The sequence below is a fragment of the Erigeron canadensis genome, chromosome 9 (assembly GCF_010389155.1).
Source record: "Erigeron canadensis isolate Cc75 chromosome 9, C_canadensis_v1, whole genome shotgun sequence".
Classification (NCBI taxonomy): Eukaryota; Viridiplantae; Streptophyta; class Magnoliopsida; order Asterales; family Asteraceae; genus Erigeron; species Erigeron canadensis.
In genome coordinates this window covers 32733395-32805483 of record NC_057769.1, presented here as the reverse complement: position 1 = coordinate 32805483, position 72089 = coordinate 32733395, and the positions used below count along the sequence as shown (strand labels likewise).

The 72089-nt window shown below is 33.4% G+C and overlaps 6 protein-coding genes across 7 annotated transcripts; 3 read left to right on the top strand and 3 right to left on the bottom strand.

The window, feature by feature from the left end:
- Positions 1-382: 382 nt before the first annotated feature.
- Positions 383-12714, bottom strand: LOC122583910 (protein PHOTOPERIOD-INDEPENDENT EARLY FLOWERING 1). The gene is made up of 21 exons (XM_043756282.1): positions 12513-12714; positions 12042-12137; positions 10877-10957; positions 10659-10766; positions 10493-10573; positions 10312-10400; positions 9711-9847; positions 9570-9625; positions 9073-9208; positions 8529-8603; positions 8407-8459; positions 8191-8316; positions 8077-8115; positions 7893-7961; positions 7430-7492; positions 4327-7339; positions 3906-3970; positions 3722-3816; positions 2459-3176; positions 1510-2012; positions 383-1189 (listed from the first exon to the last, which is right to left on the bottom strand). Exons 2-21 carry the CDS (start codon positions 12099-12101, stop codon positions 766-768), a joined length of 5991 nt encoding a protein of 1996 aa, XP_043612217.1. The 5' UTR covers positions 12102-12137; positions 12513-12714; the 3' UTR covers positions 383-765.
- A 4983-nt stretch (positions 12715-17697) lies between these two features.
- LOC122582765 (microfibrillar-associated protein 1-like) lies at positions 17698-22111 on the top strand. Its single transcript, XM_043755196.1, has 2 exons — positions 17698-19173; positions 21761-22111. The coding sequence occupies exons 1-2, from the start codon at positions 17972-17974 to the stop codon at positions 21870-21872; spliced, it is 1314 nt and encodes a 437-aa protein (XP_043611131.1). The 5' UTR covers positions 17698-17971; the 3' UTR covers positions 21873-22111.
- Positions 22112-23897: 1786 nt separating this feature from the next.
- Positions 23898-26621, top strand: LOC122582409. Of its 2 annotated transcripts, none has more exons than XM_043754800.1 (4): positions 23898-24027; positions 24164-24392; positions 24962-25014; positions 26392-26621. In XM_043754800.1, the coding sequence occupies exons 1-4, from the start codon at positions 23983-23985 to the stop codon at positions 26560-26562; spliced, it is 498 nt and encodes a 165-aa protein (XP_043610735.1). In that variant the 5' UTR covers positions 23898-23982; the 3' UTR covers positions 26563-26621. The 2 variants fall into 2 exon arrangements, with proteins under 2 accessions (XP_043610735.1, XP_043610734.1); XM_043754799.1 differs by having other exon boundaries at positions 23904-24027; positions 24956-25014.
- A 9490-nt stretch (positions 26622-36111) lies between these two features.
- On the bottom strand, positions 36112-37468 carry LOC122583795 (3-oxoacyl-[acyl-carrier-protein] reductase FabG-like). Its single transcript, XM_043756170.1, has 3 exons — positions 37108-37468; positions 36510-36742; positions 36112-36390 (listed from the first exon to the last, which is right to left on the bottom strand). The coding sequence occupies exons 1-3, from the start codon at positions 37466-37468 to the stop codon at positions 36112-36114; spliced, it is 873 nt and encodes a 290-aa protein (XP_043612105.1).
- A 13994-nt stretch (positions 37469-51462) lies between these two features.
- LOC122583607 (protein FAR1-RELATED SEQUENCE 6-like) lies at positions 51463-53899 on the bottom strand. Its single transcript, XM_043755993.1, has 3 exons — positions 51824-53899; positions 51635-51706; positions 51463-51552 (listed from the first exon to the last, which is right to left on the bottom strand). Exons 1-3 carry the CDS (start codon positions 53897-53899, stop codon positions 51463-51465), a joined length of 2238 nt encoding a protein of 745 aa, XP_043611928.1.
- Positions 53900-61862: 7963 nt separating this feature from the next.
- LOC122582887 (benzyl alcohol O-benzoyltransferase-like) lies at positions 61863-70544 on the top strand. The gene is made up of 2 exons (XM_043755317.1): positions 61863-62334; positions 69548-70544. The coding sequence occupies exons 1-2, from the start codon at positions 61885-61887 to the stop codon at positions 70484-70486; spliced, it is 1389 nt and encodes a 462-aa protein (XP_043611252.1). The 5' UTR covers positions 61863-61884; the 3' UTR covers positions 70487-70544.
- The last annotated feature ends 1545 nt before the right edge of the window (positions 70545-72089 follow it).

Here is a 72089-nt window from a genome sequence, read left to right as displayed (position 1 = left end):
ATTATGGCGGCTTCTCTATGTACACAAGTAACACCATATGGAATCAACAGAATGATAAATATGATATATGTTTACTTAAAAGATCAGACAGTCATATTACACAAAATGAACAATAAATCAAGATATAGCAGTTACCTGGTCTAGAAACACCCATATAGTTGCATGATCTGGTTTCTTTCATAAACCTTTACATATGTAGCATTTCAAAATAAACCGAGCCAACACATGAGCCATGAGCCCTCGACTTTACCTGCAGCACATTACACAAAGAACTAAACTCCAGAGAGTTGACCCTGGTACGATTAAGTTGTTAAAATGACCCAAATTAGTGATCTTGCAAATTGCACTAAGGCTCATCAAACAACAATTGGAAAAAGAGAAAGAAAGAGTAAATTGCTTTTTTCATTCATCAAAGACTAATTTCCTGTTTCTAATCCTACACTATGAGGGGAATTGTGCCTAAAATGATTCATTTTTAACCGAATAACTGAAAACTAAATAGCACGATTCCCACCCAACAACCGGAAAAAGTTACAAAGTTGACGGGCCACATGCTATACAATGTTACATATTTATGTGCAGAATGTTGTATCTTCCAAGAATCCCGTGCAAACCCCATCTCGGCTTTCCTGATACAGCAAGTTAGTGATGTTCTTTCTTGAAATGAAATATCTGCGCATTCAATAATACACGACATGGGGTATGATCAAAATGCACTGGCCCAGTTAATTTCAAACCAAACGCATTAACACTGAAAATTCAACCTTATCCAATGTCAGTTAACTCCCGAGATAGCGAACAATCTTCAAGTCCCGAAGTGAAACCAGGGTCATAAACATGAGGTACTATATCAAAGGTCTCGTTGCCCATTTCCAACAAAGATGTACTTAAAAAATCATCCAGCACGACACCGGGAATAGAAGATACCATATCAAATCTCGAAGTCAAATCTATGGGCAGCATTGGGGGTGGATGCAAATTGGGGTTACGAAGTAGAGAAAGTACTTCGGTGGAATCCACAACAGTTTTCCTTAATTTGGATTTAGACGACTTCGATGGTAGTTCAGAATTTTGAAGCCTTTGCTTTCCCGGAGTTTGAGATTTAGGTGGACGGGACTTGACTTCGGCTGGTGAGAGTGCTGATGTCAGCAAACTTACACTGCCATCAACAGCAACTCTTGATGCATCCCTGTACACAAATTTGTGTAAAATTTTAGAAATATGATGTGAACATGGGTCAGTTGTAGTTACTAATATAGCTAATGGGTCAAATGATTACAAAGAAGGGCTAAGAATGAGAACTGTTCACAGCAGTTTATAAGCTGCGCATAATCCATTTAATACCCACATTTTGACAAATCATTACTAGTTGATAGTTACTCCCGTAATCATATTCAACGCATTAATTAATGAAGTTAAAGGAAGGGCAACAAGTGCATATTTTACACAGGACCCTGCAACCAGCCTAGCACTAGGCATATTTTACATTAGGTTCACAGGAAAACGTACCTGAAACGCCATTCAACAGTATCCTTAGATGACCTAAAATGATGACTATCGGCCATGGGTATGTGTTCAGATGGCACTGATTCCGAGTCAGCTATTGACACAGGTATGACCGATGGCAATGGAATACTTTCATCATCATCCCTCCGTGAAGGAAACTCTAAAGTTATGGCAAGATTTCCAAAATTTCGAGAATCATGTCGTTCACTAAAAGTGGAAACTCTTTCCTCTCTCGGTATATTCTCAGAACTATCGAGAGCATCGGCTACTAATCTTCTCATCGGGCTTAGGTTAGTGAAGTGCATATTTTGTGACTGCGGTCTCATGGAGTCTCGAAGCGCATAGTTCCGAAACCTTCCACTTCTTGGATGAAATGGGTTTTTCTGGTGACCATAATGAGAGGTTGACCTCCACACGGATGCAAGAAGGTGAGCAAAATGTTTTTGAAGGGTGTAATCTTGATCCAGCTGTTCCGACACAATATCCAACAATGTTTTCGCATGCTCCTGTAAAGTTCGATAAGCAGATGAAATGAAAAAAATCGGTAAAGAAACCATATTCAAAATTTTCGAATGTACTTACGTTGTTTAAGCGAATTGTAAATTCATATTAATAAAGAAACTAAAAATTTAAATGACAAGAAGGAATATAATAATATATAAACGTTTTCGACTATAAAATATGGAGAAAAAACTACTATATTTTCAAGAATTAAACGTGTAGTAGTTTTAATAACAATGAAAATGAGATGCAAAAGAGTAAATTAATGATTTTGAAATTTCTTAAATAGCAAATTTTGCTATTGCAGTAATAAAACTGTTATTTAACCAAATTAACCATAAATAGAATCACTTATTCAAACTACAAAACTTATAACCAATTAATCACAGATTCTGCACATTTAAACACCCTTTCATAATGCATTGAGACGTTAATCATAGATCTAGCTTACCTCGCTTACTCTAAGAAGAGCTTTGCCACTTGATTTTTCGTTATGAAGATTTTCAGAATTTGACAGCACGTATCTTTGAACAAGCTCCCGATACCTCTCACAGCAATGAACAGGATGCCGGACAATTCCCCTATACAACCCACCAGCTGTCATTCCATACAATACATCACTTGCCAAACTCCAGTTTATACCATATTCATGTACAACAGCACAAAGCAACGCGTCCTCTGATGATAACCAAGAATCAGGTGTCGGAAAACAATCATTAGGCCATATACTTCCCTTCTTTAGCTTCTCAAGCCTTATGGTCATTACCCGTTTCACAGGCATTGAAATGACTGATATTTTTATTCCCATTTTGCTTCTGTTGTTTGTCTTTTGTTCCACTTCAAGATTGAAACTAGTTCCACTTAATTTCAAATCTTTTGGTTCATCTTGCTGCTCAGGTATAGAATTTGAATCAAAATCTAATAAGCGTGGTTCAGTATTCTTCTTGCTCTTTTTAGATTTCTTGGATATCTTGACTTCACTTTCCTCTATTGGTTTTTTGCGTTTCTTCACAAACATCAACTCGTCATCAAAATCATCATCAAATTCTATTGGTGACACTACATTTGTAGTCTTTGAGTCATAAGATAAAGCTTCTTCTTTCAGAGATTTGAACTTTGTTTTCTTTGCCTTTTTCTTCGACTTGGGTTTCTTAACAATAGTTTCAATCCTGTTCAGATTGAAAGAGGAAGAAGTACCCAAATCAGAAATAGTCTTGTTAATTCCTGGCTTCTAGAGAACTTTCATAACATGTAATGGAGGTGGTTATTTCACAAATTTACTTGGGAGTAGAACCGTACGGTTAGATTTTTATCTCAAAGGTGTCAAGCGAATAAACTATAATTGAAGAAAGTGCCATAAAATTGGAGCAAAAAAAGTCAAAAGTGTAATAAGTAAAAGGAAAAACCAGCAAAATCAATTTATTCAAACAGCAGAACTATTATGGAAAATACGCAACTATTCTAATCATATTTGACACACCAACCATTTTATAATAAAACTAAAAATTCCAAAAAAAGAAGTTTTCTGGGTCAACCCAACTTGACCATTTCACCCCCTTACCAAAAACTATATGCTGTGACATTACCGAACCTGCCCGACCAGCCCATATAGCCACATCTAACATGTGTCGACAAAAGAATGATGGTGTAATTTTCCAATATAACCTCGCGTCAGAAATGTCGACCAATATATTTCTTGAAAATATAGTCTTACCTCATTGCCTCATACTCAGCTAGCTCCTTCTCTCTAGCCAATTCCTTTTCTCTAGCAAGCTTCTCTCTAGCTTCCCTTTCACGGTCTTCCATCAACTAGATAAAAGTACAGATGTGGAACTATCATCAAGTTGAGCAAGGACACATAACTAACACAGTTACACAAACAAAAATAAGTGCCGCACCTGATGTTCAGTCAATACTTTAACTTGCTCTTGGTATGCCTTAGTTGCAAACTCTGTATCCCAGCCTGACAACACCATAAAATCAACAATGTTATCATTAATTTTCATAAATACATATAACATTTTTTATTATTTCAAAATCTTAGAAAATGTAATACACAATCTATTAGAGTTTCACAATAAAGAACCAATTAAATAAAAATCAAAGTTTAGTAATTTATCTAAACAGCCCGTTTTTTTATGGCCATACTTGGTTATCCAAATCTATTATACATTTATACTATTGCCAATTAAAATCATAACTGTCAGTAAATGTTACTATTAATATCAATACTAAAAGATTAACTTTGTCATGTTCTAGGATTTTATATCAACCAATATAATTACCAAAAAGATAGATTTAAATACAATAAGAACTCACTTTCATAAACTAAAGGTTCCTCGTCATCATCAATCTCTGCTTCCATATCATCCTTCAACTTCTCGATATGATCCAACTCCCATTCCGCTTCCTCAAACCGATCCTGTACCTCTATCAATGCATTGTCAATGATCGGGTCCCACAGCTCAAGAAACCGTACAGCGTATCGATCAATTGGCCGAAGTTGATTCTCAAATGATGAAATCTCCTGACCCGAAGCAGCAGCAGCTGCAGCCATCTGTTTGACATCATCCATCATGTCCACATCATCATCGTCAATATTAACCAAACTCATACCCGCTTCTTCATTCGGTTCGCTCCATTTTGGTGTTTGTGGGTTTTCAGTGACTAATCCAGCATGATCACCATCTTCATCATTCAAAAGCTCATCATCTTCCAATCTCCCAGTGGGTTCTTCTGTAAATTCTTGGTTTTCAACGGCCTCTTCCTGCTCGACTTTTTTTAACGCCATGTAATCCGCTTCATCTTCTGCATGCTTCAAAGCAGCCTCAACGTCAGCATTGGATACTGGGGGATTGACATCAGCCCCATTAATCAAAGTTTTGTCTTTCTGCATGTTGTTTACAGAGACCGTTCCGTGGCCTGAAAACAATTCCATTGGATCAAGTTTCTTGAAAAACTCAGTGTTATACTCCCCACTCTGAATCACCAAATCATCAAGAGCCCGTTTCTGTTTTGCCTTTTTTAAGATATTCTCTTCAATTGTGCATTCACTAATCAAACGATAAATATGTACTTCACGTGTTTGACCAATTCTATGACACCGATCTTGAGCTTGTTGATCCATAGCCGGATTCCAATCACTATCATAAAATATAACTGTATCTGCACCTACAAGATTGATACCCACACCGCCACTACGTGTTGACAAGATGAAAAGGAAATACTTCGGATTCGTGTTGAACCTTTGCATTAGGGTTTGCCTTTCCTCCGGCTGAGTTGACCCATCTAACCGCATATACGTGTATCCATATAAATTTATAAAAGCTTCCAAAACATCGAGCATTTTTGTCATTTGGGTGAAGATTAGCGCTCGATGACCTTCAGATTTCAACCGTCTAAGCAGAACTGCAAGCTCTTGAAGCTTTCCGCAATCAAACTGTATTAACCTCCTATCGGGAAAATAAACTTGTCTTCTAACAATAGCAGGGCGAATAGGTGTTAATAATGGCGATAAAAGTGTTGAACATTTATCCTTATAAGCTCGATTTATAAACACCGAAGAGCCCGATTTGCTGCACCATCCAACAGGAGGTGGAGCTCGTGCTGCTGGGATTGCAAACATAAAACTCTCAACCTGGTCAACCATCTTTTTGAATCGATCAACCGGAGACAAAATTATCTCTGCAAGCTTAGAAGAAACGGGATTTTGACTTTGATTGTGAAAGGAGACGATATCACGTAATCCCGTTGAGTACACAGGCTTTCTTTTACACTTCAATGAATTCCACCAGGCAATTGATGCCGCTCGTTCCTTCATTTCTTTAAGTCTATCCTCTTGAAGTGCCTTCTGAATTTCTTCAAATATATTAAATCCATTAGACTTTTTCCCAGACTTGATTTTAACTTCTAACTCTTCTACACGGGCCTCGATTAATCTTGAAGGTGTTTCAATAGCTTGAACTTCATCACTCTCCCAAGATGTCATGTCATAGTCAAGATGAGTAAACACAAACCCTAATCCACAGAGGTCAACCGCAGAAAATTGACTAGGGGCTAGAATGGTACAAACGGAAGAACAGAACTGTACTTCTATCCCCCTCATGTCAAAAGAACTAATAATGGGACGACCTTCAAACAGATCTGGATGGTTGCAAACCTTTCTAAGTTGCATTATAACACTAATCATCCCAAAGAAACTAGAACTTGCTAAAGTAGCTTGTGTTTCTGAGCTGGCAATGAAATCTTCGTACAGATTCCGTTGTCTCCTAGAGAGTCTACAGTAAATAACATGCTCGTGCTTACTAGGTAATTGCTTCTCCACATCCCGTTTTAGTCTTCTAAGTATAAAAGGACGAAGGACATTATGCAACCGGTCAATTACCTCTTTGTTGACTTTCTCTTGACCATCAACCATTCCCGATATTGGATTACTGAACCAATCTTTAAATTCTTGATGCGACTGAAAAACATGTGGCATCAAAAAATGCATCAACGACCATAACTCCATAAGATCATTCTGAAGAGGAGTACCGGTCAAAAGGATACGTCTTTTGGTATTGAAGTTCAACAGTGTTTGCCATCTTTGAGATTTCCAGTTTTTTATGAGATGAGCTTCATCCAATATCAAATATTTCCATTTTTTTCTCTTGAATATTTTTGAATCTTGAATAACAAGTCTGTAAGTTGTGATGCATACATGAAACGAATGTGGCTTCATCCATCCTTGCCTCTTATGTTTCCGGGCTTTTGCACTTCCAAAATAAGTCAAGATTTTAAAAGCAGGACACCACTTTAGAAACTCGGTTTCCCAATTGAGCATGACACTTGTCGGTACAACAATAAGATGCGGGCCCCATATACCCTTTTCACATGCTAGATGGGCAAGTAACGCAATTGTCATGATGGTTTTTCCAAGGCCCATTTCATCTGCAAGAATCCCGTTAAGTCGTTTTTCGTACATCGTAACTAGCCAGTCCAACCCAATGTGTTGATACTCGCGAAGAGAGAACTTCAGCAGAAATGGGAATTTTGTCCGGACTTTGGTTGTCAAAAACGTATTTCCTGTTGGCTGTGCTGACCTGGCAGCAGCTGCAGCGTCAGCAATTCTGTCCTCATTCTCTCCACCTTCATCAACCAGTTTATCTTGCTGGTCTTCGTGTTCAGTAAGGGTTTCGGGTGGTACATCAACATCATTTGTGGAAACATGCTGGATATCCACAGATGAATCAACTTCCAGATCTTCTTGTATAGAAGTATTAGACAAATTTTCAGACACAGATGCACCTTCAGACTCGGAACCATCATCTGTGCTTCTATTTGTATCAGGGTCCTGTTATAAATAAGCAAACGTGATGAAAAGAAAATGATATTAGAACATGGTAAATAATTTCGTGAAAAGGTGTCACCCCTATCAACATACCTGCCTATACCTTGCAAGCAAATCCTCAATTGGAATCTCACTCTCTTTTTGCAATAATGCAATCTGCAAAACAATAGCAAAAAATTACAATTCCACCAATATTCCGCAAATACCCTTTTGCATATGTGCTATATGATCTAATTTGTGCTTCCAAAGCGATAACTGTAACTTGAAGGATAAACTGTTGCTTCAAACTACGTATAGCTAGATGATTCTACATTTATCTCGATAACCATTTTCTTATGTCTACTGCTCACCTGATTACCCAAATCCGAGTATTTGGACGTAAAGACGTCACAATCATATCATAATCAATTTATCCAAATGCCCAAAACTGATTGTCGCGTCACAATAATCAGTTTAAGTGCACATATTAGCACCCCCTAGGTAATTGTTTCATATTAATTAATCAGATTGACTTTATTTAAGGTAAAATTTGAAATTCAAAAGGCAATCTATTCACCTCATCAACTGAATCATCATGTTCAGCCTTCGCAAGTTCTTCTTCCTCCAATAAGGTTGTTTCATCATCCTGTAGATCCAAAAAAGTGGAATGACAATGTTATAAATAATTAGTATTGAATTTCAATAAACAACAAGAAAGTCATATTCATGACTGTGAAATACATCCATATCATATAACATACCTTATCCTCTCCATTCGCAGCTACGAAGTCGCCATCGTCCTACACAAAGTTATGGAATACTATAAGTATTTGTAGGTGTGTACGTAAGCGTCTTAACTTGGGTTAGTATCTTACTTTTTCATCGTTCAAGTCTAACTCCATATACTTTTTCCCCTCTTGGAGACGTTTACGTTTTCGAACGTAATGTTCCTTGATTTCTAAACGCCTTTTTGGAAATGACAAAATGCCATTACTTTCGGCCTGTAGCAAGAGAGACGAGATATATCACACTCAGCAGTGAACTTGATTCTCATTATAAGTTAGTAACCATAATGAAGACCTACAACTTACACAAGGACGACTCTCTTCCTTTGATTTATGCTCAGAAGTGTCATTTCCATTACCTGAAGGAAGTAGTCAACATTAATGCCAGATTATAGGTTGATATGATAAAAGAGAAACAGGTCACTTACACTGAGTGACATCCTCCCGTGCCTTGGTTAGTTCAACTACATCTTCATTCTTTCCTGGAGTACCCTCCGTAGTAACTGAGAATAATTGATTACAATTAGTTCAGATATAAACATTTCTAGAAAAAGCAATTCAGAACTTTAATAGCATAATAGCAAAAAGTCGGGGTTCAGAACTGAGAAGACAATATCGACCAACTTGCATAAGTGGACCAAAAGAGGCTATAATTTATCTAAAAAATATGATGGGTCAATAAACGTAAATACTAAGTTACTATAGTTGTCTTTTACTCATCTGCAAGTACAATTGGTTAAACAGGACACACACGTTTAAATTTGTCAAAGCTCAATTTGAATCATACAACCTCTAAGTTAAATACTAAGTTACTATAGTTGTCTTTTACTCATATTTGACGCATCAAACAACTTCTATAAAAAATTAATAAACGGACAAAAGGGAATGCGTTATGGGATCAATGCGACCCAGATGACTAACCTATCTTACACCTAAACTCCCTATCTTACACCTAAACTCAGAATGACTAACCTTCTCCACCAGTATAACGGGCAAGCAACTCCTCAAGCGGTAGATCTACTTCATTTTGCAAAGCTGCTAGTTCCTCTCGTCGTTCATCTTCAGTTATGAGAGCTTCATCCTCCTCGATCGTATGCTCGTCATCTTCCTAAAGCAGCAAGGAAACGAGAAAAATTGAGCTCATAATAAAATTCATAGTTTTTACTTCAGCTCATACCAAATTTTAAAAGAATTGTGGTTTGGTCAGCAAATTTTAGGCTCTTTAAATCTCAGGTGGCTGCTATTTATTAACAATATTTACTAATTATCATTTTCTCCTTTATATATTGTTTATCCTAGTATACATAACTAAACATCTACTTACTACCGACTATTTGCACTATTTTTCCTTTCAGAGAGAGTAATATTGAAACTGAAACTTTACTTGTGTGAATGTATACTGCTTATTATCTCAAAAATAACATGTATATGTGAAAAAAAAAGAAAGAAAAAAAATACAAATTACTTACAGGCTCATTTTCAGACTTATAGTCTTCATCAGTTTCTAAATTATTTGACTGGGACTCTGCCAAAGACAGACTAAAGTCATGCAAATGATCCTCAACAAAAATATATAGTAATTGCACCTAAATCACAATGCTTCTTTATACCATTATGTGATTCAGCACACCCATTGACATAAGTCTGGTCTTTATATTCAGTGGCTGGCTGTTCTTGCTTTGAATATGATGGCACTTGCTGCAGTGAAGACGAATCAACAAGGTTCTCTGCCAGCATTGTTGAATACCTGTGACCATCATTTTTTTTACAAAATATACATAACACATGTTTCTTTAAAAATAACTAAACAAAAGTGGAGGAGGCAAGATGGGTGGGGGGGTAACTTGGCAATTATTAGTTACAGGAAGAAAAGTGCAGAGAATGTTGACCCAATTACACCTTTTTGCCCACTTCCCAACAGCTAATTACAACAATCATAAAGCTGTAAATAAAACAGATTTTGGGAAGTTGTATGCATTGAAATCTGAGTTTGGGTAACCTAATAAATTATCGACCAATTTTACATGTTAGACTTTTAAGATTGAGGGTTTGGACTTCTAAATGATTGACCCATTTGACGTGTTAGACGTTGAAATCATATAGGTTTGCTCCAATTTGAATAAAACACAACATAAAACGAACCATTTGAGTAAAAAGGTTAAAATTTCTATCTCTAATCATAAGAAAAATTTGCCGAAAACACAATCTTACCTTTCTGTTTGCCCTAAAAGAAATTCAAGCTGTTTATCAAGTACTTTTTTCTTCTTCTGATCAACCTCTAACCGATGCTTGTATAGCACCTGAAATCACGTAATATCTCATTAACTATTACAACTTTGTATAATAATAATAAACCACAACTCAGTAATAGACAATCATTAAAACAACTTGCCAGCTTCTCAATTTTCGTCCAGAATTTCTTCACGTCCTTGGAAATATTGAGTGCTACTTTTTTCATCCGGAGCTCTTCCTCCTGGTCATTGAGAAATCAGATCATATCTAATTAGATCTTTCATAAGATCAAAACTTTAGAACATACAAACTAAGGAACAACCAACCTTCACTTTTCTTTCTCCTCTTGTGGCCTGATCCACCATGCCTTTGCTAGCCCTTGTGGCAACTTTCTTTGCCAGAGCCAATTTAAATTTTCTTTCGGATTCAAAATCCTGATAGTAAATAGTAGTTATAACTATCAATTAATTCATCTAACTAAAACTCATGGAGATTATTCATAACTTTGCTAATATATAACATCAGAAATAGAAGAAGATCGTACCTTCGATAACCATACCATCTCTTCAAGAAGATGGTCCCAATGTGTTCTCGGACGCCTTGGTTCTTTGGGCGGTTCAAGTCCCTAAAAATAGAAAGCTATGGTCAAAAACATGTATAAAAAATGAAGAAACATGTTTCTTAAAAATATGTGTGCTTAAGAGGGTTCGATTGGCTAGACTCTGATGAAGTTTGTTTAGACTCGACTCTCAAAATAATGACTTAATTGGGCACCTAATAACTACTACTGAGCAAGACAAAAGCGGAACCTAACAAAATGGTTAAGATAACTTTCATTCTTCTAAAATTTTAGAATATAGCTTCATTGTGCCATCAAAAAAGAAATCTTAAATCAAAATATAATACAATCTACATTCGCCAAATTTAACGTTATCAGCATCTGCTGTTACTTTCTTCTTTCTTACCTTTTATGTACAAGCAGCCTCATTTATCAACAAAATCTGAATAGTTACATCGAACTACACGAAATTTGCCCATTTTTCATGGAGATTTACGCATCACGGAGATGCAAAGGTTTTAAAGTAAGGCAAAACAATAAAAATCACAACCGAAACACATGTGATATATAAACAACTAAGCATTTCAACTTGGCTACATGCTTGAACGCAGATGCAATGCATATTCGTAGTCAACATGATTCACAAATCCATATTGCCACTAACACATAATATAATAAAGTAACTACATGAAGTATTTGCATGGATAGTTCTACAAATTGCAGTATGCAGCAATACAGAGAATGCAAAAAAATAATGCTTCATTGGTCTTTAGATAATTAGGGGTAATCAAAATATGACGCATTAATTAAATCAGTTTTAAACGTGTTCGTACTGCATAACGTTGTAATAATCACTTTGACGGCATCGAGGAGTTATAGCAAAGTTTTATTAATGAAGCAAGTGCTAAAAAAGTGGCCAATATGAGTAGATACTATATGATCCGTTTTACACTACCAACGATAATCAATCTTGTAATGGCTAGTGTCATAACTAGAAGTAGGTTAGCTAAACACTATTAACTAAATATCAAGACAATCACTATAAAAAAATCCACGGCCAAACATCCTATAGGCTATCATCGCCGAAATGTAGATTGACGAAACACTATATATTCGGAAAATTTCACAGTTGTTGATTAAAAAAGCTCACCTTTTGGCGTTTAGCCCTCGATTCATGATCAATTTTAGACCTTGGACCTTTCGAGGCCATTATTTCCACAAAATTCAGGACATTACTTCAAAAACTCTGCAACAACAAAGAGCAAAAATCAACAATTTTTTTCAGAAGTTTCAGTAATCAATTTACCAAACAAACTTTATAAGCAAATAACCAAATTCACCACCAATGTAGAGAACTAAAGTCCTGCATTTCATAACAAAAAAAAATCCCATGAAAAACATACAAAAAAAATATCAAAAAATTTACCAAAATCTTTCAAAACCTATAAAGATTCAATCTTTTTCTATCTTTCTTTATAATTCTTGTTAATCCTTTCATTTTCAATAAACCCCATGTAGAAAAAAACAGTAAATCTTAAATTGCATGTATACAGACACAGATGCATACATAGATATACATATATATATACGTATATATATATAAACAAAATCAACAACTTACCAGCTGTAAAACAGTAAAAGAAAATAAGAAAGAAACTTGTTTTCTCTTATTTAACGGAAACCCAGCTCACATAAACAATCAAAATCAGTTGGGGTTTCAAAAAGATTGAATTTTTTAAAGATTAAAGGTTTAAGGGTTCAGATCCGGTAAATTTTATTTTAAAAAAAAATTATGAAAAATAAAAAATGGTTTTTAAGAAAATAAAAAAACTTAGGTGAAGAAAGAAAGAGTGTGTGTATGTGTGTGATTTTGATGAGGGGGGGATTTTTGTTTGTTTAGGGTAAAAGAGGTATTGATTATTAGATGATTTTAGCGATTTGAGATTTGATAAAAGAGTAAAATAAAAAACTTGACGGCTGATATTTGTGTGCTTTTGTATTGGAAGAAACGGGATAAATGTATTTACCTAAAAGAGCTAAGCAATAATGTGAAAGTACGTTAATGCCCCTCAATATAAAACTCTTCTTTTTCTTTTTAACAGACATTAACATGGTACATGGTTACCTGTGCAATATGGTAGCGGTGACGGTGACGATGATTTATTAATGTCGTTGACGGTACTATTGGTGGTAGTGGTGGTGTTGAGTGTTGTAGGTAGATATGAATTTGATTGTGAACTTAATTAAGAAGATAAAGGCCTATGATGTAAATTATTAAGATAAGAGTTTAGAGTGTAAATTAATTCATTAAGGACAAATTTAATCATTTATGAAAACTTTTTCGATATAAGATGTTTATTAAGGATAATTTCATATTTTCGTATGTAACTATCGTGTAACACTTTATTAAAATGGGGGTGTGATCATTTTTATAAAGAAATATAAATAAAACTTTTTTTATATACATGACAACTACTAGTCGTAAATAATAACCTCAGGTTACCCAAGTAGTATAATGGGCCCATCATAAGCCATAGTTACGGTGGCACAGGTGTGATAGGTAAGTGGCGAATGGTTGTGAAGTTACCGACTCCAAAATGTCAGTAGAGATTGTTTTAGTTATTTATGAAAAGATAGATGGAGTAAATATTTTAAATGATAAACTGATAGATGCTTAATATGTAAAAGGGTATTTTGGATTATCTAAATTATTGCTTTTAAGACATATCAATAAAAATAAAATAAAATAAAACTCAGAAACCACTATCATACTACCCGACAATGGGGGTATGATTAATCGCATAAGTTAGTTAAATATGGGGGTTTTGTGGCCGAGTTGCCACTTTGCAGAAGTTAGTTAAATATGTTAGTAATCCCAAAGGATTAATCGCAAAAGAGAGTCTTGATTAAAAACACTAATTTAAAGGACACCCATCTTGAATACGCTCAACAACATGTATAGATTGTACATTAAATGAAGTTCAATTCGTTTTAAGTGATTAAATAACTGAGACTCAAATTATGCACCAACCCCGTACCCGTCAAATTAATAGCATCTTTTGACTCTCTTGTATAAACTAGTTCCATTACAAAGACCGGTACCCCAAGACATCTTTTATAACTTAGGTAATTCAACAATGGTTTTGGTTATTAAAATAACAATTACATCTATCGTTTGTACTCAACTGTTAACACATTTGTTCCTATTATCGATAAATGGTTATCTACCGTACCCGTCATAGATTCAACACGTTTGTACCCAAACAATTGAAATGAAATATGTGCGAACAATAATTACCATTAAAGACACATATAGATCACCAATCGATTCAAGATAAATAACAAGGAACAAATACATCAAGATCACGATGTAACGTTAAATGTAATCAACATTGAATTATTAAAAAGTGTGCAATCTTACATATCGTCTCACTCCATCAAGATGGGTGCAAAGATGATTAACCACTCATATTAAAATACGAATAGCAAATCAAATTAAAAGAATTCATCGTTACCGAATATAAGGAATTGACAACGAATAACGAAATTGATCCAATCGTAATGAAGTTCTTTGAAAATGAATAATCTGATGAAAATCTGCTCTAAGGGCTTCAAAAGTCGACTGGAAAGTAAAGATAAGGTTTCAAGAATGTTTTTGCAAGCTATTTATAGTTTCCAAAATAATAATAAAAATTCGGCGCCACATTGCGTCGCAGTCTTGTATTTGACTTCTGTTGACTTTGACGATCATTGACTTCACTGGTTTGTACTTGGTCTAACTGCGTCGTAGTTTTAGGAGACTGCGAAGCAGTTTGTTTCTCAAAAATTTCCACTGCGTCGCAGCCTGTTGTTGACCAGCTTTGAATTTCAGTTTCGTGCCTCGTAAATCGTCCGTAAGCACTCGTTTCACTCCATAAACATCGTTTTCTTCAAATAAACGCTTAAGTACCTGTTAACACATGAAACACTAACAAATACCATAAACGTACCAAATATGTACGAAAACGACTCTAAAACCATACCAAAACAACTAATTAAGCCGTAGGAAATGGGAATAAAATCCGACATATCAAGATATATACCTTGTCAATCACTTAAAAAATACGAGTACCACCAAGTACACATGGGCTATCTAAGTTAGGGATAAAAATCGATTCAGCTATAGATGTAAAGTTAGACAATCATCAATCTTTTGATTAAAATCAATGGTCAATAATCAAACTTGATATCTGCATTTGTCATTTGATTTTAATCCAAAAGTTTAAGTTGCTACAAATTTATTATAAAATTGGGTACGATATACATAAACTAATTGTTATGATAGTGTACGCATGTATTATTATTGTATTATCTACCTGTTTTTGTTAAAAAAAAAAGTATACATTTTTGTTATTTATCGACTTTAGAGTGATAACCGGAAACATGCAAACTTAAGGGGAAAAAATGTAATTCACAAAATGTTGAAAAGATTATAATGACCTCACGTGTTTGTCACAATAATATAGTCACATGGAGGGTTTAACGGGGCATTTTGAACACCATTTGGTTGCGAAGTAAAAATTAAAAAAATAAAACCAATTCTAGGCAAAAATTATATTTTTTCAGGCAAGATCAATAACCTCAAATCGCGTAAACTTAAAATAATAAAAAATGTAATTTTCTCTAAAGAATAATTAGGATCTCGAAGAGGGATTAGGGGTGTCAAGTGTACCCCAATCTTCTCTTTTAGTTATATTATAAATTAGCGATGTGCAAATAACCCATAAACCCATGTTCCGTCTGAACCCCGCCCCGATCGAAGCCCTAATAGGCTGGTTCACGGACTTACGGGTCAAGTTTTTGTTGCATTTCCAGGTTATGGGTTGGTCAGGTCGGGTGATGCCGAAACTGAGAAAATATGAAGAAAACTCGTGACCTGCCTGTGATTCGCCCAAACCCGACCCGAAATAAATTGATCCGAACCTTCACGGGTCAGGTCACAGTTTAGTTTTCCATACGCTCGCAGGTCATGGTTCAACCCGGTTTGGTCCGGGTTTTGACCCGTACAGAACCACAAGAGGACAGAGTCACTATGGGGGCAGCGGGGTGCCGGGATAAGCTGCGTAGTCCAACTTTGGTACAATGTAATCTTTTAAAATTTACATGGTATATTTATAAATTTTTTCTAAATAAGAAAAGTTAAATAAGAAATACATAAAAATGTTATCTTCTTTGTCATAAGTTTATTCTTTAGAAGTTATTGGTCATCAAAACATGAATTTTAAAATATATTTCTACATTGGAATAATAAAAAATCTTGATTTATTTTAATTATTAATAGAAAAAAATAAAGAAAGGTTAAAGAAAAATTTTTTATTTTTTTTGTGTATGCAAATGTGTAGTATATTAATATTGTACTGTAGTTGTTTGCGGAAATTTATTTTCTTTCAAATTATTATATAAATTGTCACTTTTAACTAATTAAAATAATCATAACAATTATGTAGGATAAACATTTAAGAAAAATAAGTATGAGGTTGTTATGCAATCAACTTCGGTGAAAAATACCTCACATACTATTTTTTTAAAAAATATTTTGAATAAATGTTTGGGCCTCATGTTTTTTTTTTTATGTTTTGAAAAATGGTATGTGAGGCGTTTGTCATCCAACTTGAGTGCATAACAGCCTCATATTTTCTTTCCACTTAATATATATACAAGCTAATTATTTCATAAAAAAATATATATTTAAGGTTTCTTGCATTATGATTAAGTACGTTTTCATTTAATAAGACTTTATTTGAATAGGTGTGTTACACTATGGAACGAAATTTTTGTAGATATCAATATCTTATTCTCGAACTAAGGCCCAAACTCTAGTATAACAAACTTATAAAATTGCTCCCCAAAATATATACTCCCTCCGTCCCATATTAAGTGTCACAGTTTGACCTTTTGAATCTTTTTCTTTCAACTTTGACCGTGAATATTTTTGTTTGTGTTGTATAACGGTTGATATAACATATATGAATTGATTGAGTTTTAAATGTACTTTTTTGTAGATATAACTTTTATCAACTAAAATATAACACATACAAAAGAATTTACAGTCGAAAGAAAAAGACTTGACCAGTCAAAATAGGATAATTAAAGTGGAACGGAATGAGTATATATTTTGGGTAATGATCCTCCTAAGTTATTAGTTTATAAATCCTCCTAATTAATAGGATTTTGACATGTGAAAAATTAGGAGGTGAGATTAGAAAGGAGAATTAGTGGATTACATGTGTTAACAAGTATATATATTAAAAGGATATCTAGGAGGATTTATCATTTTCCATATATTTTTTTTGCTCGTCTATGCTGAACCTTACATATAATCCCATACTAGCTTAAGAACCCGGGTGATACCCGGGTAGTATTATGATAACTGAGTAATGTAAAACGTAAAAATAGGATAACACAAGTAACTACGAAATAAGTAGTCAGTAATAGAAAACGCTAAAAGTTTATTGCAATAAAGAAAATGTATATGTATGTAAGCAGTAAACAATGTAATATTTACACTAAACAATCTAAACATACAAACGGTATAAAAAAAGTATCTAAGTAGATCATATATGTATTTATGTAATCATTAAAATAGATAATTAATCAATTATATGATGGAAAAGAAAGGTTGTACCAAGCATCAAGGATATTAGCCAATTAAAATGATTTATGTAAACAAATAAATATTGCGTATATGTGTCGTTTGTGTTTTGTTTGAATGAATATATTATAGAAGTGTCAAGTAAGCTTTTGTTTAGCTATTTTTTAAGCTTGGACTTCTGTTTTATATATGAAAAAGAAAAATATTTACGCTTATACGTAGGAAAAATACCCCTTATAATAATAATAATATGCAAAAATCAGAATGAGCGAGGTAGGGCACGCACAATAATTTTCGATTAAATTAAGTCGATCTCGCCACGTCAATTCGTAAGTTCAATCTCATCCCAGTTTCAATTCCGTCAATTAATTTCGTGTTTTTTTCCCCCCAATTTTTTAGGGTTTATAAACAAATTTAGGGTTTTTATTGGTTAATTAGTTTCTGTTAAGATGTCCGTAACGGCGGGTGTAAGTGATACTGTAATAGCAATTAGGGATAAACTTAGAGGCAAAATCGGGCAGACGAAAGTTAAACGTTACTGGCCCGGTAAAGCCCCGGAATGGGCAGACGATGGGGATGACGACGGGGGTATCGATACGGGTAGACGTGCTGATTTAGAAAAGGCGTTTCCGAGTAGAGAAGTTGATAATGATGGGTATGATAAGATAGTGAAAAGAGATGATCCTAGGCTTAGGAGATTGGCGGAGAATCGGTTGGATAATAAGGAGGAAGTGAGAGCGGATCATAGACGGATTAGACAAGCGGAGATTATATCGACGGAGGAAGAGGAGCAGAGGAGACAAGAAAGGTTGGATTTTGAGGAGGATGACGAGGATGCGGTTGATGAACGTAGGAGAAGGATTAGGGAGAAGAATTTGCAGAGGGCGCAAGATGAAGAAATGGCGGTGATTGAGGAAGAGGAGGAGGAAGAGGAAGAAGAGGAGGAAGAGTCGGAGTATGAGACAGATTCTGATGAGGAGCATATGGGAATTGCTATGGTGAAGCCGGTTTTTGTACCGAAGGCGGAGAGGGATACGATAGCGGAGAGGGAGAAGATTGAGGCGGCAGAACAGGCGTATGAGGAGTCGTTGAAGAAACGAATGGTGGAAAGGAAGGCGGAGACGAAGAAGATTGTTGTTGAGGAGATACAGAAAGATCAGGTGATACATAATAATTTGCAGTCAGAGGTGAATGCTGAGGATGTGGAGACTGATGATGAGCTGAATGAAGCGGAAGAGTATGAGGCATGGAAGGCGCGTGAGATAGCTAGGATTAAACGAGATAGAGAGGATCGTGATGCTATGGTGAAGGAACGTGAAGAGATTGAGAGGGTTAGGAATATGACTGAGGAAGAGAGGAGGGAGTGGGAGAGGAAGAATCCAAAACCTTCTTCTGGTGCACCGAAACAGAAGTGGAGGTTTATGCAGAAGTATTATCATAAGGGTGCGTTCTTTCAGGATGATCCTGATGATACTGCTGCGACAGTCGGTTCCGATGGGATATTTAAACGTGATTTCTCTGCGCCGACCGGTGAGGATAAGATGGACAAGACTATTTTGCCGAAAGTTATGCAGGTCAAACACTTTGGTCGTAGTGGAAGGACGAAATGGACTCACCTTGTTAATGAAGATACTACCGACTGGAATAACCCGTACGTGCTTTATCCTATCTATTTATTGAATCGTATATTATTCAGTCATATAAATAATGAGGTTTACTATAGATGAAATATTGACAGCATATGTTAACGTTTATTATATGATGATGCTCCTGTCATTTTGGTGATGCTGGTTTTCTGCATTTCATTGGATCTAAGTTTTACGTAGTTAAAATTATATTTCACCGTGTTTAGGTTGGACAAATTACTTCTAAATAATAGTGTGATATCGAGTTCTATTGCCTTAGTGAAATTTGTCGCTTTACTGCTTTAGTTAAGTTTATCTGTATAGTCTTGTATTACACTACCACTGATTTGGAGATCTCTATATGAAATATTTTGTGGTATGGACCCAGTGTTGTAATTTTAGTAGAAGGCTTAGAAATAGGCAAATTGTTTCAGTATGGTCTTAATTGCTCTTCCATAGCGGTATTATGATCGAAGACGTGCTACTCGCCTGCTCATATATTGCTTATAGCTAAATGATAATGTTAGACGTAAGAAACTGTTTTGGGTGAAAAAATGATGATAGGTGATGGCTCCTGGTAAAGTTTTAGAAATTCTAGTTATACAGAAAAACTGTTTTTTCCTGCTATCACATAGTGAAGTTGTTACATCTCATTGAAATCACATGATTCATAGATTGTCATCTCGGTCTGAGTTCATACAACAGAAGATCTATTCTATAGTTCAAGAATGAAATGCATTTATGCTCATCTGTTTGGAGTGCTCACCTTATTGTGAAAAGTCTCCAATGAAGTAATAAGAAGCTAAATTGTTAGGTTTTAGGTAGCTAAGCATTCATCTCTGTTTACCGCTGATCTAAAATTTCTGTATGAAATATTTCATGGTTTGGACCTCTAGTGGCAGGCTTAGCTATAGGTATAGACTACCGAGTTTAATTACTATCTAGTTTAATGATTAACGAAATGCATTAATATAAGTAGTTTCTGTTAATTAGTTTGTTATGCTTAGTAGTTTCACCCATATAAGTAATGTCACCCTTGACTCCTATTTACTTAGTAGTCGAAGACAGTTTTTGTTTTTTGGTTAAATTCATTTTTGAAGTGATGTATGGTCCATATTCTTGTCTAATATTAAAAACCTAATGGTTTCTGCTGATGTGGTTGGATAGCCTCTGAGGGGTAGGTAGTGTTTGGTAGATTTAGTTTTTTAGGCTATCTGTTATAGGAAATGCTTGAGAAGAGCATGAAAAACAGTTCTATATTCAAATACATGTGTAGCGCACACCACTGGTTGTACCTAAATCTCTTCATAGATGTAGTCTTTTAAATATCACACTTATCTATAGGAGTGGACTACTGAGTTTAATTGCTTCCAGCTATGATTTAGTTTGGTTTTAGTTGCTCCATTATCGTATTATTCTTAGGGAGATGATGCTCATATATGCTTATTGCTAATGTTTTTCTTGTTATTACTTTGTGACATGTAAGCAACAACTTTCATTGAAGTGATGATAGGAGATGGCTCTTGTAGTCTTGTTAAAGTTTTTGAAATCCCAGCTAAACATATATCAGTTTATTTGCTTATCATATCACATAATAAAGTTCATAAATGCCACTGCAATCACATGATCGTATTTTGCCATTCCTGTTTTGAGTTCATACAAAAGAAGCCACATGTTACAGGCATTAAGTTGTAAAGCTAGCACGCCACACGATTAATGGGGGTAAAACAAATACACCAGACTACTGTTTAAGAATGTTAAATGCTGTTAGGCTGGAACCCACATAAGTCGTGTCACACTGTCACCTGTGAGTCCTGTTTTTGCTTTGTTGAACCATGTAGTTTCTGTCAATGTCTGTCTTGAATCTTGATGTAAGTAGTTCCTGAGTGAGGAGTCCAAGCAATACTGAATCTTTAGTTAATGATTATTTGTGTAATCATATAAGGTTATCAGTTAAATATATACATATTGGTTTAAGAGTATCATGGTCCACATTCTTTGCTTAATCTAAGCCTGCGGCTTTGGCTAATGGCTATGTGGCTGGAAATCCTTAGAGTAGCAGGTGGGGTTTGGCAGATTTAATAGTTTAAATTACACACATTGTAGGCAATGATCAAGAAGAGCATGATACAGAACAATATCACAAGTGTATGAAAGTTTAATAGTTGTATATTTGTTATATATATCATGAGTAGTGATGTATGTGTGTGTGAGCGATGAGTCTGACTATGCCCAGTTCCTCATTTATTATCACATTGAAAGTAAAAAACAGTCTGCCCAATAAACTGCCTTGGTATTCCTTCAGGTACTTGAGAGAAGCCTAAAAGAAAGCATAAGAAATATGACAAAAAGGAATTGTGTTACTGATAGAACATCCCAAAAGAGTGAAAATCGGCATTTTTATTTTAAAACTCAGTATCATTTATTTTTTTGACTGATTGTCCCTCTCATTTGGAAAGTTCAATGCATGTTTTGCAGATACTTTGGTCAAAATACCATTGTGAACCTTGTGGACATTTGATATTTTGCCAATTCTTTCTCTTTTTTATGTAACACGTGATCCTTCTAAGATACTTGTTTTGCCATTTTAACATTCTCTATAATCTTTTGCAGCTGGACATACAATGATACACTTCGGTCAAAATACAACAACAAAATGGCTGGTATGAATGCGCCTATAGCAAAACCGAAAGGAAAAAAGATCAAGGACTGGGAATCTCGGTGAAACTGTGAGACAGGCTTGAAGGAATACGTAAGCATTTTGCATGCAATCATCGATCTCTGTCTGTATTGGTTTATTGTTTTGAAGTTAGGAGATAGCTAGTATTAACCTTGTGTGGGACCTTGAATATTTACATTTGTTCTCTTGCTTGTTTAACCTTAAGTCTGATCCATCTCCAGAGTATATGTACCTTCAGATTGGCTGTTTGAACAGCTAGAAGTTAATTGAGCCTTTTTACAGAATTATTATCTGCTGATAAAGGAAATACACATTTAATCGATTCAGTATCTCAATTTGTGGCATCATGTTTTTTTATTTTTTTTTATTTTTAAGAAGAGTCCTTAAAAGTTAATCTGATAGGATGACGTGCTTGAGAAAGAGATGAAGAGGAGCACACAATATGAAAAGGGACGATGCTGAATAAATAGAAATGGATATTAAATGTGGCCGATTTTATAGAGACTGTTATGTACTCTGGAAATGCATCACTGATAGGTTGTGCACACTAAGCTCTAAAGTAAGACTGGAAAATTTCTATCTGAAATTCGGGTGCAGTTGTAGCAAGGCTGGATGGACTTGTAATGTGGTTCGACAACTGGTGTTCCAATATTTTTGAGATTCTTCTTGACAATCATCATATCATCACCCTTGAATCAATTTTGGCCTCCACCTTTTGATAACTTTACATTTTCAGTATTCTTTACATTAAACTTTATATCTTAACCTTTATCATTTTTTTTTAATTAAATTTTTTTTTCTCACTTTACAGTTTAAATTCGTGCTATATTTAATTTTCATATTTTAACATATATTAGTACAAACCAAATAGGAAAACGGTTTTTGAAAGTGAGTATCAAACCAAACATACAAACATATCCTTCGATGATTTTTTCTTTTTTAAACAATTAAGGTTTCCAGATATCACGACTATTATATCTAACTTACTAAACAAACTTAACAAAAACTATATGTAATGCTCTTATAAAACAACACTCGGCTAGCAACACGATCATTCTTTAAGTCCCAATTCCCTTTAGGAACTTTGACTAGGGATCGAAGTGAGTGGGACTCTTGTAACATCATCTCTAGTATATGCAAAATTAAAAATAAAAAGTCAGAAATGAAAGTGCCCTGACCAAGCCTTTCAGGTTAATAGAGCAATGGACACTAGCCGGATATTGGACACTAGAATCAAAGTGCAGCTTGCCAAATCAGAAATGAAGCTGAAGTTCGAGAATGGAACTCATTCAGCACCCTGCAGCCCTTAAGATGAAGAAACTACAAATGGATTGCGACGAGAACTTCCCTTATAGGTGACTTTACTTACAGACACATACAATCTCACCAGTTATCGTGTTCATGACTTTCTCGAGAAGATGAACATATATAAATGGTGCTCATGTTGCTCAATGGGGAAAGTGTAGTTGTATTGCCTTTACAAACAAAAGAACGTACACAAGATCCATAACCGAAATTTAAAAAAAAAAAAAAAACGTTTCTCAAATGACGAAAATGTTGTTTTGGGTACCAATGTACCACCGAACGACATGTTAGATTGACTACATTGATGATAGTGAAGATGAAGGGTCTAATCTCAATCTAATAGGGGCTTATTTGGGTATCAATCACATTGGATGGAAAACGCACTCAACCGGAAAAAAAGACCTATTTAATAGTTTTGTTCAAGGACATGCCTAATCTCATAGGAGCTAAAACTCGCATCAGCACGCAATATTTGTAGCCTTTGCAGGATTTTGCATCAACATTGCAACGAAGAGAAAATAAGTTAGTCGATGGATTTACGAAGCAGATCAAAGATTTAGCAACTGGTTCACACCATATTTTTTTAAATTCGTATCACCATGGACTAATTGCTCATCAAATCAAAGTTCTATATATAGTTTAACATTGTCAAAGTTTTCAATGAGAAAATTAAATAAAAAAAATAGTCATTTGGACAAAAACAACAACGATAAGATAAAAATATATAGTACAAGGATCAAAACTGCTTTTTCCAAAAACTACTTTTGGCCATCAAAAAGTCAACTCTTCGGAGAACAAACAAACTATCAAACACTTTTTTTATCTGTGTGATTCAATCTCCAAATCTGTGATGACGGTCAACGCAGAAAACACAGAAGTCAAAGATTCACCATCTGTAAGTTTTTTTTTGTTATAATCTCTCTATTTTTTTTTTGGGATTACTGGCGATCAACTGGCATCTCTCTAATTACAATGATTAGAATTCAATTATTAGTGATAATGAATTATATAATTTAATTTAAAAATCACAGTATATAGAGGTGAATTGCACAAGTTCAAATAAAATAAGGCGGTTTTCAGCTGGAACAAAAGCTGGATTTGCATTGAGTTTGATAAATAGAAAAATTGAGGATGGATTGCCATTGGCTTTATACATAGAATCTGTTAAACTAAATGAAGAGCCTGTTAGTTTTGGCCCGAGTTCGGTTCTCGAGCATTACGGCGACGGCTGGAAGCTGCAGACCGTTACCGAATCAGAAGGTATATGCTTATGTTTTTGCTTACTATGTTTCAAGTTATTGAAATATTCAATAAGCTTTATTTTTATTAACAGGTTACTCTATATTGACTTATTGAATTTTTTTAAAAAGCCGATAAAGATTGTTTAGAATTGTTTATGAGCTTACGTTGAGCTTATCGCAGCTCCTATATTGATAAACTTACAACCTGTTAAAAAAAAAAAGAACATTATGGGGTTTTTTTAAATTTCGCTAAAGCCATTAGATGTAGAAGATAGCTAAGCCAAGCACCCCCTTTAGCGGTTTCGTTTAGGGGGGTGTTTGGGCTAGCTCATCCTTTGGGCTTATTTCTATAGAGCAAATAAGCTCGAGTAGTCATAAGTTAATATAAACGAGTTTATAGGCTTTTTGAAAATTCAATAAGGTAATAAGCCCGAAGATAAGTTAAAGCCTAAACACCCTCTTTAGGGAAAATGAGAGGGAATAAGAACTTTTAGTATAGCGCGGGTATCCTGCTAGTTTTTATAATATGTTTAATGGTTTCAAGTGTTTCTTTGTTATAACTTTGTGTGTGTTGTCTTCTAGGAGCAGCACGAGCTACGGAAAGTATCAGGAAAACAACCAAACATGAATCACCTCCACTGGTATGCCACACCTTTTTCATTATCATGGTTCAGATTTTATTTCCAGAGCTGCAGAATCTATTGACGGTTAATATAGTGACATTGCAAATTGATGGTAATACATGAAATGGAAGTGATTGTTATTGAGAGCTGTCTGTTTTTTATGGTTATTCTTGTGTTAAAGACCTTTGTCGATTCAGGGAAGATCAGTTTATATTTAGGTTTCTACATACTTTAGGCGATCTTATAATGCCGTTGGTATAAATTCTCAGTTTATGATCTTTTCTATTTCATCTTAAATGCAGTCAACTTGTTTTGAACCATCATTGCCTCATTTGTTCATCACTTTTTAGATCCAAAGTTCCTTAGCGGAACTTGCAGTTTCATGAGTATCAAACCTCTAAATTTCAACATTGTCTACATTTCGATTTGCCAAAGACAAATGCCAAGAAATTGGAGCTTGAAACTGTCAATTCAGTCAAGAGTACAGTAGCCAGTTTGGATGTGATTACTTATGAATGAGTCGATTTTTGTTTACTTTTGGGGTACGGATCAAAATCCACTCAAAGTATAATTCGAATCATTTTGAAAATTTGGGATTTGATGAAAGGGCTATGATTAAGAGCTCAAGATGTGTAATTGTTGTACATTAAACATAAACACTTTCTTAGTATATGGGTACACATATTAAAGTACAACAACTTATGCATGCTAAGCTCTTAAACACAGCCTCGAGAGCTATGTGTATAAATACTTATAACTATTTTAATCCTTTTGGAGTCACTCAAAATCTATAATTCTTTGAAGAAAATATTTATGGTTCTTTGGACAAAAAGTGTATCCGTTTAAAGATTCTTTGGGACACTACAGTATTTGATATTTATTACTAACAGAAGACCAAAAATTTACAATAGATTACCTATTTTGACCTGACAAATAACCCGCCGGCCCGCCCCACCCATTTTTCCGTCTTTAGTCATGAGTGTTCTATATAATACTCGTACATTCTTTGGCTTAGGTTGAAAGCTAGCTTTCTGATGATATCTGTAAGGGACTTTTTATTGGCAATGGGCCAATGGCTGCCATAAATAATTACCAATTGGGTCTTGCTTTTCTAATTGCTTGGATTGACTTTTCTGTTTAGTAAGAAAGTGAGGCTACCCTTTTAGGGTCTTCAAGATACACAATCTATCTTTTGCAAGAGGTGGCTTCCCCAGATTAGAGCTCTGTACTTGCTTAGTTGCATCCAGTAATAGAATTACTAATTAAGTCATGAAGAAGAATAGGAATTCTCATTTAAGCCTTAACAAATCGTATCTTGAATCTATTATTGAAGAGTTTCATGCGAAACTTATGGCTAAGTAAGTCTAACTCTCTCATTACTGACTTTATTTGCAGGGATTGGATGAGCTGCATTCAATGAAAGGACTATTACCCTCAAATGTTGGTGCTGGTTACATAGCGAAAGTAGTGCTAGCTTTTGTTTTGCTTTTCCTGTTCGGGGCAATGTTCACATTAGCTCTTGAAAACCTTCCAAAGCTTCTTATCTATATCAACTCTTCCATGTAATTATATTAATTTATATTAATCCTAGTACATTCCTGGCTATGAAACTCATTTTAATGCTACATATTCCCGTTTCAAATAGCGTTGGAACTGGTACTTTATTTGGCAGGTGGTCTGCAATAACGCACCTTAGGCGACTTGGGTTTTGGTGGTTCCTTCAGTTTTGGTCTTGGTCCCTGATGCACAGTCCACCGGAAGTTGCTCTTAGCTTTAGCTCTTAGATTTTCTAGTTTTTACTAATCTAACAGTTAATGATTACAAAAATGATTTCATTACACCAATAAACTAACTTAATTAATCATATATAGCCTTTCTATAAAATATAAAGTAGCTAGGGGTACTTGGTTAGTAAAGTTTAATAGTTTCAGAAATAGTGTTTATTATTGGTTGCCAGACAAACAAAGGAGGAGATTTTTTAAGTTAATTCTCCAACTTGAGTTAAGTTGAGAAAATCTTAATCTTTGAATGAAAATCAAAAGTCAAGATTCAAAGATCATCTTTGAATCTTAGCCCTTGATTTTTATCTAAAGGTCTCTTATATTTTCTAGTTTTTACTATTCAAGAGTTAATAATGATTACAAAAATGATTTCATTACACTAGTAAACTAACTTAATTAAATATATATAGCCTTTTAGATGGGTATTTAATTAACTGATTATATAAAATATAAAGTAGCTAGGGGTACTTGGTTAGCAGAGTTCAATAGTTTCTGAAATAGTGTTTATTATTGGTTGCCAGACAAACAAAGGAGGAGATTTCCTAAGTTAATTCCCCAACTTGAGTCAAGTTGAGAAAATCTTAATCTTTGAATGAAAATCAAAGGTTTTGAATCTTAGCCTTTGATTTTCATCAAAAGGTCTCTTAGATTTTATAGTTTTTACTATTCAAGAGTTAATAATGATTACAAAAATGATTTCATTACAGTAGTAAACTAACTTAATTAATCATATATAGCCTTTCAAATGGGTACTTAATTAACTGCTTATATAAAATATAAAGAAGCTAGGGGTACTTGGTCCGCAGAGTTCACTAGTTTCTGAAATAGTGTTTATTATTGGTTGCCAGACAAACAAGGGAGGAGATTTTCTCAAGTTAATTCCCCAACTTGAGTCAAGTTGAAGAAATCTTAATTTTTGAATGAAAATCAAAGGCCAAGATTCAAAGATCATCTTTGAATCTTAGCCCTTGATTTTCATCTAAAGGTCTCTTAGATTTTCTAGTTTTTACTATTCAAGAGTTAGTAATGATTACAAAAATGATTTCATTACACTAATAAACTAACTTAATTAACCATATATAGCCTTTCAGATGGGTACTTAATCAACTGCTTATATAAAATATAAAGTAGCTAGGGGTACTTAGTTAGCATAGTTCAATAGTTTCTGAAATAGTGTTTTAAATGAAAATCAAGGGTCAAACCTTTGATTTTCATCTAAGGGTCAAAATTACCTTAGTCATTTAGAAGTAATTTGAGGGAACCCCTTCGACAAACATTAAGTAAATATGTAGAAAAATAAACAATCCCAAACACCTTTGAAAATTTTGAACCTAATAATTTCTTGGATATTGTTAAAATTCCATCTAAATTCTAGCAACCAAAAGATCAAGTTAACATTCCAATTGAGTCAGTGGTGCACCAAGACCAAGTTACCATTTACTACGATTCTTTCAATGAAAAGAGTGTGATTTTTCATATATGATATTTCCAATGACTACAAATGAAGAAAAAGAAGTGCTCAATTGCAAGTCATACTACAGTGTCAAGTGGGTGCTTCTTTTAAGGCTAAATTGTAATTTAGTATCCTTAACTTAGTTGACTAGGTATTCTACTACCTGAATTATTAAAGGTGTAGTATAGTACCCTAGACTTGGTTAACAAGGTTTTCTACTACCTTAGACTCATTAATGAATCTTTTAAAAATTTATATGAATTAATTAACTAATATATGATTATTAATATTTGACAAACCATAAGTAACTAAAACCAATAAAGTATATGTTATCTTTAACACGATTATAAAATTTTAAGGTACAGACTTTGAAAAAATTATACTTTAAAATTATAATAAATAGACATTAAAATTATATAATTTTTAAATTAAATTACTATAAAATATATATTTGTACAAATTAACAGTTATATGTATAATTAGGTAGTTTCATTACACAAAAAATATTGGTACAAATAAATAACTAATCATCTTCTTATTGAACTTTTTATTAATTTTTTTATAAAATAAAAATGAATTGATAATTCAACTGATGCGATTAATTAAATTAAAAAAACTAACCTATTAAATACAATAATATGTTTTATATTTATTTTAAATTGTGATATAAGTATCTAGTTTAATAATATTTAATATATGTATAAACTTAATATTCTATTTTGAACTATATTTTTAATTTCAATATGTTATTTATAATTTTTTTTTGTTAACATAGTTTTAGCATTTCTAACATAATTATTTTTAAAATTACAAATTTAAACTTAAAAGTATTTTTTCAGAAAACCAATGTATATAATAACAACATAAATTAAATTAGTAATTGATGTTATATTTTTAAAAGATTAATTAGTGAGTTGGGGTACTAAAATTTTTTTTTACCCAAGTATAAGGTATTATACTACACCTTTAATAATTCAAAGTAATAGAGCACCTAGTCAACCAAGTTGAGGGTACTTAAATGCATTTCGGCCTTATTTTAAATATCACTCTTATTATTAGAGAAAAACTTTTAATTAAATTAAAAATTATTACATTTAGTCCTTTTAATTTTTTGAACATTTTCTAAAATAACATATCTCGAAAAACAACTATTATATATGGAATACTCGCAAGTATCTAAACCGTGTCCCGATTTTTTTTCATTGGTAATTTGTTAAATACAGTACGTAACTACACCTCTTTTGCTATATAACTAAATAAAAGAGTAAGAGTAGATAGGTATTATTTTACTGATAATTTTCAATCTTAAAAAAGTAAATATATATTGGATTTATGGAAGACGAATCTGTTGAAAAATGTGTAACATTCTTGATTTTTGGCTTATTTGACTTGTAAAATAAACGTGATTAAATGTGAACGATTTTCGTGAATTTATATGAATTATGAGCTTTTTGTCGAGTTTTAATGTGATGTTTAGCTTAAGTTTGATTACGGGTTTGTTTTGACGTTTAAACGGATAACGAATAGCTATTTGTCGAAATTAGCGGGGTGGGAGCCCAAAAATGGACTCTCTAGGCCGACCCTCACCATCCGCCACACACCTCATTTATTTCACTTATTCCTTATCCAATTCTAACCTCTTTCTCACCTCTCATTCAATTCTTCCCTTTCTTCCTCAACTAACAAAAGGATCTCCATTTATTCATCATAAATTCATCCAAACCATATGTTTTAACATTTAATATAACTAAAACTAATAACCCTAATAATAATAATAATCATTTAAAATCCAAGAGTTTCAAGTTTCAAGTGTTCATCTACCTTCTTGAGCTCAAATCCAAGATTTTGAAGTGTAGGTTGTTTTGGTAAGCAAACTTTAGCTCAAATTCATCATCTTATGTTGTTAAACATGTTTCAAGTCAAAATCTATGGGTTCTTGGGTTGAATTGCGGGTCAAAGCTCAATTGAGTTAAAATTAGGGTTTTGGTTGTGTAATTAGGTCAAATTGAATTTGGACATTTTGGTAATGAAATGAAACGAATTATAAGTTGGGTCACGTTTATTTTTGATCAAAACTAGTTAATTATACCTGGAGAGGAGTCTTGAAGGTCCTTGGGTCGATTTTGAAGCCACTAGGGTTTCCTAAAATGGGTAATGGGTCAAAACCCAATTCTTGGGCAAGGATTATGTTTTGAAATAGGATTTCAAAGTGAATTAAGGTAAATTATGCTTGTTTATGGTTATTAAAGTTGGTCTATGCTTAAAAATCGATTTACAAGTTCTTCAAGACGATTTTTAGTGTCAAAATTGAGTTTTGAGTGAACCTTGGTCATGTTTGGCTCATGTATCTGCTGCTGGTTCACCTGATGGTGTTCCACTTCCACCGTCCCAGACGGTGGCTCCCTTACCTACTGAGACGCCATGCCCTACTGTTTTACGGTGAAGCAGACGCCAAGATCACTCTTTGCAAGCCACCGTCTGAGACGGTGGTGAGCAGCGTTCCAGACGGCGATCCGAGTTTGGCCTAGCGTGCCAGACGCCACTTGGAACCGTTTCTGACGGTGGTCTAGTAGCTTGTGAGTGTTTGAGACGCCACCTAGGGCGTGTGGGACGGTGGCTTATTAAGTCATTATCCTGAAAAATCATTTCTTTTAGCCTTTGTACATTGTTACTCGACTTGAACCAAGCTTTCAATCAAACCCTTCCTTGTCTTTTGTAATGTTTTGTATGGGTTACGAGGGTCAATTGAAGTCGTGAGTCACCCATGAGACTTAAACTTGGAACTTAATTTAGATCATATATATACGTATAAACTTTGTTGACAAGACTAGACGATTCTCGGACGACCTTAACTCGAACCAAACTATCTCTTGACATTCTCTAATAAATATGTTGTAACTCGGGGTATTGATCCAAGTCTTGAATCACTTAAAGACCTAGTTAGGGTTTTCTCGGAATATAAATACTTATGTGACATATGTATACATTATAGGTGTGAACTTGTGACTCTCGTTGTACGATTTTCATTTCATCTACCTCGATCTTAACTCCGCGTAGCCGGGAAAGGTGAGTTTCGTAGCCCCTACGTTAATCTTATTTTGGGTTGGAAAGTGTACTTGTCGTTTAAATGCTTGTCGGTTGATACAATTGTTTAGGATATGAAACGAGACGTTAGTTATCTAATTGTTTGCTTGTGATACGTGATACTTGATGCTTATATATATGATGAAAGATGTATATTATATTTATGGTATGACGTGACGGTGGATTGACGAATCCACACCCATTATGATCATGGCCACTTTATGACGATATTATACTTATGACGTATGACGTATATTACATATTATTATGTAAGACGTGACGATGGATTGACGAATCCACACCCGACATGGTCATAATCGAGATAAGGGTTATTTAGCCCATATTATGACGTTATAATATATATAGACGATTATTGAGACGTTGACGTTTATTGCATTGTCTTGTATTGACGTGAAACCTTTTAGGGTTTCTTTGACGTGAGTAGATATTCTATTCATCGCTTATCGATAACGGTTGATATCCCGACACTTGATTTTCATTACTTAAACCTACGAACTCACCAACTTTATGTTGACACGTTTTAGTACACTTTTCAGGTGAATAAGTTAACCAAAGACGTATCGGATGATTTCTTGATTGTATGTGCTAGGATTGGACTTGGACTACTTCATGGATCCATGATTCATAGTTCCCGTTTCTGAGTTATGCTTAGGATCATTTACCATCTTTTGAACAATCTTTTGTAAATGTTTGATGAGCGTGCTCCTTATGCATTTTTGTATTTGATTGAATTGTATGGATTGTTCAATCCTTTTAATGCATTTAGATTGTCTTAACTTAATTTCCATGTCGTTCTGTGCTTATTATGTAGTCCTCATGATTGCGCCTTGTTGGGGTGTTACAAAATGTCAGCTAGTCTTTGATCAGAAATTATATTATATTTTGAGTTTATCTGCTAACTACCGCTTAAAAAAATGTTTTAATTCGGGATAAGCATTATATAATATGGATGTCTATGAAATATAAATTGTGAAAGTCAAAGTCAATGAGCGTGGTTGTTAATGTGTGAACATCAACATGTCTTTTTTAGTTTAGATATATTTTATTTACATTCACATTCACCGTTATCACAAAAGAAAACATTTGACATGTAAATTTTCTGTTATGTTTTTGGTCTTTAATTTAGAATTTTTTTTTTTGGTATTTTGTGTATTTTTATAGTGGTATACTGGTATGTTTTAACTAATTAATATCTTCGAATTAAAAACTTTTTAGGAAATTACTTGTATTTTCATATATAACAGATAATAGCCTTTTAGTAATAGATATAATTAAATCAGCTAAGAAAACCTTCATTTTCTGGTATTTTGGATTCAACTAATCATTCCACAAACACTTGGTGAAGTCAAGAATTATACCTTAGATAAGCCAAAACTAAACAAAAGGTAATAAAAACTAAAGATTGTTAAAAAAACATAAAATATGACAAAATAAAAAGATTGATTACATTAAGCTTTGTTACACAACTATTTTTTACTCGTACTTGTTTATAAGCCTATTTGGTTTTTTGAAGACTTGGATGAGCCCCATATAAGTTATGGGCAAAAATTTTATAGAGTTATTATACGTGTAAATTATAACATCATTGAAAGGCCGGGTAAGTCTTGACCGTTCCAAATACATATATGTCTTCATCACTGACAACCACCAACCTGATTTAATTTATACCTTTTTTTTCTCATGCGGAGTTAAAAATGAATATACACATCTCATTTCGAGCAAAAATCATCCACAATAGTTGTAATACAAAATATTTACGATAAGGGAACGATATCAGTTGGCCTGAAGACCACTAACGTATAAATGATGGTCTTAAAATAAATAACCAAATATATATGCAAGATAGTTCATATCCTAACTTCTCAACGTAAACCAAGTCAACGATTAAATTAAATATCTAACTAGACAAGATATAATAATTTAAAATCTACATAAACATATAATACTGCCAGTAGTTGTGAGGGTAATTGATATGCACATGTCAGTACGTCACATGTGTGTGAATGTGTCCGCTAAATTATCTATATTATATATCTCTATTAAGAGGAATGAAATTATGAACAATAAAACAAGCTAGTAGGTAGCTGTGTAGCTGCTTGCTAGCTTACTTATTTTTTTTTCAAAACGTATATATTTAATATGTTAAACTTTTTAGCAGGTTTATCATATTGTTTATATTTAAGGATTTTTAAGATTTCGTTTATCTTTATTTTTGATTTTGCTCATCCATCATTTTATGATGGTTTAATTTGCATTGTTTTATATATTATTTTTTAAAAAATTATATATTTAATATGACAAAATTATAAGTAGGGTTATTTTATTGTTTTTTTATTGGTTTTTTTTAACATTTCATTTTTACGTCTTACTAATGAAATGATGAACAGTGTAGCTGCCATTCTGCTTATTAATTATTTAAAATGTATATAATTAATATGACAAACTTTTTAATGGATTTATCATATTGTTTATATTTAATGTTTTTTAAAATTTAGTCTATCTTAATTTTTGATTTTGCTCATTCATATTTTTTTATAATGGTTTTATTTGCATTATTTTTTATATTCCTTTAAAAATAAATTTATGTATTTAATATGACAAAATTTTAAGCATAGTTTTTTTTTCTTCCTTTTTTATGGTTTTTTTAACATTTCTTTTTTTACGTCTCATCCTGTATTACCTTTCGGATTTTACCACGTCGCAACTCTTTTTTGTTTTACTTGCGCAGCTGCCTGTCAGTCTGTTTTTCTTTTAATTAGATAAAGCATGTGTGTTTAATATGCAAACTTTTAAGCGGGTATCATACTTATTTATGTTTGATATATATCAAACGTAGACATATATATTTATATTCTTTTTTATGTTTTTAATTGTCTGTTAGCCTTCCTGATCTTTTTATTTTATATCGTAAATATTTGAACGTAATTTTGCATGTAAACACGATAGTTGAGCGGACTTATAAACCCACTAGTTATATATACTAGGAAATTGCTAAACAAAGCCCTTAGCGCTTTACTTAACATGCATAAAAAAGTTATACGTTTTCATATCAAAAGTCCACCCCCTGATTTTTATGGTAAGTGTACAACTATTTAATGCATCTTAACGAAAGCCCTTAGGACTTTGTTTAGCAAAACCCATTATACTATTATTAAGAATGAGATGATGAATAGTAACTTGGCTACGTGGCGAGTTGTTATTCGTCCACGTTACACCCTCATCTACTATTCGGATTTTGCCATATCGTATTCCTTTTGGATTTTCAACTACGGGTTATTGGTTTTTTGCACATTTTTTCCCTTTGGGATTTCCAACTAACATATTATAACTTTTTTGTGTCCACGTTATGTACATCATTCGGATTTTACCATACCACAACTTTTTTAGATTTTCAACTATAGGTAATATATTGGTGTTTTACACCATTTTCCCTCTGGGGTTTCCAACCAGTATATTACAATTTTTTTCGGTCATATCATGTACCATTATGTATCACTATTTAGTATTTTTCCCCCACAATTTTCTCTTTTTTCAGCTAATATACTGAAACCAAAGTTTTTAGATAACATATAAAGGGACATGTTATCAGTAACAAAACATAATCACAATATTTGAAACCTCACAACGCTCAGAATGAAACTAATGTGTTTTTGCCTTTTAATAAATATGTATTTAAAACAAACCTATCAATGACTAATAATTTTTAATTGAGCCGTTAAAGGTTCAGCAAAATACACTAAAATAAGCAACTGTTTCAACACGATAATTTAAGCCCCGCAATACGGGGTCACACTTATTAGTAACCTATTATAAAAGGAATCAACCGATGAGTGGCGAGTTACTATTCGTCCACGTAACATCCCGTAAAATTTTGCCAAATCGCATCTCGTCCGATCTTTTTATTACATGTTATTTATTGGTTTTCTGCACACTCTTTTTCTTTTTTCGGTTCTCAAACAAAATATTACAACTTTTTTACCGTTACCATTATTCAGATTTTGTCACATCGCATCACGTTTGGGCTTTCTATTACGGGTTACTTATTGGTTTTTTTCACACTTTTTTTCGTCTGGGTTTCCAAACAGTATATTACAACTTTTTTATGGTTATATTCCGTAACGTTTTGTATCCTTATTTGGTTTTTGCATACTTTCTTCTTTGTGGTTTCAACTAATATATTGAAAACTTTCATTCGACTTTTTTCTTGGTGCATATTAAATATAAGTATTCGATACACTATAAACTTTTAGATGCATTTGTAGTATTGCTTTAAATAAATATATATTTCATATGATAAAAGTTTTAAGCTAACATATATAACGACACATCATAAATAACAAAATGTGATTACAATAATTGACACTCCACAATACTTGGATAGAAGTTAATATGGTTTTGCCATTCAACACAAGTAAGTACTTTAAAACAACACAACCATTTCAAACGAAAATTGAGGTCCCGGGACTCCAATTATACTAGTTTGAAATATGCGATGGTCAAAAGATACAAGTATAGCTTTTCAAATTAGTTAGCTCATACAATGAGAAGATATATAAGTTGTTATTTTGCATCATTAGTTCATTACCTCTATGTGTAATGATAATCCTGAAATTGTAAGGAGGTTTATAACATCTAAGCAGTTGTAAGTCAGTTTATATAACATCTCTGATTTATTTTGCGAAAACAAAAGTTTGATCAAGGTGACCAAGTTCGATACATATCATGGCCATATCTAATGACGACACAGTGAACATACTTGATTAGAGGAAAGTAAGTTCAAAGTGATGAATAAAGTGGCACACCAGCTAAGGTATGTCCTCCATCTGCAATGAAAATATTACCGGTCAGGTACCTTGATGAGTCATGGATTAGGTACCTTAGCAACGACGTCATGGCTGGATCGGTAGTGCCAAAGTCTCTCAATGGAACTGTTTTTGAAGCAAAGTTCTTGATCCATTTTTTCTTAAAGAGGTTCTCTGTTATCTCAGATTTGAATAACCCGGGAGCAATTGAGTTTACCCTTATGTTATATCTTCCAAGTTCCATTGCCATCACCTATACATAACGAGTTCATACTGTTGTCTTATGAATGTTATTGATTGCTATATATATCAAGTACCAAATTAAGATACCAATTTAAGGAAAATGAAGAAGGAAAGAAATCGTTGCGTTACTTTTGTCATGGTGTCAAGGGCTGATTTTGAAGAAACATAAGCAACAGCTCCATGTGGATGGATACGATTAAGGCCAGCAATCGAAGAGATGTTGATTATGGATCCTCCTTGATCATGAAAAGCACGCATCTGAAGGCAAAAATACTTGGACACCAACCATGATCCTGTTACATTTGTTCTAAAGGTTCTATCCCAATCCTCTTCTGATAGATCTAACACATTTTGTAAAGGACCTAATAATTGAAATGCAACAATAAATTAATTAAGAAACTACCTACAGTTAAAGATTGGCATCTATTCCTATTTTCGGTGGCAATAATTTAGTTAAAACATATTGTTGTTTATAATATACATAAAACTCGATCTCATATTTAAACCCGGCCACACGAACCATGTTTGAGCATCATGACTTGAGATTAGGTGATATTACCGGCCATCAGCGATACTAAATGCATGTAATGAAACATATATGTCAAACTTTTTTCCTTACAAAAAATCAACACTTATAGTCAATCCGTAAGGCATTAAAAATGACATTATTTTATCATTTATCTATATATATATCAAGAAATACATATATGATAAAGCACCATGCTACCTCTGATACCGGCATTGTTGATTAAAACATCGATACGCCCAAAAGCATCCCAAGCCTTACGCACGGATGCTTCAATGGTAGGGCCATTGGAGCTCACATCAAGCTCCACTGCCACTGCTCGAAGAACGCCACCAATTCTAGCCTCAGACATAGCCACGTTGTTAATTAAATCGCATAAAGCCTTGAGGCGCTCAGTTCGACGAGCAGCAGCAACGATCCTACAACCAGACTTGGCTAAGTTGATACTAACTTCCCAGCCAATACCAGCAGATGCGCCGGTAACCATAACAATCTTGCCACTTAGATCTTGCCATGGTTCCATCTCATAGCTGCTTTCTACCTGTTTAGTAGAACCCTCCATATATAATGTTTCACCGTTGTTAAATAATGTACGTAGAAACTAATAATGAGATCGATGCACGGCTAACTAGCTGTAACAATGTGATTGTATATATATAGTTTATATACATAGATATATAATAATTGTGCAAGGTTATAAACTTATAATGATTCAAGGTTACAGTTAGGGAAGATTATAATTAATGTGATTAGTGAGTGGGACTTATATATTCACTTAATTGCATGTTACACAATAAATTATATGTCTTAATTGTGTTTTTTACTTAGCCATTAACTTGCATTATTGTTTGTTTTATATAGTATAATAACGTGCTTAGAAATTAAATTAGGACCAACATTAAGGTAAGACAAAGACGTGCGTACGGACCCTTCAAAAATTCAGTTTTAAATAAAAAGGGTTATTAATTTTATTTTTTTTAAATGCTAGGATCACTCTCAGCACCACTTTTGCAATCGGTGTCAGTCATGTGATCATCCCCAAATACCTTTCAGGAGCATACCCAAATAATTGAAAAAACCCCCTGTTTGTAAGACTCGAATCCGTGTTGTATGCACATCCAAAGACTCTATCCCACTTCCTGATGACCATTGAGCTAAAAAAAAAAGGGTTATTAATTAGCCACATGTTAAGCGACAAGAAATGACACCTACGATGTAACATGCAGGACCAAAAATGACTCTATTTGATTATTACTATGTATTATCGCTCATCTTCGTCGATCATATTAATCACAATCTGCTTCAGGTTAGTACTACCAACAAAACTGGATGGAACAATTAGTTGATCCCAAAAAAAATTAGAGTTAACGTGTTTGTTTGGAGAATGTCGCATGTTTATGTTCCAGCGTATACTAATCTGTTCGCTAAAGGAACTGATGTGGCTACTTTGCGCTGTCTACAATGCCGCCAAGGGATTAATTGACCCCATCATCCATACCTTTAAGAACTGAAAGGAGATAACTCAGATATTCCTAAATCAACTCCTAAAGAAACAATGATTAGGTTAGATGGTTTGCACCTATCTCGAAGATATAGCGGAACATTGGAGGCTATATTGTTCACTTGGTGGTGGCACATTTGGATAGCTAAAAATAACACTGTTCACAATAATAATCGGGATGTGTGTGTCAACCCATCCACGAACGAGGGTAGGGATTCCCTCAAGTTAAAAATAACTTGAGGGGTCAAGTTAAATCAATCTCGCATCTTGAGGGGATCGATGTTGGCTTGGAGGTCTTGAACCTTGAGCATACTGCCCGTTTGGATGTCACTGCTCAGCTCGATGGAACAACCTTCCCACCCGCCGTTCAAAAAAAAAAAAAAAATCAATCTCGAATCTTTGAATCTTGTCATTTGATTTTAATTCAAGGTTCGAGATTTTTTCAACTTGACTAGTCAAGTTAGGGAACTTGAGGGAATTCCCACCCCACGAACAAGTACTCCTTTTTCGAATAGAACGTTAGCTCAAATTTCAAGTTAACTGGGTATCCATAAAATAGGATGATGATATTGTGCAGTATAGATGCACTTACTGTGATGGTATTGTGCAGTATAGATGCACTTACTGTAATAATGAGGTTGAAAGTTTTATTCATTTGTTCCAAAAATGCAAGCTGGTGGAGGAGACTAGAGAGCGGATTAATGTTTGGTGTCATATTAATATCCCGGATAATGATCCTAAGGAAGTTTTACTATGGTGTGATGGGTATCCTTTCAAGAAAAACAAATGTCATATCCTTGAGGCGATTATTTTTATTTGGTGGTGGCACATCTGGAAAGCCGGTTACTCGGCCTTCGTTGATTGGGAGTCTATCTCGTATATATAAAACAAGATGGCCTTAGCTACATTAACCATCTGACGCCATGCTGACGTCAACAATTTTGTCTTCTTTTCTTTTTTCTTTTTTTACGATTGTATACTTTTAAAATTTTTATTTTTACCACTTAACATTTGAGTTTTTTTAACTTTAGTCTAACTTTTTGCATACAAACTAACTTTGGATTTAACTTTAATAATATTTAAACTTTTTTTTTTTTTTTAACTTTTTGATCTCTTATTTTAATGTTTCTAACTTTTAACATTTTAGGGCATGTTTGGTAGGGAGAAATTCAGAGAAATGAAATGGGGTAGAGAAATGAAATAGAGAGAAATGAAATTGGTTGAAAAATCCAATGAATTCCTTTGTTTGGTAAAAGCAGAGAAATTGATTAAAGAATTTCTTTCAAAAATGAAAGTAATAATAATTATAACAAACCTAAAAAAGCTCTGTACAATTTTTTTTTGTTTATTCATAGTAACATGAAAATGATAATGAGGTCAACATTATAAAATAAAATACGACATTACTTTCATTGAAGTCATGTGCGGCTGTTTGCAAACAGATTTTTTGAGAAGCAAACAAGTTCATTGGAGGATGATTATTTCTTCTCTTCAATATATTCATCTTCTAAATTCAGATCTTTTTCTCTTTTTTTTTTCAATATCTGCATCGTTATCTTCTAGATCTAACTCGAGAAGCTTTTCGTTTTTTTCTTTTTCTTCGAGTTCTTCTTCTTCAATATATTCTTAGATCTCTTGTTGTTGTTGAGATTGGAATCAGATGGAACAATTTTGTTTACTGTAAGGGTTGGTTCTGAAAGAGAAGTAGCAGTTATGAGCAAAAACACACTCAATTATCTGATCCTTTATTGAGATCAATACTAGCCCATTTATAGAGCCTAACAGAACACGTTCAAATGAAAATAACAGAAATACCTATTCTTAAGGAATACATGGTCATCCCATAATATTCTGTAACAAACTAGACTAACTCAACGTAAATTTAAACAAAGAAAAAACGTGCAGCAAAACAACTAAGTAACAGCCAAATCCATGTGCAGTCCATGTGCAGACATATGGTGGCAATTTTATTCTTCAACTAAATAACGATTCTTTCAGGTTCTTGTTTTTGTTTAATTGGATGTTTGTTATGGGTGGTTGTTCTTCTTGGACGGCGTACGAAAACGGGTTTGTCGGGGAAGTAGAAGAAGAGACGATCGGAAAAATAAAAGCAAAGAGAGCAGATGATGGGGTTAGGGTTGGGGTTAGGGTTGATCTTCAACATACACCCCTTTTTTTAATCTCCTGAAGAAGTAAACATAGAAAATCTACGGAGAAATTGATTTCTTTACAATATGGGAGGAAATGGGGGAAATGAAAATACAAAGAAGCTCATTTCTTAGATAATTTGCTTTTCTCCGTGTCCTATTTTCTTGGACCAACCAAAGGAAATGAAATCATTTCCATTTCTCTCTTCTCATTTCTTTCTACCAAACACACCCTTAGGGTTTCTTATACTTACCACTTAACTTTTGAGTTTTTTTAACTTTAGTCTAACTTTTTATATACAAACTTAAGTATAGTTTACTTTTAAATTTTTTGTTTTTATCAATTAACTTTGGGTGTTTAACTTTAATCATTAAATTTTTCTTTTTTACCTTTCTATTTCTTATTTTAAGGTTTCTAACTTTTTAGTTTAACCACCTAAATTTTACTTTCTACCCCTTATAATAAACTTTAAGTTTCTAAACATTTAAGAAGTAATGTTGTATGTATGTTTGCATGACGCAGTGTCGATCCCGGGCAACACACGAGGTAAAAAAACTAGTTGTAATATCATTAATAGCTTATGAACAGTAGAACTTTTATCTTAGACGTGCTTTTTTCATATAAGAAAAAGATAGAGAAATAATTAATAAGGGTATAATATTGATGGAGTGGTTGTGGAATTGGCTTACCTGAGAAAGGTTGGGGGTTCGAGATTCACTCCTTACCAAATTTATATATTGATTTTATGTAAGTTACATTTTAGCCCTTTCAAAATTTATATATATAACCCTAAACTTTCTATTATATTCAATTGTTTTTTTTTCTCTTGGTTTTTCTTTTGTTTTTAGCCTAATTTTTTTATTTTAGAGAAATTATCACAGATCGTCCATATGGTATGCTCGATTCGCATTTTCATCCCTAGGCTTTATCATTTCATTGCTAGTCGTCCCTGCCATTAGAAACCGTCAAAAAAGCCCCGTTAAATCTCTTACGTGCATCCCAAGTGAGGTATAATTGTCCACCCGTCATAAATAAAAACCACAGGGACGATTTTTAATTTTTTATCTCCCTAAAAATTGTTTCACCCCAAAAATTGTCCACTTGCAGCAACGTTTGCTTTCCATCCACAAGAAAACAACATCATAGCAAATTGGCATGGATGACTCAACAATCCAGATCTATAACATCATAGCAACTTTTTTTTTTTTCTTTTTTTTTTTTTTGACTACAATGAATTGATACGCCAAACACCAATTTTCAAAAGCAAACTATAAAGCCACTCGAAAGTGACGATGATAATGAATACTCAGCAACAAACACTTCCAAACCTTAACAACTACCCATTTTATATATAGACCTTTTAAACACAAACACTTGATGGGCGTATCAAATTATCAAGTTACCTGCAAGAATACATCAAGTTCACCGAAGCAAAGTGAAGAAGATGATGAATGATCGGAACCCAACACCTTTATCTCTCACAAACACCACACCGTCACCATCTCATGGCCATAATCATGACGTCGTCGCCATCATCCCCATATCCACCACCACCCAGCCAATGCACCCATCAAAAGAAGAAGAAAAAGATGACCCGCCGCCATCCACTAGCCGGAACAGTGCCACCCACACTGGCCGGAACTTCTAGCCACCGCCGGTTCAGTTTGACCATCACTAACATAACCCACTTGATATTTTTGAAGATCTAAAAACTCAAATACAAATCCCCATTTTTTAGTTTTAGGGTTCTTGAAAATTGTTATGTAAAGATTTGTTTATGTAGTTGTACGTGGTGTCTTCATTTTGTTTTATGTCTTTATATGTGGTTGTGAAATAGGTGATTTTGAGGGCGCGATTGTTTCGTGGAATGATTTTGGAAGGAATGAAATCTTTCAAAGGAATTAGAATCTGAAGGAATGGAATTTGACGGAATGTTTTTGATTTTTTGAAGATTCAAGTGAGGGACGGAATGAGATTCCTTCCCTCATCCCCAAGGAATGGAGATTTCATCAAATGAGGGAATGTTAACATTCCAACGGAATGTGATTCCTTCATCTTTAACCAACCAAACACACTAAGGAATGGAATTCAATTCCATTTCCATCAGATTCTATCAAATTCTGTGAACCAAACGCGACCTGAGTATATAGATATAGAGTAGATTTTTATCCCGCAGGAAACCGCCGATCGATTTTAACACAACGAAATGTAACATTAAAAATATATTAGCTATATATAATGTGAAAGTAATGAAATACGATTAGATATAAACCTGACAAAGTAGGAGTTATACATTAAATATTACAGATAGATTTTTATCCCGCGGAAGACGCGGATAAATTTACTAAAATCGTTTTTAAAGTGGGTAAGAGTTAAGTAAAATCATTAAGGAAGTTTCCTAAAAAGAGGTATTATATATTTGTTGTTTTCCGATAAAAAAAATTTAGACAAAAGTAATAAATTATGAAAGTAATATATATATATATATATATATATATATATATATATATACCAATGTTTTAAAAACCGGTATTTTAGTTATACTGGCGTGTAAAAAATTTTCTGGTATTACCGGTATTATCGGTAATACCGGAAATACCGGCCGGTACGACTATTTTTAATTTATTATATTTTTTGTGTAAAAATCTTACAAAACTTGTTACAATTTAACAAAAATAGTCAAAATGCAATTATAATTTACTCAAAAATAATACCAAATATGTATTTCATAACAAAATATAGGTTTTAAAGTTCACAAATAACAAAAAATAATATTAAAGTATCATAAAAATAATTTTTTTAAAAAATCAAAATTTATTTTTTGAAAATACCGGAAATACCGGTATGGTAATACCGGAAAATACCGGAAATACCGGCCGGTATTAAATAGTGAAAATACCGGCGTGGTCTCCAGTTTCGGTAATACCAGTAATACCGGTATTTAAAACATTGATATATTCTGCCATACTCTTTTTTTTTCCTCAAAAGAGGTCAGTACCTCATTCTATTGATCACAAAACCAAATATTACAATCTATTCTCACTTCAATCATGATGGACATTCCCAGTAGGTGATTTTGAAAATTGTTATGTAAAGATTTGTTTATGTAGTTGTACGTGGTGTCTTCATTTTGTTTTATGTCTTTACATGTGGTTGTGAAATAGGTGATTTTGAGTATATAGATATAGATAAGATATATATACACACACACAAATGCATGTACATATATGACATATGTATATATAATTAATTATTTAAATCTTATTATCACTAGTAGTCTCTGTGGTTATAGAATGGACGATTTTACCCTTACACGATATGCACGTGAGGGTTTAACGGAGTAAAAGTGACGACTGTTAGTAGCAGAGACGTCTAACAATGAAAATGAAAAGCCCAGGGACACTTAGTGATAAAAAAGGTCCAGAGACAAAAATGCGAATCAAGAAAACCACATGAACGATTTGTAATAATTTCTCTTTATTTTAATATTTTGTTTTATTATATATTCCTTTTGTATTTTTTGTTGACATTTGGTTTTATAACCTTTATCATTTATTTTTCAAAGTCAATGAGCGTGGTTGTTAATGTGTCATCAACATGTCTTTTTTAATTTAGATATATTTCATTTACATTCACAATTCCTACAAAAGAAAACATTTGACATGTCAATTTTTTGTTATGCTTTTGGTCTTTAATTTAGAATTCTTTTTTGGTATTTTGTGTATTATTATAATGGTATACTAGTATGTTTTAACTAATTAATATCTTTAAATTAAAAACTTTTTAGGAAATTACTTGTATTTTCGTATATAACAGATAAAAGCCTTTTAGTAACAGACATAAATTATCGGCTAAAAAAACCTTCATCTTCTAGTCCTTTGGATTCAGCTAATCATTCCACAAAAACAAGTAGCGAAGCCAAGAATTATACCTTGGATAAGCCAAAACTAAACAAAAGGTAATAAAAGCTAAAGATTGTTAAAAAAATATAGAGATAACAAAATAAAAAGATTGATTACATTAAGCTTTGTAACACAACTATTTTTTACCCATACTTGTTTATAAGCCTACTTGGTTTTATTGAGACTTGGATGAGCCCCATATAAGTTATGGCCCAAAATTTTATATAGTTATTATACGTGTAAATTATAACATCATTGAAAGGCCGGGTGAGTCTTGACCCTTCCAAATACATATATGTCTTCATCACTGACAACCACTAACCTGGTCCAATTTATACTTTTTTTTTCCTCACGTGGATTTAAAAATGAATTCAAATACACATCTCATTTCGAGCAAAAATCATCCACAATAGTTGTAATACAAAATATTTACAATAGGAGAACGATATCAGCTGGCCTGAAGACCACTAACGTATAAATGATGGTCTTAAAATAAATAACCAAATATTAGTTCTTATCCTAACTTCTGAACGTAAACCAAGTCAACGATTAAATTAAATGTCTAATTAGACAAGATATAATAATTTAAAATCTACATAAGCATATTGCTAGTTGTGAGGGTAGTTGATATGCACATGTCAGTATGTCACATGTGTGTCAGCTAAATTTTTATATATTTTAGGTTTGATCGATGTTGAGTGAGACGCACAACTTTTTTGAACAGCGAGGCATGCGTAAAACAAAAATATTATTAATAATATACCAGCTAGCAAGGCGTTAGGGCATAAAATTACAAACCAACATAGAAATACAACATGTACACATTCTATATTCATCCCGGGACTTTAACTGTTAAATCTATTAAAGGGATGAAAAAACCCGTGTCAATTAGAGAAGCGCTAAGACACAAGAATAACCCCAACATCGGAGGCTGAACCACCGGTTTTAACGACGTGACGTTTTCGAAATAGACTCAAACGGTGAGTTTGATTTTTATTTAATCTTGTACGTTCAATTGAATTCTCTTTCAATCTCATCCGTAGAGAGTCGTCCTTTTAAAATGGATTTATAGTTAACTGGATAATGCAAACGTGGGTTAAAATCTTAATAGGCAGTTAGGCACAAACTACATTCCCGTTTTTTAAGCAAAAGTTTTATATTTAAAATGGATGGCTTGGGTAAGCTTTTATTTTTACCCTTTAATTTATTATTTACGATTTTTACTCTCTAAATCCCCCCCCCCCAATTTCCGGCTATTTTTTTAACGAGTTAGTAGTAGGCATTGAAGGCACCATAATGACATTCATTTAAGATACGCATGCCTGGAATGAAACCCAAGATCTTCGAAAATCCCATAATAATCCACTTCTGCAAATGTAAAAAACGAGATTCGAACTCTAGTAGATTTTCCCAAGATTTAAGACTTTATCAATGGGTAACCAACTCATTGGTTAATTTCCGCTTTTTTAAATTTATGGTTTGAACCCCACTTTCTTAGCATTAACTTTGACCACCTAACTTTTTTGATTTATTTACGATTTCACCACAAATTTTAGAATTTTTCTTTTTGCTACTAAAATTTGCCTCTTTCTACTTGTGCTTTGCACCCTAAGTTTTCTAACTTTTTGAATTACTTACATTGAAAAAAATATATTTTTTACAACAGCCAATAGCAATCTAACCACCACCATATAACTGTTTCTGCTATACAAAAGTGTCAGTATTTAACCTTTTTTATGTGTCCAAGAAATGCAATATATTTTATATTCTTTTTTTGTATTTTTTTTAACAGTTGGGTAATCACTGACCAACGACCAGAGAATCGTGTAGTGTTTCCGCTACAACTATATGAGCATCATTTTTAAATAGTTTCTTGCATCAGTTTTAACGTTCGTGTAGTACAGTTTTGTTTCCCGGGCAACGCCAAGGTTAAAATGCTAGTTGTATATATATTAACATTTATCGGGGATAAAAGTAAGTACGTCAGAGTACCTATTTATTTAAAACCGTTATTATTTCTTTTATACATGCAATAAGCGTACACATAAAGATTTTTTCAACAAGTATATATTATTGCTTATATAATTATTACTAGTCTTCATTTCTGTCCGATGGACAGATAGTCTCAGTATATATATATATCAAAGGTAAATATCAAAATAATAAATAACAATACATGTGAAAAATAATAAAACATTAACAAAACAAATTTAAAAAATAAACCTTTTGTAGTGGAAGAAGAAGTCATAATCAAACTACAATTAACAACAAACTAGATTAATAGAAATCAAAAATGACAAAAACATAACAATTGATCAAATAATAAACAAATACGAACAAAATTTAAAAATAAAATAAAAGTGATATAAAAAAACCGTATATTTTTTATTGTTGAGAAATTTTCTGAATTTGATTTATTTATTAAAGATAGGAAGAACATGAATAATATGAATGACAATGATTAATACAAATTTAGGTTGTATATATAATAATTTATTGAAAGAGTTCTAAAGATATTATATATCTTTAAAATTTAAAAAAAATTGTTTTGATAAAAAAAGCTTTTTGATAGAGTTTTAAATATAATATCTATTTAATAAACAAATAAAAAATTAAAAAAATTTAGAAAAAAAGAGAGCTCTATATTAATAAGGAGAGAACTTTAGGCCTAAAAAGAGTTTTAAGAGGTGCCAAATGTACTTTCAACCTCCTCTTTTAATTATAGTATAGATTAGTTATTTAAAAACAAAATCGATAAACAGATTTACAGAGAGAAAAAAAAAGAAGCAATCCCAAAATAAATTTTTTTGAAAAACCAGCAACTCAACTCAGTGGCAGAACGAGAATCGAAAGTCACATGTACCACAGTTTTTTTCCACTAGCCTTGTGTATCAGTATAAAGGAACGATAACGACTAAAATGTTACGTTTTTTAACTTTTTTTTAAAGGATCTATGGCTAACTAATAACTACTGACTCGTTGTTCAAAAAAAAAATGTTTTAAGAATTTTTGACACTTTAAATAGTTTTTCTTTATCATTTAATTGTATAGATTCATCTTTATAAGTTCTATTGATATAAAATGTTTCAAAAGTTTGAAGTCGGTTACATTGACCGGTATCCCATATTTATTTGACCCGTAACACCAATAAAAAATACATAATTTTTTGAAAAATTTGAACTACGTAAATTTAGCAGACCCGTAGCCTTGGCTACCCCCAGTATCTATGTAGTTCCGCACCTGCAACAAACTAGGGATAAACTTAAGTTATCTTAATAAAAACCCTAATCTATACTCTTGAACGTGAAAATGTTCAGACTTGAATTCAAACAATCGAAACAATCATGTATATTTACTAGCTCTTATAGGAATTCATGTAATCCTAGTCAATGCTAATTACTTTGTTTATTATGAGATAACTTCGACTTAATTAGTTAATTTGTAACTTTCCAAACTTACAAAACGTTAGTTCTTTTTTCTTCTTATGTGCTCTACTGATTCCACTTGTTTTCGCGAAGAAACCCTCCAAAGTAATTCACTTTGTGATCGTGAAGTCATTGAGGTTGAATTAACCTATATGCCCACTATAGGTTTATGTCAAAGCTCATTGACTTTTATATTGAAAGACACAATCACACAAGTCCTCGTCGTGCTAGTATTTTTGCTCCCTAGCTATAGTAGTATAAGCTTTGGTTCAAGTGAGTGTACTCTGTCCAATATTATTTCCATAACCCACGTATCTAATTACCTTATGTAGGCTCAAACAAAAAACATATTTAGAATTCCTATTTTTATTTTTTATTTTTTGGGTAATGAAACTAGAGTGTGTTTTTTCTGTTGTATCTCCAGTTTAGCTTTTGACTTTATCTCTTGTTGTTCATTCTTTTGTATTTGTAGTTGTACTACTGTTTTGTAACTAGCACCTTGCTAGTTGCTTTATTAATAAAAATTTACTCTTCCAAAAAAAAAAGTATATAGCTAGGTTCGTTTAATAACCCCTTATAACTAGTTAATATTGGGAGTCACTACTTACTAGTAACGAGTAAATAAATTTATAACACGCTAAGCGAAGCTGTAATCATGTTGTTATTGTTCACGTATATAGAATTTTCATACATCTCCGTAACTTAGTCGAGTGTGTAAAAAGAGTAAAGTTAACACATACCACATTTATAAGTTTTGTGAAGTGTTTGGTTAAAATTTTACTCTTTAATTTGTAGGTGCTTATTAAAATTTTCAGACTGAAGAGCGTAAAAATTTATAAGTGGGAGTTATCTATATTTTATAAAATTTCGAAAGTTAGAGATCAACCATTTATTCAAGTAAAGGTGTGCGTGGATATTCATACACAATTGATCAAACTTGTTTGGTTGTCTTAAACATCAAAATTTGTATCATAAAAATTGAAGTTAAAACTACTAAAGGTACATAAGATACTTCTTACTCTTCGGAAAAAAAAAAAAAAAACATAGGATACTTCTTAACATGGAAGTTTGTGAAACTTTTCACATTTTTAGAGTGAACAATTTTACTCGATCCATATTTAGATTATACATCAATCAATAAAATTAAATACATGTCTTTGAGCATTAGCTCAATGGTTGAAACTAAAATCATCTCCCCATTCAAAAGGTCTTATGTTCAAGCCTTAGGGAGGACATATGAAGTCCCTTTATGAGGGTTTGACTTGGGTATATCCTAGTTCAAGTATGAGGGATGAGTTTACCCCTATTAATCGTCTTGCCTTCGGACATTTGTGGGTTTTCCTCCATCGGGTATTTGGAATAGTCATTTCGGGTATTTGAAATAGACATTTATACTTTGAGGAAGCTCTCTAACGCAAATCCGGTTAAGACAACGTATGTTAGACCTCCCACTATCGAATCACAACACGAAGTTTTTAGCGAAATTCACCTGTCAAAAAAATAAAATTAAATATTTATGTTAATTTATTACGTCACCTCTTTTTCTCAACATATATATATATATATATATATATATATATATATATATATAGTTAATTGGTCACATCTTTAATTAAGTACGGAGATATAATAAAGGGTCAAATACAATGTCAGAGACTGTAGTTAAGGTACATAAAATAGTTATAAATTTATCATAAATTCAAAAATAGACTCTTGATATAACAAGTATAGCTTTTTAATACACATTAACTAGGATTGTTTTTAACAATTTTTTTATATAATAAAATCTCGTAAGCTATTATTGGAAGTGGTTGTCTAAATCATGCACTCGATTTATGTACGTGAAAAATTAATGTGTATGAATATATATGTTATGACTTCTATGAGTTCTATCGGAAAGTGTACATTATCATTAAAGAAACTAGATTTATACCCGCCTAATGCGGTAGTGGTGGGGTAGCGGTGTCGGCGGTAGCGTTGGTAGAGGTGGTGGTAACAGTGGTGGGAGCGTCATTGGGGGCAGCGATGATGGAGAATGTAAACGTAATTGCTATTAAAGGTGGTAGTACGTGTAGATATTTTAAGGGTTGATGAATCTATATTATAAGTTATTTCATTTAAAGGTAATATAGGTATATTAGGTGGAGATGTTTAAATTAGTGAATAAATGAGATGGGTAATTTTGGTTTTTCAAAGGCTGAAAATTTAAGGGGAAAAAAGGAGTCACTTGTCTTATTAGACGAGCATAGTACCCGCACAATGCGACAATGAAAAAACTTATTTAATTTATAAACATTATTTAATTAATTGGAGAAGAAGCTATTATTGTAATAGAAATATATTCTTTATATGAGATGAATAATATATTTCTCCATTGTCTCTATTTCTCTTGTCTTCTTTATTTTTCTGTTTCGTTAGTTTTATAACACATTATCAGTACGAATATCTAACCCCAAAAAGAATATCCCACAAAGGTACAAATCCTTTGATCTTTTTTACTTTTGCAATTTAAGAAGATCATTAGTTCGTAGCATCACCGGAGGCCCAAAACGAATACCAAATTTATGATTATGGAAGAAGTAAAACAAACATTAACGGTACCAATACAGGAAAATCTGATCTTTGCTCAAATTTAATATATTACTAGAATTAATGTATATGTTTATATTGGTTTTATTTACTTGTTGGACTAAAAACATAATTATTTATGATGTTTTTGATTTTTTTTCTTTTTAACTGGGTAGAGGAATCTATTTTTTTTACAAATCACATATTGAAGATTAAAAATAATAATTAAGTAGAATTTAGATCTTCTGTTTAAAATTTTTGGGTCAAACACAAATCTAATAGTGCTTTTGTAACCTTGACTTTTAGTTAATCTTTATCTAATATCGTATTAGTTAACGTTTTGTTGTACTGTATATATGAATAGATTGACTCAAGATACAAACTTCATGCACATATTTGTTAAAGCATATATTTGAATAATCAATTTAGATTGAGCAATTTTTTTTTAACCATATGACTTATTGCATGTGTACATTCTTACGGAGTTTCAGAAAGATCGCGATGACTTTTATCTCAAATTTATTTTAGCCCAACAAGTTTTCTTAAGTTGTTAAATTTTAGAAAATTGATTAAACATCCTAAGATTTATGCCTACAAATCATCCTACTAATAGAAAAATGACACTTGTCAATAATTTTCTATTTACCAAAAATCATATTTTTATCTAATTTGTTATTCCTAATTTGCCCTTTTAGAGATAACTACTATTATTAATTGTTACTATTTACATATTTATAAAACGTATAGAAAACATGTACTAAAGAAATCAACATCGTACTAAAATGTTATAATTTATTTGCCAAAAAGATTGCTATCCTACAAAGATTGCACTATGACTTCACTCCTGCATGCTTTTGCGATCATCAATCATCATCATGAAAAATATATAAGCCTGCACATATACATATATATAACTGAAATACATTAGAAGTGCTCTACCAAGTATCACAATAATACATTTAACGCAAAATATTGTATCATAATTACAATATTTATACACTCACATCTTTGCTCAATGATTAAGATCAAAACTGTAATAGGTAGAAGGAAACATGGTATCACTTATGAAAGTTCTTCCATCTTTACTACTTGAGCTTGTACCCTGTTAACCATTCTAATCTTTATAAATGGGATGGATTATATACAAAACAAATTCTTATATTGTGGGATGACAAAGTTATTACCTTATCAGCTCTTATGTCTGACAAAGATGAATTCCTTTGATCTTGTACTTTGTCCTTTTTTCCATCACACACCTACAGTACATATGTTAAGCGGAAACTATATCAATGATAAAGCCATTAAAGATAGTAAAAGAGGGATGTAATTGTACATTTTTCGTCTTCTTTTTTTTCCTTTATTGTCTCCTCTACAATTGATTCATTTCTCTTCGAAGGCGGACGACCTTTACCACGTACTTTTGAGGGAGATAACAACTTTGCTGCTGGGTTTGGACCACATTGGACATCTTCACACATTACAACTTTGTTACTAGTAAGAACCCAACTCGTATCATGATTTAGCTTTTCCTTCGCCACTTGTATACATTTTATCAAATATTCGTACTTTTCTCGAGAATTGGCAATGTGAGCAGCCTCGTAAAAGTCAGAACACAAGTGATTAAATTGTTTAGCTTGCTCCTCATTTTTCAAATCTTCATAACAACTAGTCACGTAATAGTGTCGATGCTTCAAATCTTTCCTCCACCGAGATAGGATATAGCGTGAAGGTAATTCTTTAATTTCTTTCTCGATGAGTATTTTCATCATATGCCTACAAACAATTCCCCGAAATTCAAACAAATGACACGAGCATTTGATATCACATCCAACTTCATTATAACTCACGTCATATACAACTTTCCTCTTACACTTCTCGTATTTCTTGTCCACAACATCCGTGACATGATATATAGATATTGTACCATCTTGTTTGAACAACGAATGATTGCAAAATAACATGCCTTGCAACTCGTTTTGAAACAATTTAAAAATTGCATTGGTGTAGCAATCATGAAATTGTTTTTCAAAACACAAACCTGTTAACAATTTGTATGAAGAATTTTGAGATGCAAAATCAGCCTTACTTTCTTTCTCCATCTTGCTTTTCAATGCATTATGATATTGCTCAACAAATTGCCGTAAGGTAGTTTTTGAATTAACATATCCATCAAAAAAAAGTATATATACTTTCACTTCTTTGAGTGGTGACATCCCTGCCCAAAATATTATTTTCACATATACAGGAACCCAATGCTTTCTTTCATCAAACAAGGAACTTAACCATTCATTTTTTTCAAGATTATAATCTTCAATCATTTTGGACCATCCATCTTCAAACTCTTGAGGCTCTATAGACTCGTACACAAGGATTTTTAAAGTTCTGTAAATAGCTTTATATTGAGTATACCCATTTAGCTTTTTGGGGATCTTCTTCATAATATGCCAAAGACAAAGTCGATGATGAGATTCTGGAAATACTTTTGCTACTGCTGCTTTCATTGACCGACATTGATCCGTTATTATTGTTTTTGGTGAACGTCCATTCATGCATTCTAACCATGAGTTAAATAACCATGCATATGTTTCTTTATCCTCACTTGACAGTAAACCACAACCGAATAAAATAGATTGTCTATGGTGATTCACCCCTACAAAAGGAGCAAAAGGCATATCGTATTTGTTAGTCAAGTATGTACTATCAAAAGACACAACATCTCCAAATGACTCATAAGCTGCCCTAGACCTTGGGTCTACCCAAAACACATTTCGCAAACGACCTTCATCATCCATGTCAATCACGTAGTAAAAGTTTGGACTTCTTCTTTGCATACGAACAAAATAATCACGAAGTGCTTCGGCATCCCCTGTCCCAAGTCTTAGTTGCCTTGCTTTTGCAATGAAATTTCTACAATCTCTCTCATCAAAAGCCAAATTTTCATACCCCTGAGCTTCAACTACCAACAAATGAAAATTTTTGCATAGTGGAATACCAGCGGAATCATTTAACTCAAGCCTTCTTTTGGAGTACGAATCAAGCTTGTTATGAGATCTTTGAAATCGTGATTTTCTTGGACTTAAAACATGATTATGCTCTAAAAAAACACGAGATATAGTGCATCTTCCGTCACCATAAACAATTACGCTAACTTTTGCCTTACAATCTGTTTTGCTTGATAATCTCGTCGTATTAGACTCGGTTCTACAAACATATGTACCTCCTTTAGAACACTCAAGTGCGTAGTATTTTGTATTGCTCTCTCTTCTTGTACTCGATGTCCGAACTCCAAATCCAGTTTGGTAGGCATACTTTTTATAAAACACATGAAGCTCATCTTCGGAATCAAATTTCATACCAACTTGTGGGAGTTCTTGTATTGTATCTGGAGTTTGCTGAGTGCTTTGCCCAACCTCCTGAGAATTGTGACCATCTTGAACAATGTCACCCATCCTAAAAATATAACTAATTAAAGTCATGATACGTACATGCATAGCAAGTTAAAGCAACGGATTGGGTTTAAAAGAAACTTAAACTAGTGGCATAATACTCTTTGGTGTATTGGTCATTTTTGGATGTTAATTCACAATATTATGTAATGTGATTAAGAAGCTATATAGATGTGCATGAATTTATATCAATTAAAATAGTGGCAAGCCCCCATTTTTTTTGCCAGACTTATTAATCAAATGAAGAATAGTATACATTAATTAGCCTTTAATTTCCCCATTTGTGTTTCGTGTCTTGATCTTCATCAATGTCATATTTTGTACTTGAAAAAACGCAAAAAATATTTGAAAGTATAAAAGAAGAATGCATTAGACAGATTTCATAATAATGTGAAGCATCGCTAATATAACTACATTCAAAACAGAATGTGAATGGAGCATACTGCATACCACAATAATAACATAAATTAAATATGAATATTATTTTATAAGGTTATATTAAAAAAAAATCTCATACCTATTATACACAAGGAATTGAACCAGCTATCTGCAACAGAATGTGTAAAGATGTATTTTTAGGGCTTTTTTGATTTTCAATCTTCCAATCAAGATTCAATAATTTAGTAATATACTGGAATACGATTTGTAAATAATGTAAATAGTAACAATTAATAATAGTAGTTATCTCTAAAAGGGCAAATTAGGAATAACAAATTAGATGAAAATATGATTTTTGGTAAATTAAAAATTATTGACAAGTGTTATTTTTCTACTAGTAGGTTGATCTGTAGGCATAAATCTTAGGATGTTTAATCAATTCTCTAAATTTTAACATTGGATACATGTTTTCAAGAATTTTTTTTAAGTGAATTATTATCTATATTATATTATAAAGCAAATTTATTTTTCAACTTTCAACATTCAATTCAACAATATACACATATTAATGCATAATGTACCATACATCAATGCATACAATTTTATCTCTCCTCCATAAATCATTTTATTCCTCTAATTCTTTCAAAATCTTTTATTTCAAAAACCGTACATCGATAAATTATAAAAATTATATAGGTGTTCTTAAAATTTCATGCTCTTTCATTAGAGATATCATTTGATATACTTTCGACGAATTTTTAAATTCGAGTGTGGAGCCCGTACGAATAAGGCATTTGACTATGACACTCTATGACATATAACCTCCTATAACTTATCACACTTTATGACCTATCACCCTCATCATTTTACCGTCGCAACGCGCGGGTACTTGCTCTCGTTGATTGATAATGTATATATAAACATGTTTCCGATTACCGATAAGCCACACTCTGAATCAATCTAATTTGGTCATACTTAACGTATCAAATTAGGCTTATGCATATTAATATAGACTACTCTGTATTTTTTTTAGTGGATGGTTAAACTATCTAATACAACCATCATGAACTTTTGTATGCATTATGAAAGAGACGGAGTTTGATGATTTTTATACGAGGAGCGTAAGCCCATCAGGCTAGAAAGAGGCAAACCCGACCAGGCAGTATTAGCGGCGATGCGGACCCCATGTTTGTAATGGTAAATCTAGCAGAGAAAAAAGCGGGCCCCTGTCAGTGTCAGAGTATTAGCGGCGACGTCGCCGCAAATGCCTTGGTTGGGTTGACTTTTTGCCTGATGGTGTTACCCTGTGCCTTTTATATATTTACTGAATTATGAGTAAGATACAGTATATACTTATAAGCATTGACCAAAAATATAATTGAATTGAATAAAGATAGCCTTAATTGTTCTTTTATGGGATGCTAAATCAGTAAATTACGACTTGCTATCATGATCCGTATTTTGATTGTGTAGATCACATAAAGTTTTACAAAGATTTTTAAAAAATATATATATAAAAAATGAATAAAATTATATATATCTTACTGCGGGTAAGATTAGATGCATGACATGAATTACTAAGAATTTTAAGTGTCCAATGAGATAATAAGGTTAACCTTATATATCCATTTTATTTAATTATAAGTTCTCATTTTTTATTATCCTTGTTATATATTATACAGGGGTGATTTATTTTGAGAACTCATAAAAAAAAAAAAAAAAAAACTCAAGAATCATTCAAGATCACACATTCTTTCCTCCTTTTTTTTCACTTCAATCTACCTATCTATTAAAGGAACATACCCTGTTTTTCAATCAGCTTACGTGGCAGATAATTAGCTCATATCCAACTTTCTAATTTCCCTTTAATTACATACAAGTCATCACCTTTATACTTATTTATAATTAAAACAGATTTTAGATTAAAATTAGATCACAATTACTAAAAAGTCAAAAACCCCAAACAAATTCAAACTATGTATACGGTTAACAACTTAACATACCCAAACTGCTCGCATCGATCAATCTTCTTTTTTCTAATGGCCAAGTTTCAATCTTCTTTTCAAATATTGTATTACTTTTATATGTAAATACTATAATAATGAATAAGAATAAGAATGGAGGATATAGGAGTGTGGAAAAAATCTACCAATGTGATTGTCTTCGAAACGGCGATCGAATCAATTAATATGGTGTAATTCTTCTATTTATCAAATAATTTTGAGTTTCAATTTGTGATTTGTGATATCTCTTGATAATGCCGTATGATAAAATAAAACTATCACATTCAATGATATAGTGATTAGAAAATTGATATTACAAATCTATAACTAAACAAAGTGCATAGAAATGTTTTTGGTTATGTTGCATTTTGGTTTTAGAATCAACTGGACAGATATTACAATTACTATAATTTAAAGTAATTACTGTTAATTTAATCTCATAGTATATGCTTTAACTAATGAAGTTGTTGGAGCCTTATCCAACGGTGGTAGCCACAAAGCAAATGAAAAGAAGGAAGTCTACTAATTGTAGCAACCAATTCGACATGATAACTTACTCTTGGTTAGAATTCATGATTCATGACTAGATTAATCAAATGAAGGACATCCATATACCTACGTTACACCATTTGATTACCGGATGAAGGAAAATTATAAATCTACGAACCGTCACATGGTTTGTAATTATTATTAGTAAACAAAGAAAAAGAAGGATTGTTTTACCCATTCGGGTTCCAGATTTCCAATCCCTTTCCCTTACCTAAAGGAGGTGTGAACCCGAGATTTTTTGTGAGGATTTCTAAACATCTGACCAGTGGAGCACCTTGTGACGTGAGTGTTATATTAATTACTAAGAGGCTTATAAACTAGAGTGTACCTATGAATCAAGATGTTACGGGTTTTCAGTCCCATCACGGGCAAAACAGTGAATTGTTATCTTTGTCATTCTTAAAAGGTGTGATGCTAATTTGATCTTATTACAGTTCGAAATTACAGCTCCAAATGAATTGGCGGAGAGTGTCCATTGAAGTCATTTAAGTTCAATAAAACCAAAGAAGTTTCAACGGGATCACTTCAAAGTTCAAATTAAGACTGATTTCATTAACTCGAGGACTCCATGATGGTAAGAGATTATTAGGATGTTGTGGAATGATATTGAAGCGAGCATGGGAAGGTAAATGCGTTTAAAGATGGAAAGTTAAAAATATGTGGCGCCGGGTACTTGAACATGATGAAAGATTTTCCCATATCATGCGATGTTCGAAATTGTTGGGCTGGTTTCTCCTTTCTTCTAAGCGTTATGGGTTGTTCATGGAAACACGTGAATGTTTCTTAGCCTATTTGATTTGCATTTTGGCAAAAGTTGCATATTTTCCAAAAACTTTAGCAAGACATATAATGGATCATGAGGATCATCAACTAAGCCATTATAAAGGTACCTGATTCGTTTTGTAGGTTAAAATTATTGGCTCTCTTCCAAAGTAAAAACGTAATAAAGCCCGTGGATTAACATGGGTCAAAATCTAGTTAAATAATAAAATTCACCAAAATCATTCAAAATGCTTGATTTCACAAACCGTAAATCGTTAGACGAAACAAAAAATATGGGTAATCTTAAAATTTCGTCCCCTTTCATTAGAAATCCAATTTGATATATTTTTGACGACTTTTTAATTTTCGTTTTCTTTTTGGTACTTACACATAACTTATACATGTGTAGGTTGAACAAAAATTATGATTCGGAGCGGGCTTCGCCCTTAAGGATATTCATAAACCAAAGCTGGTTGGGGTGATAGGTCATTGAGGGTGATAGGTCATAGAGGGTGATAGGTCATAGGGGGTGACCGGTGATGGGTGAGCTACCTAACGGGCTCCGTCCTTAGCCGCTATGGCTCTGCCATGGACTAATGGGCTCCGCCCTTGGCCACCATGGCTCAGCCCTTAACCTTCATTGTTGTGTACATATGTTCATTTACTAATTTACATGTGAAAACAATGATCCTACACATGTGTAGGTACACAAGTAGAACATGAAAAAAAACGAAAATTAAAAAGTCGTCAAAAGTATATTGAATTGGATCTCTAATGAAAGAGGACTAAATTTTAATACTACCCATGCTTTTTGTTTCGTTTAACGATTTACGGTTTGTGAGATAAAACATTTTAAATGATTTGGGTGAATTTTATTATTTAATTGAAAAGAGAAAAAGAAGGAAAGAATGTTTGGTCCAGACGGTTCTTGAGTTCTTTTTTATTTGTGGATTCTTAAATAATCCTTCCTCATGTTATATAATATCATCTTATAAATGTCGACATCGGCTTTGTTATGGTTTAGTTATCAGACTAGCTAGAATAACCGTATTTTTATTTAACGTATGACATTGTGATTATATTCATGATGGATATAATGATTATGTATGGCACTTTATGTTGAACATGCATGCCTATATGTTTATGTGTATATATAATTGATCGAATAATAAACATTAACTCACTATTTTTCTTTAAAAACTAGTTATGTCTCCAGGCGTACAACGTGTATTATTTGTAATAGTATGTAAATTATAACGTGCATTAGAAACATTATACAATAACGTCTATGTTAATGCAAATAATGACACACGAATAAAAAATAATGTAATCACTTATTATAGGAAAAAAAAACTAATAAAATACAATATTATGTATGTAAAAAAATCCATGGCATGTTTCTATGTGTTAATACGGTTAGAAGAAATAAACGAAAATTTAAAAAGATACAATAGTGAAAAATGTTGGTGTTCAAAACTAATTGATGAAATAATTAAGAAAAAGATCTATTGTGAATGGTATTAATAAAATATTTGGAAAGTAAAAAGAAAAAAAAAATGTTTGGTAAAAAAAGGAAACGGGGAAAAGAACAAATAGATAGAATGTTTGAAAAAAATAAAGAGAAAAATGTTTTAAAACAAAAAGAAGACACGGGACCGCGTCAATTGTGTAACAGGCAATGCCTTAACCATTTCAACCAATGCAACTCTTGATCTATTTTTGTCGTAACTTTGTATTGTTTTAATTTCGATTAAAATATTCTGTACGCAGTCTAGTACTTCCACTTTTATTATAGTACGAGGTATTATACTCGAGCCCAGGAGATACACTACAACAAATTTGTCATTTTCTCACACTTATTTTTTCATATTTTAAAAAAGTGTGAAAAAATCTGTCAACAAAATCACATTTAAAAGTAAGTAGAAATAATTTACATTTGAAAGTGTGAATAAATTTTAAAAATCACAATATTTACACATTTATACATGTGTGAAAAAAAAAGTTCACGCTTACAAGAGTGTAAAAATATATCAATTGTTCACACTTAAGAGTGTGAAAGTTAATTGAACACCTATTTTCTTCACACATAGATAGTGTGAAAAAATCATGTGTTACAAATTGACTTTCACACTTTAAGTGTAAAAATATTTGACAATTGTTCATACTTTTTAATGTTAACATTTTGTTTACACATTTATAAGCGTGAAAAATTATAATTTTTAAAATTTATTTACACTTTTAAATGTAATTTTTTTTTACATATTTTTATATGTGATTAAATTCATAAATTTGTTCATTCTTTTTATAACCAAATGTGAACAAATGAATTTTTTTTTAGCTAGTGATATTACATTTCTTATGCATGGAAAGTATGTTTTACGTTAAGATCGTTAAGGTATAACGCTGACAAAAGACTTACACTATGTGTTATTTATACAAAACAAAGTTACATTTTGAAAATATACTGATAATGTACTACTAATGAAATATTTGTAAAGTTACATTTTGAAAATATACTGATAATGTACTACTAATGAAATATTTGTATAAAAATGTTTAAGTGATAAGTTAGTTTTTTAAACCAAAACTATTGATTAATCAATAATAATTTTAAATTACACAACATAGATTATATATCAACCAAAAATGAAAAGAACATTATGAATATCGTTTAACTATTTAACAAAAAGTACAAGATTCGTTAATTCATTTGAAGTGCGTTCCAATATGCCATCTGCCATGACTTCACATTTTAAACAAAAAGGAAAATGATTAATCAACTTAACTCATATGTCTAAAAATCAACCTAAAATCTTAAGAAATTGATATGTGGATTCCACTAATTCTCTTTCCTAATCTTGCCCCCTGATTTTTTCACATGTCATCATCTTACTATTAGGCATATCTTTAGGCACACCAATTAGGTTGATTTATCATTATCCCAAACAAAAAATGTCAATCCAAATTCATTTTACATCTGTCGAACACATGGCATGAACGTGTAAGGACAGGGGATATACTACGTGCGAGTTTCATTTGAATTATAACCCCATCTCCCCATGACCCGTCCCACATCACACCTAACCCCCACCACACACACATTTTTCCTATCCATGACCCCAAGCAATCCTTTAACATTATTATTTTCACCACCACCCACCCGATAACCCATTGGGGTTCGGTGGTGTTGGGCAAAGTTTATGAGAAGCAACAGTGGTGGTGGTCGTATGTATGTGGCCAACAGCTAGCGATGATCTCTGACTTGAAAAAGACGCCAACAGTCAGAGAAATTGGTTCGCCGGATTCGATGTCGTCATCGCATTGGCAGATGATAGGAGGCCGTTGTTGGTTATCGACGCTTTGGTGGTTCCGGTTGTCTATATGTATATGTTTGTATGCTTTAGAAGTTGTACCGGACTCTTAAAAACTTGTAAAGAAGATTGTGAAGGTAGTTGGTGGGTATATGCCTATTTTTATGCCAACTTGTATACGGAGTATTTTTTTTCATGGCAAAGCCAAAGGACTTTCATTAGATGAATAAAGTAACTTTGTACTGAGTATTAGTTTTATATTTTCTTTCAATTCGAGAACGTAATTAACTATGCAGAAATGTATAGTGTGAAAAACTATGCAGAAATGTTAATATGAAAAAATTAAAGTTGTGTTCAGTAATAACTTTCAAATCATGTTTATATGACAACCATATAAGCCTAATATATATCATAGACAGGATTTAAAAATTATTGTATATGACAACCATATAAGCCTAATATATATCATAGACAGGATTTGAAAATTATTACATGCAATGAATATAAATTTAGTTTTTTTACAATGAATATAAATTTAGTTTTTTTACACTATAGGTATTCATCCATAGGACTTGTCCATATATTTTTTTTTTACAACACAAGTTGTGAGCAAATAAAACGTAAATGACTTTGGTTAACATCTTTCTATTTTGACCCTATAACACTTTTTTTTTTTTCGTTTTATTACCTAATATGTAAACTTTCTGATAATATTCCGTATATCTAGGTATTATTAATGTTCAAAGATTCAACAGATAAAATATAAAAAAGAAATATAATCATCATTTATATTGATAAATACATTGTTTTTAAAAGTAAAATCATATTCATAATACTAAACACAAGGAATCTTCACTAATAAATTAATGTGGGACATCCACATAGCTAGTTACACACACCAACCAAAATTAGCTATAAATTGAGCTTGAGTCTATAGCTTAAGCACCAAACAAAACACAAACACATAAATATAGAATACATAAACATGTCACAAGTCGATACTCCCTTGACATTTACCGTCCGAAGACATCCACCAGAACTAATTGTTCCAGCCAAACCAACCCCAAGAGAACTAAAGCCTCTATCCGATATCGATGATCAAGAAGGTCTTCGGTTTTTGATCCCAGTGATCCAATTTTATCGTGCGGGTCCAAAAATGGGAAATAAGAATCCCGCGAGTGTGATCAGGGAGGCTCTAGCTAAGGTGCTAGTGTTCTACTATCCGTTTGCTGGCCGCCTTAAAGAAGGTGCGGCCAGGAAACTGATGGTAGATTGTGGTGGTCAGGGTGTGTTGTTTGTTGAGGCTGAAGCGGATATCACCTTGAAACAATTTGGTGACACGCTTCAACCTCCGTTTCCTTGTTTGGAAGAACTTTATGATGTTCCTGTTCCTGGATCCAATGGTGTTCTAGATTCACCCTTGCTTTTAATTCAGGTGAAATTTCATGACACTTAATTAACCACGTACGATACATTTTTATGTTATCAATATATCATTATTCTTTTTTAGTTATATTTATAAATATAAATGTTTTCAATCCATGATCATTTTTTTCATATCGTCATAAACATGTATATTACCACACGAATCTATAGAATACAAAATAATTGCGATTGTATTATTAATTTATAATAACAACTTTTTTGTTTTTATTACTCCGTATTATTTTTTAATAAAATAATATTATAATCACCTAACACTGTTATCTAGTACTTTAGTGGTCTACTATATATACCTCCAATAACAATTGCTCAATGAAGAAGACTTTATCTTTATTCATATTATAATCGAGTGGTTGTATCTTTATTCATATAATAATACAAAAAAATGTTGTTTTGACTAAAGATAACACACAGACGTATATATTTTCTCATTTATCTTGCACTGCAGTCAGATCGAATATCTTGTTTTCGATTGATGAGTTGTTTTGTGTTACAAGTAGTTTACTTTATCTGTTAAAACTATTATTGTTTATGTAAAATGACTTATAAATTTGAAAGTATTTTCATTTGGTGAAATGAATGATATATAATTGCGATGAAAAATGATGGATACGAATAAATAAGTGATTTGGATTAAAATTTATCAGATGTATGAAAGATGAGTGGTAGTAATCAGTGGGGAACGTGAACATAATAGTTGGGAGGGTCAAATCATTTGATGTTTGTATTGTCCGCTCGTTTAGTATATGTTAAGATTGTTCAACTTACATATTCCTAATTATCAACAAGAAAAAAGCTTTTGATTATTTATTTATACACTAAAAGTGAATATAGAAAACTGTATAATCACATCACATAAATAAATAAAACAAAAAATATATGTGTTATTCAATATTAATGTGTAAACTATTAGTTGCCAAAAATAATACTAGTAAATAAAAGGATGATAAAACATTAATTAATACGTTTTCAAAAGTAAATAATAATAATAATAATAAAACAATAAGATTGTCAACCAAAAACGGTTAATATTGTCAACATGAATGCGTTTACCCCACAAACAACCGTTAATATTGTCAACCAAAAAACCCCTGTCAATTCCAACAATTTAGAATTTCCCCATAAAAATGATTTTTCCCATAAACCATCATATCAAGTTTTTCCTGTCCCCCATCCCAACCTCTCTGACCCACCTTCAACCCCTCTCCCCTCTATCATCAAAAACCCTAATGACCCTATCTTAAACTCTTGCACTTCCCGAAAACGCCCAAGAAGATCCTCTCCAATTGGGGCCCACTCTCCATGTCGAAGCCTAAATTTCAACTCCCTTGCTATCACCAACAACTCCAAATCTCTCCAAAAACAATCCCAGCACATCTCTGACCTCCCATTAAACGCGAACTTAACCTGCAGATCTACTGTAGCTCCCATTCCTTTTTTGGACCTTCAATTAGATGAACCCCCTCCCTCATCCACTACAACTGACTCATCCCTTCTTGTACCAAACAACTCCTTTGCCTTTTCATCTCAAATCCATATCCCTTCTTCTACCCAACCTCTACCATCTAACCTTTCTCCCTCGTCCATCAAATAAATCAAACTCACAATGGTTGTTGGCGATTGTGTTGGCGTTGACGTTAGAAATCCTGAGGACTTGGTTGAGGAACAAGTCATCCAACACCGTGCAAACCAAAAAGCTCAATGAAATTCCTCACCATAAATCTCCGTGGCATGAAAGATGAATGTAAATCTAGATGGATTAATGATCTTAAACATGATCATCGTCTAAACTTCATCTGCGTTCAAGAAACCCACTGTGTAGATGTCAAAACCCCCCTCCCATCCCGTATCTGGAGTAACCAGCACTTTCATTTTGATTTCATCCCTTCCAATAACTCTGAGGGTCGCTCTGGTGGTGTCCTAAGCATTTGGGACCCATCCTCCTTTAGCCTTACTAATACCATCAAATCCAGTCACTTCCTTCTTACTTCTGGATTCAGGTCAGCACCCTGTGCAATATCCTCAACCTATATGCTCCCCAACAACTACCTGTTAAGCAGGTCCTTTGGGATGAAATCTCGGCACTTATTGCTAACACCAGTGGTTATTGGATTCTCATTGGTGATTTTAACACTGTCAGAGATCCTTCAGAGCGTGTAAAATCTGTTTTCAACGACTCATGTGCTCAATCATTCAATACCTTCATTCACCTCAATGGTTTGCTCGAATATACCATGCATGGAAACCTTTTCACTTATGTTTCGGATAACGGCATTCAAAAGAGCAAATTAGACATGATTCTAGTCTCTCCAGATTTCATGGATGCTTGGCCTGAAGCTGCACTCACTGCCTTCCCCCGGTCACTCTCAGACCACCGCCCAATAATTCTGGCCACCTTCTCTTTGGATTTTGGTCCATCGCCATTTAGGTTTTTCAACTCCTGGCTCTCCAAACCTGGCATTGACGAAATTGTTTCCAATAGCCTCTCCTTTGGTCCTTTTTGGGGACGTCCCGATCAGATTTTAAACCTGAAACTCAAGCATCTAAAATCGGGACTCAAAAGTTGGCTGAGCAACACTAAAGCCACTGAAACATCCGAAAAAGCAGCTCTAGTTGATCAATTGGAAAGCCTTGATAATATCATTGATCACCGTGATTATACTAATGATGAACTTGCTTTATGGATCGACACAAAGGAAAAACTCCTCACCATTGAACACTCAATCACTAAAGATCTTCATCAAAAATCAAGAGCAAAGTGGGTGAGCTGTGGTGATGAAAATTCGAGATACTTCCACTGTTTTATCAATTGTCGAAAAGCCAGGAACATAATAAATGGGCTGGATATCAATGGCAATTGGCATATCGACCCTCCCTCAATTCGCCAAGCTGCCCTCACCTTTTTCACTAATAAACTCAGAGAGCCCATCAAGGATAGGCCCAAGATCCATTGCCTCGGCCTCAAGACTCTCTCCCCAGATGATGCAAACCTTCTTATATCGCCTTTCACCCTCAAAGAGATCACCCAGGCAGTTTGGGATTGCGACAGTGAGAAAGCCCCAGAACCGGTCGGATTGAATTTTGGCTTCATCAAGAAATATTGGGACAACCTGAAACTTGACTTCCTAAACATCCTCATTGACTTCTATCACACCGGTTGAATTAGCCATGGTTGTAGTTTGATGGGTGTATGTTTTTTATTTATTTCCTAGCCTTTAAAATTTATGTTGTACAAGTAACTATCTAAACTAACACACACTTTAACGAGCGGCGAACCCGGTCAGTTGAGTATAGCCTAGTGGTAAATTACAAGATCTTTCGCAGGGACGTGTTGCGTTACCTAATCTAGTAGTACGTGTAATTCTAGTTTGTTTGGGGGTTTGTCACTAACTCCTAATAAACTAATTTTTAGCAATTAAATAAGAAAATATAACCAAATGCTTTGCAGCAAAAGGCTACTCTGAAAATAGTTGTGAAAGGACGAATATCAGTAATTAAATTAAAATACTTGTTTGGCATCTCCGATCTCATGGTACGACCAAATACTATCCTACTGGTTTGTTAGCCTGTTGGAAACTTAATCACGGTTCAGATTCTCGTTAGATTCACTTTACCTAAGTAGTAGTGCTGTCGCTAGACTCACACTACCCTTTAAAACAAATTCTCGCTAGATTCATTGTTTTAAGTATTATGACCTAAAGTTTGTGTTACTAATTCATCTTTTAATTACCCGGCTCTTAAGCCATGACCAGATATAATTCCCTCCGGTGACCACAATGCTCGTTTCCAAGTCAAAGGATCGCGTTTGGTATTGTTAAGCTTCATGTTCAATTCATCCTAGTTACTATGGTTCTGGATCCCTCGGTTACAAGTGAATCACTTTTTACTTCTAGTTATAGACCGACTAGTTGTTTTCTGTCCTAGCATATTAAGTCCTAGTACATGATCATAGACAATCATCAGAATTAAACTAATATGTTCAGATATAAAACCAATTGCAACATGAATTACTAATAAACATGGATCTACGATAAACAGTAAAGCACACTCCAACAGAATCTAAACAAACACAGTAAAACAATAAGCGTCTACATGATCACATTGATCCAAACAAGTATTCAGCCTACTAGCCTAGCATTATTAAAGGAATAACAAAGTCTGAAAATATAAAAGACATAGTTCAAAGACAAAAAGTAAATAAAGATGAAAGATCTAGACCAAGAGTGAAGATCGGAAGGTGTTTAGATGCTCCAAAACCTCCTTGGAATCTGCAATTTCGATCTAGGGTTATTCCTGGGCGGCTAGGGCTGCTGAATCGGCTCTCTCTTAGGGTTTTGAGGGTTAGTTCGACTTAAATAAGTGTTTAAGTCGGTTACTGATCTGGGCCGACCAACGGCGCTGGTGGGCCTGCCAGCGGCGCTGGCTAATGGGCTAGCGGCGCTGGTGATACTTCGAGCGGCCGCTGGTGAAGCTTCGAGCGACACTTGTGGTCTGGAGAGCGTTCGCTGGTGAGCACCAGCGGCGCTGGGTATGTGTCCAGCGGCGCTGGTGGCTGCTGTCTTGCACTTGAGTCTTCGTTTGGCTCCCAAACCACTTCCTTGTGTCTTGTAACTTCATAGGCTTCCTTCTTGAGTCAGTTGATGTCATTTACCCTCTTTCGCATCTTCCGGGAACCTGCACAAACATATCATTCATTAAGTATCGATAGTTCCGGAATATTAACTCATTTAAGCATAGAAATGAAGCCTTTCTTTAGGGGTTTTTATCACAAAATGGACGCTCATCATAGTTCTACACATATTGTCCTAATCCCCAAAAAAACCTCTGTTCAATCCTTAAATGATTATCGCCCAATTACCCTTATCGGTTGCATCAAAAAACAATCTCCAAAACCCTTGCAAACCGCCTCAAAAAGGTCATCGCAAAAGTTATTTCCCCAACACAATCAGCCTTCCTCACCAATAGAAACATCCTTGATGGTCCTTTGATGCTAAATGAAATAATCACTTGGCTGAAAAAGAACAAATGTGAAGCCTTCTACCTAAAAATCGATTTTGAAAAGGCCTTCGATACGGTAAATTGGAACTTTCTACTCTCTATTACGGAACAAATGGATTTCCCGGATCTTTGGATTTCCTGGATCAAAGGCATCCTCATCTCCACCAGATCGGCTGTCATCATCAATGGTAGCCCCACGTCTGAGTTCAACTGTGAACAAGGTATGCCTCAAGGTGACCCTCTTTCACCTTTCCTTTTTATTATTGTCATGGAGGCTTTCTCCAATGTTATGCAGTGTGCCTCCAACTTGAGCCTGATATTTGGACTCAAACTTCCAAACTTCGGGCCTACCATCTCGCATTTGCTATATGCTGATGACGCAATTCTTATTGGGTCCTGGTCCCAAACCCACATCGCTAACATATCAAGGATTCTAAGATGCTTCTACGTCGCCTCTGGACTTCGAGTTAACCTTCTGAAATCATGTTTCTATGGCATCAATCTCTCCATAGATTCCATCTCTTCCTCGATCGCCATGCTACAGTGCCAAACAAGGCTCTTTCCAATGACTTACCTTGGTCTCATCGTTGGATCGAACATGAACCTAAAAAGATACTCATCCCCGGTCATTCAAACTTTCAAAATCCGTCTTTCTCAATGGAAAGCAATTTCTCTATCCCTTGGTGGCAGACGCACTCTAATCCGTTCCGTGCTTGACAGTCTCCCATCCTACTACTTCTCGTTGTATAAGGTGTCGGTAAGTGTTATTTCCAAACTTGAATCTATTCGTAAATCTTTCTTTTGGGGTGGTTCCCCTGATAAGAAAAAAATTGCTTGGGTTTCTTGGGATAAAATCACATCACCTTTTGATTCGGGAGGGTTAGGGCTGGGTAGTCTTCAAACAAAAAACCTTGCTTTACTTTCAAAGTGGTGGTGGTGATATCGCAAAGATAATTCTTGTCATTGGGCTCGTGTCGTCACCTTTTTACACTCCTCTCGCCGAAACTGCACCCCTCTTCCTGTTAATTCTGCCTTGGTGGGAGTTTGGAAAGCCATTCCTAACCTTAACTCCCACCTCACCCCTTATAACGTTTGTCTTGAGAAACTGATTTTAGGAAAGGTTGGTAATGGCTGCACCATTCGTTTTTGGATGGACACTTGGTGTGGTGACACACCATTCTACTCTCGTTTTCCTGATCTTTTCAAGATTGAAAGATTCAAAGGTTGTCTCATTAAGGAAAGATGGAACATCGATGGGCAATACACTCAATGGAAATGGTGTTGGTCGAAACTACCTCCTACTTGTTTTTGCACTGCTCCTTTGCGGATTCTCTGTGGACCTTCCTCCAAAATTGGTGTCGACTCCCTCTGAGTAAACCTTCCAGCATAAAAGAATTATTCTACGCCTACAAGGACCCTCTCATTTATCTTGCAAAGCGCCCTTTTATCAACCTCATTGTACAAGCGTACTGTTGGACGATATGGAGAATCCGGAATGATTGTATTTTTTCGCAGAAGCATCCTTCCTTCCGTTATGCAACTAAGGAACTAAAAAGTGTTAGCTTCCTTTGGCTATCCAACCGATCCAGGAATGGGCAAATAGATTGGGCTAAATGGTCTTGTTTTAATTTTTGATATTTTTGTTCTACTTACTTCCGGTTTATTCCCTGTAATTCTCGAATTGTTGTATTCCTAGCTTCTCGCTAGATGTTTTCATAGTAATATAATTTTGAATGTTCAAAAATAAAAACCAATAAGAGAATGATTTAACAGCCATAAGTAAAATAAAAGGAAAAAACAAACGAGGAGAGAAAAAAAGAAAATGGTAATGGGATAGTGGTATTCGAACTTACAAAGTTAGCTTAGAGAAGAATTGCAAAACACAATCCAATCAACTGGACTATGAAAGGTTCGTTTATAATTTCACATAACTATATCTATATTTGGTAACTGCTACGATTCCTAGGAGGGCCAACACCCTACCTGGTCTCTATGACGTTCCGCCAATGGTAGTAATTAAAAAGGAAAAGAAAAAAAGTAGATGAGTGAATATGTTTAATAACAAATTAAATTAAATATTATATTGATTTTGAAAACTTTAATATATGTATTACTGAGTAATGAGTATATTGTTGTCCAATGAAAAATAAATTAAACTAGTTGATTTGCGTATATTAACTGACTTTTTTTTATTTTTGAATGAATAGGTGACACGATTGTTATGTGGTGGTTTTATCTTCGCTCTACGATTGAATCATACCATGAGCGATGCACAAGGACTAGTTCAATTCATGGTTGCCCTCGGCGAAGTGGCGCAAGGTGCATCGGCGCCATCAACATTGCCAGTGTGGCAAAGGGAGTTGCTTTTCGCAAGGGACCCACCACGTGTGACATGTACTCATCGTGAGTACGAAGAAGTGGCAGACACCAAGGGCACAATAATCCCACTAGATGACATGACCCATAGATCATTCTTTTTTGGGCCAAATGAGGTGTTAGCCTTGCGGAGATTCTTACCAAAACACTTAAAAAAATGTTCCACCTTTGAGGTGCTAACAGCTTGTCTTTGGCGTTGTCGTACCATTGCTCTTAAACCCGACCCTGAAGAGGAAATGCGCATTATATTTATTGTCAGTGCTCGCGCCAAGTTCAATCCTCCTCTGCCCGAAGGTTATTATGGAAATGGTTTCGCTTTCCCTGTTGCCATTTCCACAGCTGGTGACTTGTGTACAAAACCATTAGCCCACGCTTTAGAACACGTGAAGAAGGCTAAATCGGATGTCAATGAGGAGTACATGAGATCAATAGCTGACCTTATGGTTACCAAAGGAAGGCCTCATTTCACTGTGGTTCGAGCCTACCTTGTTTCGGATGTGACCCATGTTGGATTTGACGTAGTTGATTTTGGTTGGGGGAAAGCGGCGTATGGAGGGCCCGCGAAAGGGGGAGTAGGACCTATCCCGGGTCTTGCTAGTTTCTATATACCTGTTACAAACCATAAGGGCGAGAGTGGAATCGTGGTACCTATATGTTTGCCGAGTGTCATGATGGAGACGTTTGTGAAAGAGCTAAATAGCATGTTGGCACAAGACAATAGTTATCAAGTACTCCAAGAACACAACTCACATGTTCTTTCTCGACTATAAAAGAATTTCAACCTTTTTGATTATGTAGGTGTCTAAATAATTTGCTTTAAAGATAGATTTTTGCTCCAAAAATGTTTGAAAGCGTATGTATATGTATAACTATGTGGTTGTACTCATGGGGGGCTTAGGCATAGAGCAAAGTGGACTACTATTCGAGGTCTGATTTTTCAGGGACCCATATTTTTAATTTTTATATATACATATATGTGTAAAAATTATACTTAATATATTGTCTATACCTTTATTAATAAACTATTAGTATTTGGATTGGTAATTAAGACGTTAGGTACAAACATATTTTGGGTTTTAGGTACCCTGATCAAAATCATTGTTCTTAGCTTAGGGGTCTTTCTTCAAACTCGTCCTAAACCCAAGTTTTCTTAGAGTCAGCCTTGGCTGTACTAGTCGATATTTTGTTGTATTATGTGATTTTCTTTATAAATAATGATCAATCCTCCTGTTACCTAACATGATCAAATAGCCTACTAACTTGAAAGTTTCATGATAGGTTCTAGTTATGTAACTCTAAAAAGGTTATCTTGTTTAGTTATTACTCGTACCCAATATATCCACATTGATCTTCAAAAATTTGGTAAGTCATATTATATGAAAGAAGGTTTTTTACGAGTAGTATTCTAGCTAAATACAATTTTAAGCGTTGTAATTAACGTTTATAAAATAATTGTATATCTATCATGGATGAACATTATAAATTTTTCATACATAAAGCATTTTTTCTTTCCTAAAAAAGAAGCAAATTGGTATAGTGGTATACATTCTCTTTCATTTATAGTTATTAATATGACATTGAAGTTACAAGTTTTCAATAAATAATTAAGATTTTTGAACAAATTTACAATAATTTCAATACTGAGGTGAGCCAAGAGGTTTTTATTAATGATGAGCCAAAAAATAAAAAGAATAAAAAAAAGAGAGAAAAGAAAAAGAGTCAGCCCAGGTATTATGTATAGCCTAATACGAGTAAGAAGTAATACAGATCGGATGAGGTGTCATTATTATTGGACCAAAAATAGAAGTTGGGCCCAAATGTTATATATAGTAATACAGGCATATAGCCTAATAACATGACCCGTTCAATTTTTCAGGGTTATTGAAAATAACCAAACCCAAATAATGTTACCCAACCCAAATAGGTTTGGGTGAAACGTGATTTGTTCGGTTTACGGGTCATTATTTGGATTAACCTGAATAACCCAAAGCTTGATTGGTTCGGTTAAGAGTGAAATTTTTACAATTTGTGTCATGAAGCTGAATAAAATATTTTTTTTCTTTTTTCTATATACTAATATGTAACATCAAATTTATTTAACGTATATATCATATGAATGAATATTAAATTTTTATTTATAAACAAAATCACATACGTGTAAGGTTAAATAATAATAGATGTTTAAAAATACAAAAATTAATCAACGATACAAATATGAATATAAGAAAAGTTATATATTGTCAAAAATTGTTAATTTAATATTAATAGTTTTTATGATTCTTATACAGTTTGTCTATGACTTTTTTCTGATTAGATAACTATATTTTCATGAAAGAACTCAAAAAATGCATAACCAAAAGTATTTCAAACACT

Coding starts and splice junctions, on each gene's coding strand:
- LOC122583910 (XM_043756282.1), bottom strand. CDS start 12,101: ATGGCCTCGAAAGGTCCAAGGTCTAAAATTGATCATGAATCGAGGGCT. Junction 10,767..10,876: donor AGATGGTATGGTTATCGAAG/GTACGATCTTCT, acceptor ATTTACTATCAG/GATTTTGAATCCGAAAGAAA. Junction 7,962..8,076: donor CTGCGAATGGAGAGGATAAG/GTATGTTATATG, acceptor TTGGATCTACAG/GATGATGAAACAACCTTATT.
- LOC122582765 (XM_043755196.1), top strand. CDS start 17,972: ATGTCCGTAACGGCGGGTGTAAGTGATACTGTAATAGCAATTAGGGAT. Junction 19,174..21,760: donor ACTACCGACTGGAATAACCC/GTACGTGCTTTA, acceptor AATCTTTTGCAG/CTGGACATACAATGATACAC.
- LOC122582409 (XM_043754799.1), top strand. CDS start 23,983: ATGACGGTCAACGCAGAAAACACAGAAGTCAAAGATTCACCATCT. Junction 24,028..24,163: donor AAGTCAAAGATTCACCATCT/GTAAGTTTTTTT, acceptor TAAAAATCACAG/TATATAGAGGTGAATTGCAC. Junction 25,015..26,391: donor AACATGAATCACCTCCACTG/GTATGCCACACC, acceptor CTTTATTTGCAG/GGATTGGATGAGCTGCATTC.
- LOC122583795 (XM_043756170.1), bottom strand. CDS start 37,468: ATGGAGGGTTCTACTAAACAGGTAGAAAGCAGCTATGAGATGGAACCA. Junction 36,743..37,107: donor CAACAATGCCGGTATCAGAG/GTAGCATGGTGC, acceptor TTCAATTATTAG/GTCCTTTACAAAATGTGTTA. Junction 36,391..36,509: donor CCCTTGACACCATGACAAAA/GTAACGCAACGA, acceptor CGTTATGTATAG/GTGATGGCAATGGAACTTGG.
- LOC122583607 (XM_043755993.1), bottom strand. CDS start 53,899: ATGGGTGACATTGTTCAAGATGGTCACAATTCTCAGGAGGTTGGGCAA. Junction 51,707..51,823: donor CGAAGAGAAATGAATCAATT/GTAGAGGAGACA, acceptor TATGTACTGTAG/GTGTGTGATGGAAAAAAGGA. Junction 51,553..51,634: donor CAGACATAAGAGCTGATAAG/GTAATAACTTTG, acceptor AATGGTTAACAG/GGTACAAGCTCAAGTAGTAA.
- LOC122582887 (XM_043755317.1), top strand. CDS start 61,885: ATGTCACAAGTCGATACTCCCTTGACATTTACCGTCCGAAGACATCCA. Junction 62,335..69,547: donor CACCCTTGCTTTTAATTCAG/GTGAAATTTCAT, acceptor TTGAATGAATAG/GTGACACGATTGTTATGTGG.